The sequence below is a fragment of the Cervus elaphus genome, chromosome 25 (genome assembly GCF_910594005.1).
Source record: "Cervus elaphus chromosome 25, mCerEla1.1, whole genome shotgun sequence".
NCBI lineage: Eukaryota > Metazoa > Chordata > Mammalia > Artiodactyla > Cervidae > Cervus > Cervus elaphus.
The window spans coordinates 65,383,747-65,452,736 of record NC_057839.1 but is presented as its reverse complement, the minus strand read 5'-3'; the positions used below and the strand labels follow the sequence as shown (position 1 = coordinate 65,452,736).

The window sequence follows — 68,990 nt, the reverse complement described above, 5'->3', positions numbered from 1 at the left end:
AAGACTAATGTGTCTTTTTCTCCTCCTTGACAATTTCAGACCCCTCTCTCCTCCTGGAGGACCCTGGACTTCTTATCAACCTACCTAGGAATTGACTCTTTCAGGTACACAAGCCCCTTCTCCATGACAAGGCAGTGATCCATGAAGGGGAAGGACCTGGATGCTCTTGCTTTATTTGAGAAGTAATTCCAGGGATCAGGGGCAAGGCGCCCGAGGAGTGCGGGCAGCAGGAAAGTCCATATAAGGCTGATTCTCAAGGTCACCCCTCAGGGCAACTGGGGCTCGACCTTGCCCAGGACTCTGTGAGGAGCGTGGAGCAGCATCTCAGAATCACCAGCAGTTCACCATGGAGGCACCTTTTATTTCTCATTCCCCGTCCTCCTGGGGTGAGACTTCCTTCCTTATCGTTCACTCCCGACCTTGTGTGACCCTAGCCCAGTGCTGCCTTGGCGCCCCTGTGGGTCTACCTGGTGTCAGAGAAGCCTGGGGGCCTGACTGTGAAAGTCTCCAGCATCACTTGAGGTGTAATGTGTGGTTAGGAGGTGGTGCAGCCCTGTGGAATGGCCACCACCCCGGGGGTGAATTCACATCCTGCAGGGCTGGAACCGGAGGTGGAGGAAACAGTAGACAAGATGAACTTTGCTGGTTTCAATTATTAACAGATTTTAGTTCCTTTTTAAAAAATACTTTCCTATACGATCCTATTACATATCCCAGGTACGTGAGTGGAATACAAGGTCAAAAAGTCTAATGTATTTAAGTCCCTTGTGTCTGTGACTTGTACTTGCCAAGTCCTATGTGAGGGAAGGGAAGGATAAAGGAACAAAAACCCTACTTTTAAAATAAGTGGGATAGTACCCACAAGCAAGCTGAGCATGAATAACTGCAGGTCAGATAGCTGTGTTGCAGTTGACAGCCTCGGTAATCTGGGAGGCTATTGTTCACTCATTCAGTCGTGTCTGGCTCTTTGCGACCCCATGGACTGCAGCACGCCAGGCTTCCCTGTCCTTCACTGTCTCCCAGAGTTTGTTCAAACTTATGTCCATTGAGTCAGTGATGCCATCCAACCATCTCATCCTCTGCTGCCCCCTTCTCCTCCTGCCCTCAAACTATCCCCGCCTCAGAGTCTTTTCCAATGAGTTTTGGAGCTTCAGCTTCAGCTTCAGCATCAGTCCTTCTGATGAATATTCAGGGTCGACTGCCTTTAGGATTGACTGGGACGTCTGCTTTCCAAATCCCATTCCACCATCACAGAATCTACACCGGTGCCCAGAGCTGACGTTGGAGGATGACTTTGCTCTGGTCTGGTTAAAACTTACTGTTTAGGCAGCCTGCTCTGTGGGGCCACCAGGACCTCAGCTGCCTGCAACTCCCCACTGGGTCTGTGAATCCAGCAAATTTAGTTTGTTATGAACTCAAGGGATATGGCAGAACGCTCCTGCTACACATGTTCCAAATGTTTGACAGAATAAAATCGTAACCTTGGCTCCATCAACGGGAGCCACAGCCCATCCTCCAGATCATCTTCAGCAGATGTGGGGTATGGGCAGTGATAACGTGGTGGGGTAACAAGCCTTGATCTTATTCGATACTTCCTCCCTGGTAAAGAGGCCAGGTCAATTCACTTCCCTGTAGTATACTGCCAGTAGACTTAGAAAACATGTTTGTCATCAGGTTTTTCCTGGAGGCTGACTCGTTCAATTGATGGAGTCCCTATGAGTCCCTTTAAGCATCAAACTTACATTTCAAGGCATTTAAGTGTAAATTTAATTGTGATTTGTTCCCCTTGTTGATTTTGAAATCAAAATGAATGTGATTTCATGGATGTCCCAAATGAAAAATCCCCAATACCCGTGACTCTAGCAGTGAGCAGGACCGCCTGTCAGAAAGGGGTCTGACCCCAGGGCTGAGACAGGACAGGTGACTGAGCCTGGGACATCCTCTTCTGCCAAGAAATTTTCAAAAGCGGATATGTCCAGGTCAAAAGGATAGACAGATCAACATGAAGGGTATTCCACTGTGGCAGGGAGGAAGCCAGTGCTGACTCTATGTTGGAAACTGTTTCTTTGACTTGCTTTTATTATTGTGAGTGAAAGTCGCTCAATCGTGTCTGACTCTTTGGGACCCCATGGACTATATGGTCCATGGAATTCTCCAGGCCAGAATACTGGAGTGGGCAGCCTGTCCCTTCTCCAGAGGATCTTCCCAACCCAGAGATTGAACCCAGGTCTCTTGCATTACAGGCAGATTCTTTACCTGCTGAGCCACAGGGAAGCCCTTTTTAAATTAGTATTATTTATTATTATAATCATATTCAATGGCTTGCCTAGAGGACCCTGCCCCTCTGCTTGACTGTAGACTTAAGTGCCTTTGTTCAGCTTAAGGAGAGATAACTTGTCCCTGCCCACCTGTGAATAGAAGAGATTAACACACCCTTCTGAAGGCTGGATGTTCCCTTGGAGATGTTTTACAAGACTGAAGACCCATACACTTTATTTCCCCACTGCATCTTCCTCTCTATCTGACTTTTGACTTCAGTTCCTCCTTGCTTCTTTCTTTCTGATCTATAAAACAACCTGGCATCCAGGCTCCAATAAGATGGTTATCTTGAGGCGCTAGCCTGCCATCTTGAGAGTCTGCGGGCTCCCGGATTAAAGTCTCTTCCTTGCCTCACCACCTCGTCTCTCGGCTTCACTGGCCTATCGTGTGGCGAGCAGAGCGAGCTTGGACTCTGTAATACCACCAGTCTAAAATACAAGGTAAACATCCAAAAGATGACTGTAATAGACTGAAGCACATCAAGTATATAAAACATCATGAATTCACAGATAGCCTAAAACAAACAACAAACAAAAAACTGACCAGAAAAGCAGCTCTTTATTCTAAAACCTGATAAAAGGAAAGACACATTTATCTTGTTTTTTCTGTTTAATTCATCATTTTAAAATTTTTATTGGAGTATAGTTGACGTAAGATGTGTTAGTTTCTGCTGTCCAGTGAAGTGAATCATTTATACACGTATCCATATGTATACATATATCTACTCTTTTTTAGATTCTTTTCCCATACGGGTCATTACAGAGGCTCGAGAAGAGTTACCTGTGTGAAATGAAATGTTTTCTGCTTTATGCTCTGCCAGTAAACAAGCCTTTTCCAAATGCAAATTTCTGAGCCCAGGTGAAAAACACAGCCAGCTATTTGGAAGCCATTAGCTACTTTCCTCCCTGGTAAGCGCTGAGGAACTGGGGGATATTTACAGGCAGCCATTCACCACATTCGCCATCTCTTACAGTCCACAAGGAATTAGTGTGTGAACAATAAAGAAAGCAGGATTGGCCCCAGATAGCTAGAGGCTTATGAAAGAAATGATTTCAGCAAGTCCAGATGCTTGCATTTTCCCACACATAGAAGATCGCTAAATCTCTTCATGTAGGAGATTTTGTTTTCTTTTGATTAACAGTAATCTTCACATATTCAGATTACCTGGCCCTGGCTGCAAAATTGTATATAGCTTGACTCTTCCCCCGCCTCCTTGGAGTCAGCTCTCTTGGGGTCACCTGAGATCCTGTCTCCCGGACTCAAGTCCTAATATTCCCACTGAATAAAACCTCTCAATTCTGAGGTTGTGTGTATTATTTTTAGTCGACACCTGCATTATACAGTAGGTTATCAATTTTTATATATAGTAGTGGTATGTATATGTCAATCCCAATCGCCCAATTTATCCCTCCTTCCCTTTCCCCCGGTAACATAAGTTTGTGTATAAACCTTATTTTGTGCTTAGTCATTCAGTCTTGTCCAACTTTTTGTGACCATGTGGCCTGTAGCCTGCCACGCTCCTCTGTCCATGGGGATTCTCCAGGCAAGAATACTGGAGTGGGTAGCCTTTCCCTTCTCGAGGGGATCTTCCCAATCCAGGGATCGAACCCAGGTTTCCACATTGCAGGTGGATTCTTCAACGTCTGAGCCACCAGGGGAGGCCAAACCTTATTTTCAGTTCAGTTCAGTTGCTCAGTCATGTCCGACTCTTTGCAACCCCATGAACCGCAGCACGCCAGGCCTCCCTGTCCATCACCAACTCCCAGAGTCCACCCAAACCCATGTCCATTGAGTTGGTGATGCCATCCAACCATCTCATCCTCTGTCATCCCCTTCTCCTCCTGCCCTCAGTCTTTCCCAGCATCAGGGTCTTTTTAAATGAGTCAGCTCTCTGCATCAGGTGGCCAATGTATTGGAGTTTCAGCTTCAACATCAGTCCTTCCAGTGAACACCCAGGACTGATCTCCTTTAGGATGGACTGGTTGGATCTCCTTGCAGTCCAAGGGACTCTCAAGAGTCTTCTCCAACACCACAGTTCAAAAGCATCGATTCTTCGGCGCTCAGCTTTCTTTACAGTCCAACTCTTATATCCATATATGACTACTGGAAAAACCATAGCCTTGACTAGATGGACTTTGGTGGCAAACTAATGTCTCTGCTTTTTAATATGCTGTCTAGGTTGGTCATAACTTTCCTTCCAAGGAGTAAGCATCTTTTAATTTCATGGCTGCAATCACCATCCACACTGATTATGGAGCCCAGAAAAATAAAGTCAGCCACTGTTTCCCCATCTATTTGCCATGAAGTGATGGAACTGGATGCCATGATCTTAGTTTTCTGAATGTTGAGCTTTAAGCCAGCTTTTTCACTCTCCTCTTTCACTTTCATCAAGAGGCTCTTTAGTTCTTCTTCACTTTCTGCCATAAGGGTGGTGTCATCCGCATATCTGAGGTTATTGATATTTCTCCCAGCAATCTTGATTCCAGCTTATGCTCCATCCAGCCCAGCATTTCTCATGATGCACTCTGCATACAAGTTAAACAAGCAGGGTTATTTTAGAGTTCAACAATAGTTGATTGGAGAAATTTCTTCTTTATAGATGAATACAAGCAGATAAAAGTAGAAGGAATGATAGAGTGAGGAAATCTTTTTTAAAACACCTATTGGAAGAATGAGTCTAGACAACTGTCATTAATAGATGCTAAAGCCCTTAGGTGTAGACGGGGTCTACAGAGGAGGGATCAGGCTGGTGGTAAGCCAGGAACTCACTATCAATCTTAATGAATACCACTAAGAGGGTAACAGGACATTATGGTATGATGCAAAACAAATACACAGTACCTCCTCTGAAGCAGCCTTGCTGGAAAAATTAAGCTGAATCTAAGCAAGCCTCTGGATCTTTTCATTTAATAGGAAATTCAGCAGAGAAACCAGTTAGAAAATGTCAGATCAATGCTGTGGGACTTTTTCCACGGCAAATTGACCTGACTTCTCCAGTGAATTCATGACACCTAACCTAGGTGAGGAGGGGGGTAGTTACAGACATGAGATTTAAGACTTAGAGGTGTAACACCTAACATTAGTATGTGGACTTTGTTCAGATCCTGATTCAAAGGACTCAACATTTAAAAGATATTCTTGAAAGACAAATGCCATATGATACCGCTTACTTGTGGAATCTAAAATATGGCGCAGATGGACCTGTCTACAAAGGAGAAACAGACTCAAAAACTTAGACAACAGACTTGAGGTTGCCAAGAGGGAGAGAAGTATGGGACAGATGGACTGGGAGTTTGGGATTAGCAGATACAAACTATTCTACCTACAGTGGTCCTACTGTATAGCATAGGGAACTAAAGTCAGTATCCTGGGGTAAAGCATCATGGAAAAGAACATAAAAAAGAATGTATATAGGTATAACTGAGTCAGTTAGCTGTACAGTAGAAATTAACACAACATTGTAAATCAACTATACTTCAATAACAAAAATTCATTAAAAAAAATATTTCTGAGGCAGCATAGAAAACCTGGAATATAGACCGGGTATTAAATGACCATAGGCAAGAATTATCAGCTTTGTTTGTTGTAAGAAAAAAAAGTTTATTGGTTATGGATTCATACTGAAGTGTTTAGGATAAAAGTAGATGATCGTTTGGATTTTTCTAGAAACATTCCAATATAGGAAAAGAAAGAAAAAGAATAAGGGAATAAAGAGATGAAACAGGATTGGAAAATAAGGGTATTTTTTCATGATGATTAAAGAAACATGAATCCATTATGCTAGTCTTTCTAATCGTGCATGTATGCTCATTCGCTCACTCATGTCTGACTCTGATCCCATGGACTGTATCGCCTACCAGGCTCCTCTGTCCATGGAATTTTCCAGGCGAGAATACTGGGGTGGGTTGCCATTTCTACTCCAGGAGATCTTCCTGACCCAGGGATCAAACTCACGTCTCCTGCAATGACAGGCGGATTCTCCACCACTGAGCCGCCTGGGAAGCCCTCTTCCTAAGCTTGTGTGTGCTCAATGCTTTCCATAATAAAAGTCACAGTCGAGTCACTGAGATATTGCTTCTTGCAAATGTTAGATCCTAGAATACAAGTTCAAGACACAAAGAGTGTGCCCTATATGCTAGAGACTGCAAGGAGTCACGGAGAGAGATGTTCGGGCTTTTCTGAGATGGGATTTCAAGCATGTTAAGGCAAACTATCTTATGATGGAGCAGGCAACCGAGGTGCGTTCCGTTCTTATTACAGAAGAGGTTTTATAGAACAAGGTTTCTCAGCACGGTGTCTGGCAAGCAGCAAAAGGAGTGGCTGTGGGCTCTTTCTTGGGGGCGGCTTAACCAGTGAGGCAGCGCTACTGTCGGCAGAAACCAGCAATCGAGAGATCAAGCACCGCACTCGGAGAGCTGGAGATCTCAGGTTAATTACGCCGGTGGGCCCAGAGGTGTGAACACTCCAAGCTCTGAGGCCCAAACAAAGGGGTTACAGAGTGTTTATGTACAGATGATAGTGGGCAACACTAGCTGCTAATAGGCTGGTTTAAACTAAGGGGTTTTGCAGGCATGCGGGAACAGTGGTCAAGACGGGGAGGGGGATGCCTGACCTTTACACACGCAGGCATGATTAAACAGGCTTGCAGGGGCCGGGCGATTGCAAAGATCAGGACAAGGGTGAGTGAGACAAGCTCCAGTTCCTAGTATTGTAAGTCTCCGCTTTCTGAGACTACCTGACCTACGTGATCCAGACTTTGCAAGGAGCAAGCTGAGTTACAGAGGCAGGAGGAGCAGGAGGTGATGTAAAATTTCCACTTCTCCTCTTCGCTACTGCTCCTTGTTGGGGGTCTCTGACGGGCTCCATTTCTGCAACTGTAGCAAGGAGGCCTGACTGTACCGTAACTCACTTACTAATGACAAGAGCCCGTGTGGCTCGCTGGGGAGTTACTGTTTTCCAGTTCCTGCCGTACAGCTGACAAGGAACGTCTTATTTCATGATCCTGAAACTGGGTGGGACCCTAAGGGGCCTTCCCGGGACGGATCCTCCCCCCACACCCTCTGCTGTGGCTCTTCTCTGAAGTGCCTAGATAATAGCATCTGATGCACACTTCCTGAGTTGATTTACAGATGCTAAAACCACCACCAAATGGAAGAAATTAGCCACTTGATGACCCTGAGCACTTAGCCCCCAGACCTGCTGGCGCCTGGAGATTGATTCCGTCAACCCCTGCAACAAGGCCCCTTTATGTCCGTGTCAGCCAATTACAGAATTGTGCAGGAGCTGATCACAGCCCCTGCGAGGCCCTCCCCCTCACTTGGCTTTTAAAAACGCTTTGCTGAAGTCCAAAGAGTTGATGCTTTTGAACTGTGGTGTTGGAGAAGACTCTTGAGAGTCCCTTGGACTGCAAGGAGATTCAATCAGTCCATCCTAAAGGAGATCAGTTCTGGGTGTTCATTGGAAGGACTGATGTTGAAGCTGAAACTCCAGTACTTGTGGCCACCTGATGAGCTGACTCATTTGAGAAGACCCTGATGCTGGGAAAGACTGAGGGCAGGAGGAGAAGGGGACGACAGAGGATGAGATGGTTGGATGGCATCACCCACTCAATGGACATGAGTTTGGTGGACTCCGGGAGTTGGTGATGGACAGGGAGGCCTGGCACATCAGAGTTCAGGTCTTTTAAGGCTAGATGCTTGGACTCCTTGCCTGGTGCCCTGTAATAAACCATGTGCTTTCCTTCAACACAACCCAGTGTCAGCCGACTGGCTTTTCTGCGCAGGTGAGCAGACCCAAGTGTGGTTTGGTGACAATCCTACACTAAGTGTTCAGACTCCAAGTGGATCTGGATATGTTTCCAGTTGGGGAAATTTCAGGTTTCAGAGGTTAACTCATCATCATGGATACAAGAGCCCCCTTCCCTGAATTTGTACACAGTCTTCCAGTGGGGCCAGCGTTTTTTGTTTTTTTTTTAAGAGGGAACTGATCTCCCCCTGCTCCTGGAATTCTATTAAATATGCTCAATTCTGCTTCTTTCTATTCTTTCTTCCACCTAACAAATACTTACCACGTCTCCGTATGCACCCAGGTGTGCAGAAATTCTGTAGGTAGGATCCTGGTCTTCAAGATCCAGCCAGAATCTCTTCATCCCAAGATACCACCTACCCTCTTCTGATAGGCCTGGTTCAGCCAAAGTGCATTCTTTCTTTTTGTTCAGGCAAAACTGTCACCCACAGCTCCGAGCCTGTAACACACACGTTTATTAGGGACCATTCGGTTACCACTGCTGAATGTCCGAACCTTTGCTGCCCTCTAGTGGCTAGTCCGAAGATAACCACTTGCTTTCAGGGGTTGTATTTGTTAACTTCTTTCACCTATTTTTTTCTTTGCTTTAGTTTCCCCGCTTTGCTTTGCTTAAAAAAAAAAAAATCAAGATTATGTCTTATTTAAAAATGTTATTAATACATTGCAACAAGGTCTATATCATACTGTATATGTAATTTAAAGAGAAAATTAACATCATTTTTGTTTACATAGGGTTAGGATTAGGTAGACATTAAAATTTTACTGGCCTGAGGATTCAGCTTATAAGCACACATGGCTTTATAATCTTATGGAGCTTGCCAAATTTACTCCAATTGGTGAAATCAGCAATCTCATATCTATTTGTTAGCCTAAACTCTTTTCCTAACATATCCCCACACATTTTCAGGATTAAAATTTGCTTTAAAACAAAGTGTCATTTAGTTTCAACCCTGAGAGCTCAGTTGGTAAAGAATCCACCTGCAATGCAGGAGACTCCAGTTGATTCCTGGGTTGGGAAGATCCGCTGGAGAAGGGAAAGGCTACCCATTCCAATATTCTGGACCAGAGAATTCCATGGACTGTATAGCCCATGGGGTCGCAGAGTCGGACAGGACTGAGCGACTTTCACTTTCACTCCCATTTCCTGTGGCAGCCTGTCTGCTTTGTGCTGGGTGCTCTGGGCACAGCAGTCAGAAACCTGCCTCCGTCCTCTGAATTCAGCTCACGAATTACTCCAGGAAGCCCCTTCTCTCCCCCCGGCAGGCCCGAACTCTGCCTTCCAGAGTCCTGCTCCTGCTTCAGGACTGCCAGCGGAGTCATCACTGTAATCACCCCCTCGTTTGTCTCACCCCACGCAGAGCCTCTCCTCTTTCCTGCGTCCCTCCGGAGCTCTGACGTTCAGTGGGAGCCCAGCATTATCGGGGCTCTTTAATGAATGTTTGGTGAGTGAATGAATGGAGAGCCCAGTGAGACAAAGGTTCAGCAGAGTACATTACTAAAACTGTAGAACCAGTGTCTCATTCCGATTAGAACAGTAAGGAACAAAAGTCCCAATGGATGAGAATTCAGGTAAATGGAAAAGGTGGATGAAGGTTTTAGGCTATGCTGCTTTTTTCATAGCATATTTAATGAATTACTGTAACCTCTTTGTACTGAAGCTTCCACAAAACCCCGCAAGGATCAGATTCAGAGTTTTCAGGTCGGTGAAGAGGTGGAGCTTAGGGGAGAGTGGTGTCTGGAGAGGGTAGGGTAACCCCACAACCTTCCCCATTCCTTGCCCAAGCATCTCTTCCCTCTGGCTGTTCCTGAGTTGCATCCTCTTATAATCAACCTATATTCTGGTAAAACATTTCCTTGAGTTATGTCAGCTGCTGTAGCAAATTGATGGAACCCAAGGAGGGGGTCATCATTACTTTGCCAACAAAGGTCTGTCTAGTCAAAGCTATGGTTTTTCCAATAGTCATATATGGATGTGAGAGTTGGACCATAAAGAAGGCTGAGTGCCAAAGAACTGATGCTTTTGAACTGTGGTGTTGAAGACTCTTGAGAGTTCCTTGGACTGCAAGGAGATCCAACTAGTCCATCCTAAAGGAAATCAGTCCTGAATATTCATTGGAAGGACTGATGTTGAAGCTGAAACTTTGGCCCCCTGATGCGAAGAGCTGACTCATTTGAAAAGAGCCTGATGCTGGGAAAGATTGAAGGTGGGAGAAGGGGACGACAGAGGATGAGATGGTTGGATGGCATCACCGACTCAATGGACATGAGGTTGAGCAAACTCCGGGAGACAGTAGAGGACAGGAGAACCTAGCATGCTGCAGTCCATGGGGTTGCAAAAAGTCAGACATGACTGAGCGACTGAACTGAACTGAACTGAAGGAGGGGGGTTATTGGAACCTCTGACCTATAGACAGTTGGTCGGGTCATGTGACAACCTGGACTTGTTTGTGACCAGCATGTGAAAGGGTGGGGGTGAGGGGACAGTCTTGTGGGCCTGAGCCTTCCACCTGTGGGATCTGGAGCTCTCTCCAGGCAGACACTGTCAGAACAGAGTTCAACTGTAGGACCTTCGGCAGGTGCTGAAGCAGTTTGGTGGTGCGTGGAGATCCCTACCCCCCAACCCCCTGGCCAAAGCACACACTGAACCTTTCTTATCCCCCAAAACTTATAACTCACCATAATGGGACAATGAAGCATACACAGTGAACTAGGTAATTTGAAGCCATGCTAAACTTAGAAGTTTCTCCCTCCAAATACCCCCCAACCCTGCTTAAGTTGTCTTTTTCACATCTTTATACCTTTATGAAAAAAAGGCTCACATACCAATACAAAATTTTATTAACTAAAGGATTACTTCTGCGTAAATCTATAATTCTATATGTTCATATGCACACCTATTTTCCTTGCTCCTTTTCTTACCATATATTACTTCCTCTAATAAAATACAAAAGAAAAAAATAGGAGATAAAATTTCTTACATTTGTTAGAAGAGCAAGTAAAAGTTTCTCAAAATATTTTCAGTTAGCAGATAACCATCACAAGACACAAGACTTAAAAAAATATAATGACATTTACTCACTCCTTTATTGTACTTGATCAGTTCTGTCTGATGTATAAAAGTATCTATGATACTAGTATTAAATAAAGATTAATTTTAAATTTGCTACTGGTAAGTGCTTAAAACTCAACATTGAAAAGACTAAGATCACGGCATCAGGTTCCATCACTTCATGGCAAACAGATGGGGAAACAATGGAAACAGTGGCAGGTTTTATTTTGGGGGGCTCCAAAATCACTGCTGATGGTGAGTGCAGCCACAAAATTAAAAGATGCTTGCTCCTTCGAAGGAAAACTATGACAAACCTAGACAGCGTATTAAAAAGCAAAGACATCACCTTGCCAACAAAGGTCCATGCTGTCAAAGCTATGGTTTTTCCAGTAGTCATGTATGGATGTGACAGTTGGACCATAAAGAAGACTGAGTTCTGAAGAATTGATGCTTTTGAACTGTGGTGTTGGAGAAGACTCTTGAGTGTCCTTTGGCCAGCAAGGAGATCAATCCAGTCAATCCTCAAGGAAGTTCACCCTGCATATTCATGGGAAGGACTGATGCTGAAACTGCAATACTTTGGCCACCTGATGTGAAGAACTGGCTCATTGGAAAAGATCTTGATGCTGGGAAAGATTGAGGGCAGGAGAAGGGGGCAGCAGAAGATGAGATGGTTTGACGGCATCACTGACTCAATGAGTTTGAGCAAAACTCCGGGAGATGGTGAAGGACGGGGAAGCCTGGAGTGCCACAGCCCATGGGGTTGCAAAGAATCGGACCCGATCTCGTGACTGAACAACAACAAAAGTGTATACGTAGTACAAGGAAACAAGAGACCCTTTCCAGATCATTCCATAAATAAATGGCTAATTCGCAAGTTCTTTCACTGTGTGAGCTCATAAGTCCATATTCATTCTTATTACCAATGACCACCTGAGTTTTGAGAAAATAGTTTTCCTTGTAAATAGGCCACTAATTCCAGTCTTGATTTTACCATCTCGATCTCATAATAGGGTATCTGTGAAGAGAAGAAAAGAAAGCCATCATGATCCTGCATAATCTGAAATCACCTTGGCTTCAGGGTACCCTGTCTGTCCGTCACGCCCGCCCCCAGGGTGGAATGTCGGCTCCTGGGGGGAGGGCATCACAACCGGCTCACGTGTCCCGTGTGCCCAGAGCCTGTGAGGGTGCTGCCAGCGCTGAGAGGGGTGACCGGACAAGCACTAAACATGATCCTTGTCCCCAAGGAGCCTACAAATCAGGTACCAACTTAAAATATGCAATAAATACAAAAAATAAGCAGAAAATACAGTGAACATCATGCTTTAGTACTGAGAGGGAGTTTCTGACACTTTACATTAGGGTGAGAGGTCGACCTCACTGAGAGTTATGAAGGACTAGAACTGGGACCCTCCGAGAGGTGGGACCACCTGAGTAGCCTGGGCGAGGGAGAAAGGCCAGAAGGGAGACCGCTGAGCTTCGAGCAGACAGCCTGGCTGCAGGCAAGACCATGGAGCGTCTGGAACGTTGAGATGCAGAGGAGTTTGACTTTATCCCATAAGCGGTAAGGAAACAAGGAAGGTTTCTGAGCACACTGGCAATGATTTGTTTTAGAAAAATTAATCTGGGTATGTACAAGACACAGTGGAAAAAAGTAACCACACAGGAAAGCAGAGAGCAGGGTGGTAGACAGCTTGGGGACAGGAACCTCCATTACATGCATGGTGACTGCTCACTTAAGACCCTGTTGAGTGATCCTCAATGTAAAGACAAGTAAGAGTCTTAAACAAAGAAGGTCCTGGTTTTAATGGGCCATCTTGTCCATTTTATTCATTATATCAAGGGAAATTAAAATAGTCTAATAATCTAGCAATTCTAAAAGCAAAGTAAAACATAGCTTATATAGAATTTAGGGATGTCTCACTTTTGGAAAACAAGTTTAAAAACCGTGTTTCAAAGTACCAATCAGGAGATGAGCGTAATGAACAAAGTTGGCATTTAACTAGACATTAGTCTTGGTCCATTGAGCTGACACACCATTTAGTACCCTGGAAAAAGCAAATCTGAACTAGAAATGGCTTTTGGGGGAAAAAAAAAAAGGCAAAACCGTACCTGGACAACTTGATAACCAAGCAAGCGCAGGTGTCTTTGTTTAGTAGCCTCCTTCCCCAGTAAGTGTTTGCTATTCAGACAAAACCTTTTTGGACCATCAATGCACAGTGCTACTCTAAAAAACGGAACAGGAGAGAGGAACTTCATTTTTATAACAATCCAAAATATTCATATAGTTTTAGTTGCCAGAGTTTATTTGGGATTTGGCCATGCCTTTGTGCCCATACTGTTTTCAAATGACTCATGACTGTCATCCAATTATCTGATGAAAAAAGCACTCAACTTTATCAACATCAAGGTTCACAAACTGTTACAAGGAATTTCTAAAACTGGTATGCCATAGTGTTTATCTCCAGAACTATGTCTTCTTTTTCCACTTTCTTAAGAAACAATCCTTGTGTATTAACCTGGACAAGTCTCGTAACGTACAGACCACAACGGTTTTCTTTACCTTTTATGTACATCTTCATCAATTGTAAATGGTAATACAAATCCGTCTTGATCTAATTTAATTTCAACATCTGGTGAGAGAAGAAAGGAAAAAGTCTTCGTGTGATACCCTCACAAACACTAGCTTCCTTCCCTTCTGGCTGTTTTGATTTCTTCCGCTCTGCGTTTATCAACTGGGCAGAAGGCTGCAAAGTAACAACCACACCAGACAACGGTGAGAACTTTAATTTAATCAGAGCTTTGCCCAACCACATCAAGGTAAACTAAGAGGGCTCCCCTGAACTCGAATAAGGAGGGGACCCTCCGGGTCCCTGGGGCATGACGTGAAGCACACACACTTTCAGTCTCTCGGTAACAGATGGTGGGAACAGTGAAGACGATCCTACACAACTGGCACCCAGCGTCCCCGCGCCCCCGTGCCCCAGGGGTGGGTGAGGCAGCCAGAACCCTGACGCGTGGGCCCTGGGCATGCAGCCTCCCCGTCCTTCCCTGTAAAAGCAGCTCATGAAGGAGGGGAGTGAGAGGTGACCGTGTGAAGCCCACTGTCCTCTTTGAGCTGATTGTCCTCGATGCAACAGTGTGAAAGGAGAAGGCCCTTGACTCTCTAGGCAGTGCCGTCCAGCAAAACTTTCAGCGATGACGGAAACACTTATACCAGGTACGGAGCACTTCAAGGGTGGCTAGTGCACCTGGGGACCTGAACGATGAATTTTTAAGACTGTAACTGGTTTAAATTTATACAGCGACCAGCATGTGCGGCTACTGTATTGGACAGCAGCCTAGAGGACAAGTGCTCGCGTGCTCAGTTGTGTCTGACTCCTCGTGACCCCAGGGACTGCAGCCCACCAGGCTTCTCTGTCCTTGCATGGAATTTTCCAGGCAAGAATACTGGAGTGGGCTGCCATTTCCTTCCCCAGGGGATCTTCCCGAGCCAGGGATCAGACCCGCATTTCCTGCACTGGCGGGAGGGTTCTTCACCTCCGAGCCGCCTGGGCAGCCCTGAGAGGACAAGAACAGCTGACAATTACTGAGTACTTACTGTGTCCCGGGTATTAGTCTGAGCTACTTCGTTTGTTTACTTTGGGTCACTATTCCTCTAGAATGAATGCCCCGAAAGGATGTCCAAAGACATTCTGCTGCATGAGGCTAACCTGCAGGACTCCACCCAGAGTCCTGACCCTTCATCCCTACTGCCCACCCCTGTTCCCATTTGCCTTCAGTGAAGGACCAGCTCCACTTTGTTTCCAGACCAGTGGCGGTTACTAAGCCCCACGTGTTCCATCAGAGGACTGTATGCCAAGGTTTAGTTACCAACAAAACTCCCTACTACTTACCTATTGTGTAGCAATAGGGTGTTAACACTTTTGAAGCAAAATACAGTCTTGCTCCTAACAGGTCGATCAGTCCAATCATCACAGATTTATAAAGGTGAAAATCCATGGGGGTCTCCAGGGAAGAGCACGGAGTAAGAAAGGATTTCACTTGAAACTTAGGAAGAAGTTTTGGACCCTAAAAATGTATGTGCATACGTGAAAAAGAAAAATAAGATACAAAACCAGAGAATAAAATGAATGCTACCTGAGTATAAAAATCTGACCCAAAATTACTTTATAGGCAGGATGTGTCTCTAAGATTTAGCACAAATACCTTTTTCAAAATGGCAATACCAAATATTCTTTTTATAAAAAACGTTTCATTTTGAACTGGGGTTTGGCTGATTTAACAAACAGTGCTGCAATGGTTTCAGGTGAACTGGTAAGGGACTCAGCCATGTACATACAAGTATCCATTCTCCCCCAAGCTCCCCTCCCCTCCAGGCCGCCACATAACATTGAGCAGAGTTCCCTGTGCTATCCCTGGCTGGTTATCCATTTTAAACACAGCAGTGTGTACATCTCCAACCCAAACTCCCTAACTATCCCTTCCCCTTAACCTTCCCTTGGCAACCATAAGTTCGTACTCTGAGTCTCTGTTTTGTAAGTCAGTCCATATGTATCGTTCCTTTTAGATTCCACATATAAGGGCTATCATACGACATCTCTCCTTCTCTGACTTCACTCAGTATGACACTCTCTAGGCCCATCCATGTTGCTGCCAATGAGACAATGCCAAACATTCCTGTTATAGTTCAAGACCAATAATTCAAAATATCTTTTAAATGTGTTTTAAATGTAGTCAATGGTCACAAGAAGAAAAAAAGGATGGAAGGAAGGAAGACAAAGAAAGCAAGCCAGCTCAAGAAATATTCCTAGAGCTCTTAGAACCACTTTAAGGGGCTTGAGGCCACCCAACTGAGTTTTCAATAGTGGAAAATGTGATAGAGCTGACATTTCAATTTAGTAAGAAAAGGAAAGCTATGTAATGGTGCTAGAAATTGGTTATCCATCTGGAAAAGAAATAAGCTACAGTTCTGCCACACATTACAGACTTTAATCAACTTCAGGTAGATTAAAGATCTAAATGTAATAGGAAAATAGTATCTTTTAAGTTCAGTAAAATATTTATACTACCTTAGGAGTCACAAAATATTCAAAAACAACACAGGAAACCCAGCAGCCATAAAAAAATGAACTGATTTGACAATAGAAAACAAAAATTTCTGTGTAGCAAAAAGGCATAAACAATATTAAATTGAAACTAAAAAAATTTAAAACAACAAACCAGGAGAACATATGTGCAACACACATAATAGTTAATGTCTTTTACAATGTGTTCTAGGGCTTCCCTGATAGCTCAGCTGATAAAGAATCTGCCTGCAATGTGGGAGACCTGGGTTTGATCCCTGGATTGGGAAGATCCCCTGAAGGGAAAGGCTACCAACTCCAGTTTCTGGCCTGGAGAATTCTATACAGTCCATGGGGCTGCAAAGAGTTGGACATGACTGAGTGACTTTCACTTTCACTAGGACAAAAAAACAAAACAAAAAAGACAAACAACCCTAAGAAATAAGAATTAAGGCATAACGAGGCAATTCACAGCAAATGTAAATGACCAATAAACACGTGAAAATATGTTCAACTTCATTACTGTTCATTAAAATGCAACTGAAGCATGTGACATGACATTTCATTGAGTCGAATGACAAAATTAAAGGCGCTAAGAACATACTGTGACAGAAATGGAGGGAGACAAGTCACTTTCATTCACTGCTGGTGAAATGAGGCATCTACAACTATTAGGGGGAAATAAATCCATCAGTGTTTGCCGAAAATCAATCCAGCCATCCAGAGGACGAGGTGGTTGGACGGCATCACTGACTCAATGGACAGGAGTCTGAGCAAGCTCCGGGAGATGGGGAAGGACAGGGAAGCCTGGCGGGCAGCCCATGGGGTCGCAAAGAGTCGGACACGACTGAGCAACTGAACAGCAACATCCCATGGTCAGGAACCTAGTCTTTAGATTAAAACAACAAGAAGGCTTCAGTATGAAAGGGTATGTATGCATGTTTATGACAGCACGGCTGATCAAGACAAGTATTGGAAAAGGCCTGTAAGTCCATCCACGACGGGTGGAATTACTAGAAAAAAGTCTACCTGGTAGCAACTGACTCCAAGTGAATGAAAACTCTGTTTTTTAAAGCGGTTACTCAGCTCAAAAGAGAAGGAACTTAAAAGATGACTGGGGGTGGGGGGTTAATGGGAGCAGTGGTGGAGGGGAAGAAGGAAGCAAAGAAACCCATCCCTGTAGGGAAATAAAGCAATGAGCTCATGCTTTTACCTTATAGAATGGGCATTCTAGAATCGAGGTTAAGAAGAGTTGGGTCAGTTGCGCTAGGCTCAGTCTGTCCAAATAGGACTCTTCACCTGAAACACAAAGCATCTCAGTCAGAGTTAAGTTTGAACTTTGGTGTGTGCAATCAGAGAAAGAACAGCCAGAATGCACAACGTTAATTGTGACCATAAAGAAGCACTGAGCACTAAAGAACTGATGCTTTTGAACTGTGGTGCTGGAGAAGAGTCTTGAGAGTCCCTTGGACCGCGAGGAGATCAAACCAGTCAATCCTAAAGGAATCAGTCCTGAATATTCATTGGAAGGATTGATGCTGAAGCTGAAGCTCCAATACTTTGGCCACCTGAGGCGAAGAGCCGACTCACTGGAAAAGACCCTGATGCTGGGAAAGATTGAAGGCGGGAGGAGAAGGCGATGACAGAGAATGAGATGGCTGGATGGCATCACGGACTCAAAGGACACGAGTTTGAGCAAATTTCGGGAGATGGTGAAGGACAGGGAAACCTGGCGTGCAGCAGTCCATGGGGTCTCAAAGAGTTGGACATGACTGAGCAACTGAACCACAACAATGTTAATTAATTCACTCTAATAAGATACCTTTAAATGACACTAGGGAAATAACTTGTTAGAATTAATGATGCCTTCCTGCCTGTCATCTCAATGAAATCTCATTCTGGCTTTCAAGAATGCAAGCTCCTAACTGGAGAATATAATTAAAAGTGACAAATACATGTTAGAATTAGAATTAGTGGGGATTCCTTTTACCTATGGAGATCTAGATTCTTACAGATTTGGGTGGTCTTGAATTAAGATGAACATCTCTCAAAAAAAGGACAGGATGTCCCTGGTGGTTAAGTGGGTAAGACCCCAGGCTTCCACTGCAGGGGGCATGTGTTTGATCCCTGGTCAAGGAAGTTCCACATGCGGCCAGTTAAAGGAAAAAGAGTGATACAACTGCTGTCATCAAAGCTCCTTACATGTTATTATGATACTGCCATTGTCATCACCAGATCTCTACAAGAAGATTCAGTTTCTCAGCTAGGGCAGCAGAGTCCGTTTACCCAAAAATGCTTTATCTCTCCAAGCAATGTTCTACCAGTCTTTAACCTTGTGTTTATGTTAGCACCTGCAACTTCAGATCTCTTCTTCAGATCATAGTGGAAGAAAAAATAAAGGCTCAATAAAAAAGGTACATGCTGTGTGTGTGTGCTTAGTCACTCAGTTGTGTCTAACTCTTTAGAGGGGTAGCCCATCAGGCTCCTTTGTCTGTGGGATTTTTCAGGCAAGAATACTGGAGTGGGTTGCCATCTCCGTCTCAAAAAAAAAAAAAAAAGCTATATACGTGACTTGAAAACATCAAGTTCAAATGCTAAGTTTCCTACTCTCAGAAGTTATAACCAACTCACCTTGAAGCCGCTGGAGAAAATATGGGCTGAATATCTTGGCCATAAAGTTGACCGGATGGCACTCAATAAGTGAACATGAATGGAGAAGCTTCAGCAGTGTTTTTGGGGGAAAATGATTGAAGTGGGTTAACAGCATGTTTTCTAGCTTTCTAAATAAAGCAGAAGCATTTGGTGGCAGATAGTTGAGTTTTCCAAATGGCTCAATTAACTCGGCAGTTTGACTAGGTGAAAATTTTTCTGTTTGACAAACAAAAGTTTCTGCCACTGCATTGAAGATGGGTTCTGAAAGGATCAGCTTTCTGCTGCAGTACTCCATGACTCTGCTGACAAGCTCAGGATCCAGAGTGAGACACAGTGAAGCGACATGCTGCTCCAGGGTTTCTGTAAAGAATCTGTCACTGTGCCCAAAGTATATGAACGCCTCTAAGACCTTTCTGAGCTCTTCACTAGTGAAACGAGCGATGTGCCGCACAACGTATTTACTCAGCTTGATAACCAGGGGAAGTGCCTGAGTCTGATCAAGGACCACTAGGGCAGTGAGCATCTGGCTCATCAATTTAGGACTCAGGTTGGAAACTAGTGATAGAGAAAAGTGATTGATCTTATTTAAGAACTTCTGCTGTTGGTCTGCTTTTTCAGGACTCGCCTGCAGTAGTCTGTAAAGGGTCACGATATCCTTGGGGGTAAATGTTTCCAAACTTTCCCCTTGCAGTTGATATATGATCAGGTCTAGCGTCGAACAACCTGGGCCGTGCAGTTTAATCAGACTTTCCCCCAGAATACAAAGACTGTGAACGTCCAGGCCGCCCCTTTCAAGACGATGCTGGCATTCTGCCTCCAGGTTCATCAGCAAGTGACTCTGGGCATCCCCATACAACAGAGTCAGGGCTTGAAAAGCAGTCACCAAACCCGCATTTGACAGATTCGAGGGATCCCGTCCAAACCGATCACACAAAGCTTGAAAGGCACTACTCTCCAGTATTTCTTTCGGCAACCTTTGATTTTTTTTTTCCACTTCACAAATCCGACGTAAGGCTTCTGCCATCATAGTATCAGGCAAAGTCTCCAGTGTGCTTATAAAATGTAAGACTTCTCCTGATGAAGTGAAGCTGTTTATTTTCCTGTAAAACGTCTGTTCGTCCACATTTTTAACATTGTGCTCAAATCTGTCCCAGTTGTGTACTTGAGAGAACCCTGGCTCCCCAACTGGATGGAGGTCATTTCCGTTTTCTGAATGAAACTTCTTACAATGGGCATGATGGAACCGGACTCTGATGGGCCCAGGTTGCAGCGACCAGAACCACGGACACAGATGCTCTTTCACTGTCCTGTGAACATGATTTACATGCTGAGTTTTCAGAGCAGCCAGAGCTCCGTGTATCCGAAAATCAGATAAGTGACAGAGATTCCTCCGTAAGGTAACTAAAGCCATGCCATCAGATTCTCAGCTCCTCTTGAGTTACAACTATGTTAAAAGGCCAAAAAAAAAGAAAAAAAAGTGGTCAAATATATTAGAGCACAGTTCATTCAACATCAATGCTTATGAAACTAAGGATGAGTACCCAAAAGGAGTCATTCCCACTAAACATCTCCCACTCAAACATTAGTACCACGTTACTCAGATGTAAAAAAAGAACAAAATTGTGCCACTTGCAGATACTTGGATGGAACTAGAGGCTGCTATACAGAGTGAAGTAAATCAGAGAGAAAAACAAATATCCTATATTAATACATATATGCAGAATTTAAAAAATGGTATAGATGAACTTATTTGCAAAGCAGGAACAGAGACACAGACATAGAGAACAAGGGGGGAGGAGGGGTGGGATAGATGGGGAGACTGGGACTGACATATAAACACTACTGATACTACATATAAAATAGATAACTAAAGACAGTGACTGTGGCCATAAAATTAAAAGACGTTTGCCCCTTGGAAGAAAAGCTATGACAAACCTAGACAGTGTATTAAAAAGCAGAGACATTAGTTTGCCGACAAAGATCTGTACAGTCAAAGCTATGGTTTTTCCAGCAGTCTTGTATGGATGTGAGATTTGGACCATAAGGAGGGTTGAGTGCCAAAGAATTGATGTCTTTGAACTGTGGTGTTGGAGAAGAGTCTTGAGAGTCCCTTGGACTGCAAGGAGATCCAACCAGTCCATCCTCAAGAAACTCAACCCTGAATGTTCATTGCAAAGACTGATGCTGAAACTGAAGCTCCAATCCTGTGGCCACCTGATGCAAAGAGCCAACTCATTGGAAAAGAACCTGATGCTGGGAAAGATTGAAGGCAAAAGGAGAAGGGGATGACAGAGGATGAGATGGTTGGATGGCATCACCAACTCAATGGACATGAGTTTGAGCAAACTCCAGGAGAAGGTGAAGGAAGGGAAAACCTGGTGTGCTGCAATCCATGGAGTCACAGTGTCTGACATGACTGAGTGACTGAACAACAATAACAAATGAGAACCTCCTGTAAGCACAGGGAACTCTACTCAGGGCTCTGTGGTGACCTAAACCGGAAGGAAATCCAAAGAAGAGAGGATGTGTGTATACATGTATCTGATTCACTTCCTTGTATAGCAGAAACTAACACAAATAGAGTTGTAAACTAACACAAAATAGTGGTAAGGCAACACCTATACTCCAATGAAAACAAACAACAGCAAAAAGGCCTAAGTACCAGAAGAAGAGTGACTCTGCAACCTAGAGCTTAGAATTGAAACTGTTTACCTCAGATTCCGACTCGAACTCACATGGCCAGACTCGAACCCAGCCAAAACCCTGCTTGGGACTTCAACCCACGTGGCTGGGATTGCAACCTAGCCAAAACCCTGCCTGGGACTTCAACCCACTTGGCTGGGATTCCAACCTAGCCAAAACCCTGCTTGGGACTTGAACCCACGTGGCTGGGACTCCAACCCAGCCAAAGCCCACAGTACCTGGTTTCAGGACCTAATGAAGCTCAAGTTCTTGATGAATTCAGTGAGACATAAAGTGATAGGTAAGAAGTGGATTTACTCAGATACAGAGAGAAGCACACTCCATGGAATGTGGGCCATTGCAGAGGGTGAATGTGGCTGCGAAATTAGGTGTGGTTAGTTTTTATAGGCTGGGTAATTTCATACGCTAATGAGTGGGAGGATTATTCCAACTATTTTTAGGACGGTGTGGAGATTTCGAAGATGTTACAGAAAAGCGGTTGGATATCATAATCATCACTATCATCTGCCAGGCAATGTTATGTTTAATTCTCCCAATACCACAATGAACTAAGTACTTTAACGTCATCTTAGAAATGAGGAAACCGAAGCACAGAGATCTCACGTTGTCCAGTTCACACAGCTAGTAAGCGGCTGAGCCAGACTTCACCTCGGGTAGTCTGGTTCCTACGCACGCCTCCTGTGTGTTGGCTTACGGAAAGAACTGCACTTGGTGCAACATCCTCAAAACACACAACTGAAGTGACCATGAATTCACACGGCAAGGGTGAAAAGAGCAGCTTCAAGATCTCCGAGGGGTCGGTTTCCCCTCAGAGTTAGGATCTGGCACAAGAAGGTCTAGCTTTGCAGATGGAGGGGAAAAAAAAAAATTAAAACGCTTATCAACGAAGGGGAAAGGTGGCCGGCCGGTCCACCCCTGACCAGCCCCGCTGTGGGAGACCCAGGAACACGAGGGTGCGGGACAGCGGGGGACGGGGCGCCCGAAGCGGGAGCCGCGTCCTCTCTGGAGGGAGAGGACCTGACTGGCCGGGCGCCCCCAAAACGAGCGCCGCGGAATCCTACGCTCTAGCACCGGGAAAGGCGGGAACCGCGTTTGAAGAGCGGGACGGCGAGACGGGGAACTAGTGTGAGGCCACGCACGCCGGGACAGCCAAGCCCACAGCCCGCCTGGATACCTACCGGACTCCGCGCACGCCGGGGTCCCAGCAACCCACGCGGCTCCGCAGCCTCGCCGGCCTCCGTAACTCTCGCCCTTCACCGGAGGACGCCTCCGGCGCGTGAGCCAAGAAGGGGCGGGCGCCCCACGCCCAGGCGCGCGGTGATTGGCCTCAGCTCCTTTGCCCGAGCCTCCTTATTGGTCCCCGGCGTGAGGCGGTGTGCGCAGGCGCGGGAGCCGGGGCCTGCGGACCCTGAGCTTTTTCCTCAGCAGCCCGGCCGGATTCCTACAGGTGACTGTACCTAGCGGCCGCTGCTGCCAGATCTGGGCGACCGGCGGTGCTGTCCGCGTCCCTCATGCCGGCCCAGGCTGGACGCGCGCGGGGAGGAGGTCAGGACTCCGGCCTGGCAGGGCGGAGGGCGGGCTGCGCCGGGGACTCGGCCGTGTGCCCTCACAGTCGCCTCCCGGAGGCGCCGCGGGGCGTGCAGAACGGCGGAGCCGGTCCCGCAGGTTCTTGTGGGCCGTTCCTCCTTCGGGGTCTGTGGTTCCGAACACTTTTCCTAGACGGGAGTCGAAGGGCACGTTGGGGCACCGGGTTATGGGGAGGGACGCGGGAGGCAGGGACGCGGGGGACGCGGACCAGCTGCAGGCGCTGGTTGTCCGCCCCGACCTTGTCCTGCGGGTGCCGGGGACCCCACCCCCTGAGAAACGTGGGCTGCAAGTGCCTGCTCCATAAGGTGGTTGAGGGGCCGAGGGTCTCACGCAGCGAGCATCTCGGACGGTGCCTGTGGCTCCTGCGAAGTGCCCCGGGCCCTTGGCCTGGATAGTGTTTGAAACCCTTTCCATCACTGCGCTGTCGTGCTTCTGGATCAGCTCCGTGTGTAGTGTTAACGTGTCGTCCCCTTACCCATTTATCAAGAGTTGGAAAGAAAGAAGAAAGATAGCGCTCAATCGTGTCCGGCTCTTGCGATCCCATGGACAGTAGCCCGCCAGGCTCCTCCGTCCATGGGATTTTCCAGATAAGAATACTGGAGTGAGTTGCCATTTCCTTCTCTAGGGGATCTTCGCGACCCAGCAATTGAACCCAGGTCTACCGCAATTGCGGGCAGATGCTTTACCGACTGAGCTATGCAGGAAGTTTTTTTTTTTTTTTTTTTCCAATCCAGAGTTAACCTCTTGCATACCCGCCGAATCCAGCGCTGTTTTGTTCCGCAGGTTGTTACCTGCTTTTAGCATCCTGCTTGTTAGTACTGTGCTTTTACCTTTTAATTCCTTCGTGTCTTTTGTCCTCAGATCTAATTGGCCAGAGGAGCAAAAAAGTATCTGCGGTTCGTTCCCCAAAAGACAAGTTTTGGTTTGAGTTTCAGTTTGCCCTGCGTGCTTAAATCGCTTCAGTCGTGTCCTACTCATTGTGACCCCATGGATTGTAGCCCGCCAGGCTTGGCAACCCAGTCCAGTATTCTTGCCTGGAGAATCTCATGGGCAGAGGAGCCTAGTAGCAGTAGTTTAGTCGCTAAGTCGTGTCCGACTTTTTCGACCCCGTAGACAGTAGCCTGCCAGGCTCCTCTGTCCATGGGATTCTCCAGGCAAGAATACTGGAGTGGGTTGCCATGCTCTCCTCCAGAGGATCTTCCCAACCCAGCGATCTAACCGGCTGTCTCTTATATCTCTTGTGTTGGCAGGCAGGTTCTTTACCAGTAGTTTACCTGGGAATCCTGAATCCTTACGTATTGACAGTCTGTCAGGTTTAGACACTTGAGGTGTGGTGAAAAATCTGTGAGCCCTTTATTTTACTCCTGGTTATCTGTTAAGGAAAAAACATAAAACTAGTAAAAGATTTGAGTGGATTAAAAGTGTTTCTCTCTGTTTAGGTATGTAAGTATGTAGGTATGTAAGGTATGTAGGTATGTTAAGTATGTCTACACATGCATGCAGATGTATATGATATTGAATTAAATAAGAAAGGTATTAACTAGAGTACTGTGATTTATTTAGCATTGGGATCAAGTAGGAATCAATTTTAATCGAGTTTTTACCATTTTAGTGAATTTTTAACTTTACCTTCTTTTAAGAGAGCAAAGGTATCTGAAATTTATTGGACACTGCTCTGTGTCTCACCATTGTCTTTGTCAGGTAGGTACCGTCATTGTCCCCACTCTAAAGGTGAGAGAACCAAGAGACTGGTCAGTTGAGAAGCTGGCCTGAAGTTCCCTTCCTGTGAATGGTCACTCCTGGCTGGATTCAAGGCCCAGTGGTCTGGCCCCAGACTGATTTCTGAGCTGTGGCATTAGAGCTTTCCTTGTATTGGCCTTGATTTCATGAATTCTCTTTCTTAGACCTTAAGAATTAATGCTAAAAAAGTTAGTAAGCCTGTTTCATATTACCCCTGGATATTGTTGCAGTCTGTTTTTAATTAAGAAAATTAATACCTGCAGGTTGTTACTGCTCCATTAAAAAGAGAAATCCCTTTTCCCTTTCCATTTTACAGTGTAACTATTACAGCTGTACCATATGCCTTGAGGTGATGAGGAGGTTTTTGTTACTCTATGCTACACAACGAGGACAGGCAAAGGCTATAGCAGAAGAAATAAGTGAAAAAGCAGTTACGTATGGTTTTTCTGCAGATCTCTACTGTGTTAGTGAGTCGGATAAGGTAAGTCATGGTTTTTACTGTGTTTCACGCTTTGAAGTGTTTTGCTTGGGAATTGATGTTAAAAAACAAAGTGGGACCCTAAATGCCACCATGATCCTTTTTTTGTTTTTTTAAACACTTAGAAATTCATTTTCAACTGTGTTGTAAGACTTCTGCCAATTTTTTTCTCTGTGTGTGTTAAATTAAACTACATGGTCTTAAAAACTAGGATGACTAACCGTTCTCAACTATAAATGGAACTAGTATGTTTGCCTTGTTTTTCTCACTGGGTGCCTGGAAACAAATGAGATGTGTGTGTTCACAGGAACATGTGAGCTTTCCACCTTGTGAATCCTGGTGCCCTATACAAACTTCCCTGAAATAATGACCTTGTCATTCATGCCAGAGTTCTTCCAAGTGCAGAACCACTGAATTCTTTTGTGAAGATAGAATTTAGAGTGAAGGTGTAGGATCTGCGGGAGACTTGGGGACTGCTTATGTTTCTGTCTCTGCAGAAGTTCCCACCTTAGGATTGTTGTTATTGTCATTCAGGTGCTATGTCGTGTCCCTCTGTTGGTGACCCCGTGGACTGCAGTGTGCTGGGGCTCCCTGTCTTCCACTACCTCCCGGAGTTTGCTCAGACTCATGTTCACTGAGTTGTTTACATGAGATCTTAACAGATCTGTGCTTAGAATACCTAGTCTGACTGAGGCCCTCAAGTTATAGTCTCATGCATTTCAGGCCTTAGGGCATGGCAGCCCACTTCAGTATTCTTGTCTGGAGGATCCCATGGACAGAGGAGCCTGGCAGGCTACAGTCCGTGGGGTTGCAGAGAGTCGGACACGACTAAGCAACTAACACTCACTCAGGCTTGAGCCACAAGCAGGGCTCTTATAACACCCACGGTGAGGTGCCAGCCACTAAGTCCTCGGATTCAGCTCAGTACTTGAAAAACCACCTGGCCATGCACTCTGGCTCCAGTTCACAACCTCCTCTGTTCCTTCCCACATGTCTGATCGGAAAGACTAGCCTGTCAGCCACAGAGGTGAATTATAAGCTTAGCTCCTAGAGGGGAAACCACCAAGTTCCTTGATGTAGCAGGGCCAGGCGGAGTCCCGATGGAGCCACTCACCCAGCCGGGAGGGTCCTGGGGCACCGCCAGTCATGGGCTCCGTGATCCTGCAGCACGTTCAGAGTGAGGCGTGGTGCCACAGGATGGGGCTCCGTCCAAATCTGTTGCTAACCCCAGAGACAGAGTAGGCAGCGTCACACAACTAGCCCTGACGGGCCAGCAGCTCTTTGAAAAGTTAAGTGAGCAGTGAGTTGTTTTTTGATCCCACAGTGGTCATGTTGTTTGCTTTCCTCAGCTGAATGGTTTCTTCAGTTGTTCCTCATCCAAGTTTAACTTGATTGCTCTCTGCCCTCCTCAATCACAGTCAAGTCTTTTTCAAGGTAAAGCCACTCACCATAAACTGCAGAGTTCTGTCCCATAAGTGTTGGTCACCTGGTAAAATGTTAGCTCAAATCTTCACCTGTTACATCAGCATGAAAAATAAAGCAAATACCTTGGAGCCCAGTGAGATGATATTCATTGATAGTAGAGCTCATGATTGTGAATAGAGAGAGTGAAGTGCTTTATTGGGAGTACTTAAATTTAGGTGAGAGTTAGAATAAGGAAACGTGAATTTTAAGACTTGGAAACACCAGTGATCCTAGTATTCCATATTTTTGTCTCTCTGGAACCCTGAGGAGGTCGGGCCTGTCCTGACAGCTAGGTTTCCTGATGTCTGAGGAGTAACACTTTCATTTTGCCGATTTAAAATGCTCTTGTGTGCCTGTCTGCCATTACACGACACGGACAACGGGTCAGAAGATAGAGCTGATTGTTTTGCTGATGTGTTAAGTCTGTTGCTTGCTGTTGCTAAGTCGCTTCAGTCGTGTCCGACTCTGCGCGACCCCATAGACGGCAGCCCACCAGGCTCCGCCATCCCTGGGGTTCTCCAGGCAAGAACACTGGAGTGGGTTGTCGTTTCCTTCTCCAATGCAAGAAAGTGAAAAGTGAAAGTGAAGTCGCTCAGTCGTGTCCGACTCTTTGTGACCCCACGGACTGCAGCCCACCAGGCTCCGTCCATGGGATTTTCCAGGCAAGAGTACTGGAGTGGGTTGCCATTGCCTTCTCCATGTTAAGTCTACATAGCAGTAGATCTCTGACGTGACACCCTTGTTTTATAGTATGATCTGAAAACTGAAACAGCACCTCTTGTGATGGTGGTTTCTACCACGGGCAACGGAGACCCGCCTGACACAGCCCGCAAGTTTGTTAAAGCCATACAGGACAAGACGCTGCCTCCTGACTTCCTGGCTCACCTGCGGTATGGATTACTAGGTGTGGACTGCGTTTTGTGTAGTTACTAGAGTGTTACTGCTGGCTTAGCGCTAGTATCTAAATGTGTTTTTCAAAACCATGGTGCATCATTGTATAGATTTTGTCTTCCTTGGGTTTTTATTTGTTTTATGTATGTATAACATTTGAGGGTAAACAAGGTGCTACTTCCTAGCCATCACCCCCAGCAGCTCCTCTGCAGAGCGCCAGAATAGCATCTTAACCTCGGGTGCACACCAGACTCAACTAGGAAATATTTTTGAAATGTAAGTGATTGGGCTCCACCCCAATTCTGCTAAAACCAAGGGAGCAACCCTGCATGCTGTGTTTTTTTTTTTTTTCCTCAAAGTTCTTTTGTGTCTGTGACAGCTTCCTTAGCAGATGACCATTCCCCTAGGATACTGGTTCTCCAGCCTGGGTACACACTAGCATCCGCTGGGAGTTTTCCTTCCAATGTCATTGCTTTGAGTGCCTCCCTCCCTGCCCCTCTCACCCCACCCCCACCCCACTGTGATTCCGACTTAATCATTCTGAAGTAGCATCCTGGGATCAGTATTTTTTTTTTTTTGTAGTTCTACCAGTTTATTGCTGCCAACCCATCTCCCTCCACCCTCATGCACACATGCTCAGTCATGTAACCCCATGGACTGCAGCCCGCCAGGCTCCTCTGTCCATGGACTTTCCCAGGCAAGAATACTGGAGTGGGTTGCCATTTCCGTCTCCAGGATCAGTGTTTTTTAAAGCTCTCAGGTGACTCTACTATGTACCCCAACTTAAAAAGCACTGGCCTAGGGTAGGGTCTGTGAAGAATAGCTTTAAAATATTAAAGGCTCAGAAAGACCAGCTCAGTGAGATAGTTGCACCAGAGAGGGAATTCAGGATCCATTTGCCTGGCTCGCGCTCTCTGTTCTCCTTTGAGAGCAGTTTTGGGGAGGGTATCGAGAAAGGATGGAATGTGCGATGATAAATAACTGGATAGGGATTGAAATGATGAGCCTGGCCGAGATCTGTCATGTGTAGTGTATTCAAGAGAGCATATTAGAATGTGTATATATAGCTTTTTAATTCAGTTTTTCCAATTTATTTATTTAGAAGAGTGAACATGTACATATTGGTTTAAAAATTCCTCAAAATTATTTAAAAGGAAAGACTGAAGCCTTTTCGGCCATTTAGTCAATCTTAGGCCTGTGTATGGGTTGTATGGGCCCACCGATGGATTGCTCACCTTGTTCTTGTAGGAAAAATTCAGGGAGACAAACAAGTATGAAATTTAAGCTCTTAATTTTATATTTTCAACGAAGTATGAAAGTGTTTGAAAGTATGAAAGTATGAAAGTCCATTTCTTACGAGGAAACACAGAAGCGATTCTTATATGCAACACAGAAACAGAGCAAATAATGGTTGGTTGTGTTTCGGAAGTACCTCTTGTTTTAGATAAGGAGTCAGTAAACTCCATAAAAGACCAGATAGCAAATACTTCAGGCTTCATAAGTCACTGGTCTATCTAACAACTATTCATCTCTGCTGTTGGAGCTTGAAAGCTGCCTTAACAAGGTGTGAACAGGTGGACCTGGCTGTGTTCCAATAAAACTTTATTTGCAGAGACAGTGGATGGTAATTGCCCACAGGCTGTAGTTTGCAGACCCTGCAGTGGGATCAGAAAAGCCTGCAAATACAGACATTGCATGTTCTAATGAAAGGAGCAAAGGTTGTTTGCTCTTCAGCAAAGGTTGTTGCTGAGCTGTGAAAGTTGCCAGGATTCTTGGCCTCCAGAGAATTCAATCCGGGGCCAGTGACGAGGCTTGATTGCTCAGAGCTTTTGTGTTATAAAGTTTTACTAAAGTATTAAAGAGATGGAGAAGGCTTCTGACATAGACATCAGAAGGGGGCAGAAAGAGTGCCCCCCCCCGCCCCCCAGCCTTTAGCAGTAAGTTACATACCTATCAACAGGCTGCTAGTTAGAGAAAGGAGATGTCCCAAAACTCAGAGTGGCTCCAGGCCTCTCACCCATAACATGCATTTTGAGATAACATTGGCACCAGGTGAGTCATCCCAGGCCATAAAACGATTGACATGAATCTTGAAGAAAGGCAGGTTTCCAAGAAAATATACAGTTTCATTAACAGTTAGAGATTAGGGGAACAGTGTATGAGTAGAACATATAGGTTTGTTGAGTCCTTGTCATTCTAAGTCCCAAGAGGAAAGACTTGAAGAAAGACCAGAGTCTAAGGTAAATACATAGTTCATTAACATAGCTTAAGACAAACATTTCCATAAGAAAATGCATTGGTTAGCTCAAGGTTTGAGAAAAGTTAAGTTCTGGTGGAGCCAGGTGTCGTCATGGCAACACAGAATTTTAAGAGAAAACTTTTTTTAAATTTGTATAGAGAAGGGGAAAAAATTAACACTAGTATGTTTCCTCCTGCTGCTTAAGAGAGAGAGAAAAAGTGTCTGACACTTGGAGCCTCTTTCCTCCCTTTGGAGACCCCTGGCCTTCCTGCCTGTCACCCTCTCATTTGGTACGCTAATCCTTATTTTCAGATTACCATATTTTTACATAAATTCATGGAAACAAAAATGTGAGATATATTTCTGTTAACAGTGGTCCAAAGTACTTGTTTTGTTTCTGTTTGCATAGTTAGTATTCCTCAAGGAAAAAATAATACAAAGCTGCACATTATTTCCTGTTACATCAAGAAGAGCTTTGAGTGGTGGTCTTCTGAATGTTTTGTTTCTCTCTTGTGTATGTGGTTAAATTTAAACCTTACTGCATGCTAATAACCCATTTGGACTCTAGGTCTGGGTGATTCAGAATACACGTACTTCTGTAACGGGGGGAAGGTAATTGATAAACGACTTCAGGAGCTTGGAGCCCAGCATTTCTACAACACTGGCCACGCGGATGACTGTGTAGGGTAAGAGCAATGTACCTCTATCGTTTCCAGTAAACCGTGTTTGTACATGATGTAAGTCAGTTTACAAAAGGGGTTCATTTTTGAACTAGCATTAACTTTCAATCTTGAAAGTCCTATTTTAGTTTTGGGACCAAGGAAAATCCTTCAGAGTTTGATTTATCTGTTTGCTGATTTTTTTTTCTTTTTTTTAAAGTGCCTCATCCATCTCAGTGTCTGCTAATGGAAGACATTAGGAAGGTAGCCCAGTACAGTTACCTCAGGCATAGAAATGTGCAGCTATTTGTAAAAGTCATTGTTTTCTTTAGGAACTTGGAGAGTGAGTGGCTGCAGGGGAGTGACTGGACTCTGGACCTCCCCGTGGAGGGCGCCCAGCTGCCCGCGCGCATTACAGGCGCATTACAGGTGGAGACGGGAAACAGAGGCCTTCCCAGCACCCCTGCTCCTTGGGGCTCTCCCTCCCCATCTTCATGGGCATTTACCACCCTGCCAACCAGGAATGTAATTTCTATTTCATTAATTTGTTCTTGTTTTTACAGTTCAATATTTCACCCTATGTGCCGCCTTACAAATCCTCTTAATGTGTTAATTCAGAGACCTTATAGAATTGTCCTTATTCTGTCATAACAGCACATGCACGCACTCGAATTTTTTTCTACTGGCTCTGTGTATTAAGTAAATCTCACCCACTAGATCTGGGCTTATGCCACATGACAAGTTCAGCAAAGGCTGTGCTTTTCTGCATATGCCGCCTTGCATGGGCATGTAGGAGACACTTCTGTTTGCCCGTAACTCACCTTTGTGAGTCCATACGTCCACCATTTTCTGCAGCTGTGGTGCTGTGAGTTTTTTCCCATTGCCCCAGGGCACATGTCCTTTATGGTGACAGCTCCACCACATTGCCTTGCTTGTTACCTTTCAGTTTTGTCTCGTTGTATTGGGCTCTTTTTCCCATGAGAAACGTTGTTGGCATTAAATGTTTATTGTCTTTTATGAGCTGTTTAAATGCTAAACGCTTATAAATCTGTTAGTCCTATTGCTCAACTCATATTTTACTTCAGAGGCTTTTCATTTCACTGTTGATTTATTGCATTGACCATTAAAATTCTTCAATGTATATTTTAGCAGCGTGCATCTCTAAAATTTTCAACCTAAGTACTCTTTTCTAAAATTAGAATATTTTCAAGGAGACATCTTGGCTTACTGTACCACCACATTGAAGGGGTTAAGAATGTAGACTGGAGTTCAAATACCTGAGTTCAGATCCTTGGTTTTCCCCACTTACTGGCTATGAAGCATTGCTCAAATTACTTAAACTTTTTGTGTGTTGGTGTTCCCCCTTGTGAAATGGATAATAACAATATATATTGTTTAAGGTTCTTTGAAGCATCAAATGAATGAATAAAACTTGTTTTAGAACAACATCCACCATATAGTGCATACTCCATGGGCATGAGCTTTCTTTTAAGCGTATTACCGTATTAGTATTTCTGAGTTGTGAGAATTGTGTTTTAAAGGTAGCTGTCATTATTGAACCATTAATTTTATATGCTTGCTCTTCCAAATGCCCCTGAGGAATGGATGTACTATATCACCAAATTTTGAACTATGTACCACATGAGCAGTAAATGAATACAATGAAATTATAGCCAAAGTCTCGATAAGACAGAGGTCTAAAATGTGTCTCCTCTTGTCACTTAGCTCCATGAATTGGAACTTAATTGATCACGCATTGGAGTTGTGATTGAAAATGACAGAGATGTCCTTCTCAAGGTCTTGATGCAGTGCTTAGCCATTCACTCTGTGAACAGAGCATAGGGAATGTTACTGTTGTCATACTTTGCCAGTAGTCAGTTTGTTATTTAGTTGCTAAGTTGTGTCCGACTCTTTTGCGACCCCAAGGACTGTAGTCTGCCAGGCTCCTCTGCCCATGGGATTTTCCTGGCAAGCATACTGGAGTGGGTTGCCATTTCTTTCTCCAGCCAGTAGATGAGCATATTTTACGATGTACTTACGGTTAATTCAGCTCTCCTAAAGTATGATTGAAGGGTTGAGCTATTAGTCAAAGAGCATTAATCTGGAGTGGGTTCTTGGTGGTATCTTAATCTGTAGGAAACAAAGATCAGTAAATTGGCTAGGCAAAAAAGGTGGTGCATTTGATATAATTATCATTTATGATATTAGAGTAGACTTGGATTTTGGGTATGTTCAGTTAGCGTCATCAGATTTAGCATGCCTGTTTAAAATGACGTCTTCTTACAATATCAACTCTATTTTAGGAAGTTAAGTGGAATCAAACTCCTGTTACCTTTTGCTAAATCATCCTCATTTTTGTTCTCTGACTTTTATGCATGTTCATACTTTTTTATAGCTCAGTGCTAATGAACACAGTGAAGTTTTGGCTTTTAGCTTAATCATAAGTATTTTTGTCTTCTGAATGGCCGTCCTGGTGAATGTTTCTGCCAGTTGCACAGCATTCTCTCAAACGGACAGACTCTCATGTTATCCTGTTGTTAAGTGTTTAAATGGAGAACTTAAGTGTTTGTTTCTTTTTTCCTGTTTTTTTCCAACTCAGTTTAGAACTTGTGGTTGAGCCATGGATTAATGGACTCTGGGCCGCCCTCGAGAAGCATTTTCTGTTGAACAGAGGAAGAGAGGATACAAGTGAAACTCTCACGATGGCATCTCATGCCTCCCAGAGGACAGATCCCTTAACACCGGAATTATTACATGTGGAATCACAAGTTGGACTTCTGAGATTAGATGATTCTGGAGGAAAGGCTGCTGAAGTTTTGGAACAAAATGCAGTGAACAGCAGTCAATCAAGTACTTTGATTGCAGACTTTGAGGCCTCGCTTACCTGTTCAGTACCCCCACTTTCACAAGCCTCTCTGAATATTCCTGCTTTACCACCGGAATATTTAGAGGTGCATCTGGAGGAGGCCCTTGGCCAGGTAAGCAATGATGTTGGTGGTGTTTTTTTAATTATATTATGGCAGAGGAACAAGCTACAGCATGCTGGGTGAGTATGGTCTACCATTTCTTGTGTAAATGAAGTTTTATTGGAACTGCAATGGTGGAGTTGAGTCGCTCCCAAAGAGGCGTCACCTCCGAGTGTTACAGATGTGCTTGTATTATTGCCTGGCTTCTCTTTGAAGAAGTAAATGGGTACAAGCTCAGTTTCTCCATTGCCTTGGAGAAGTAACGTCCTGGCTTCTTGCTTTAGATGTCAGTCAGGTAAGGGTGAGTTGTGGGCAGTCAGGAAACCATCTCAGCAACTAATCTGAGTCAGGTACAGTGAGGTCACTTTTCCAGTGTGGATCTTTGCTGTCCTGGGATTCTCCATCTTAGGGGTTTTTCTTTCTCTTGGTAATATTTTATAGACCTGTTTTTGTCTGTTTAAGTCTTTTTTTTCCCTATGCCTTGAGTATTTTTCCTATCAGTAAATAAATGACTTTAAAGTGGTCCGTACATTTCTGAGCATCAAGTTGAATAATAGCTGATATTACCCCACGATTGTCAGCATATGGTTCCCTGAAATTTCTTCCAACGTGCTTGGAATAAGCTTCCAGGGCAGCCAGTCTTGTGACGCCTGGCTGACCCCTCTCTGTTCAGAGGGAGTTCCATGTGGGCTTTCTCAGGTAAACCACACCCTTAACGCAACTGTCGTGGTTTCTGGTTTCTTCTTTTTCTTTTATTAAATGAGGAAAGACATTTGAGGAACAATTTAAGTCCAACTTTCTAGTTTATTTGAAAACTGTTTGCAAACACTTGATATGCATACCGGTGTTTTCACCGTCATATTTTTACAATGTTTTTCTAATGCATTCATATAAACAGATAGGTTTTTATATGACCTTCCCTGGGTTATTGTTTTCACACTCATGTTTCATTCTTTATTAAAAGGGATTATCACAATAAGTACCTCTTAGTCGGAATTGGGGACAGGTGCTGTGGCTGTGATAAACATGCCAGGCAGGTGGACTCAGGGTGGTGAGCCGGCCCGGGTTTGCCTTGCAAGGATGAGTGTGTGGCAGGGGTGTCGATCTCTTATTGATCTGACAAGGCGCTTCACTTAGGATCTGCCTGAGAGTTTCTTTTATGATAGGTGTTATTAAATAGACTTGAGTTGTTGGTAATGTCTTCACAAGATTTTTTAAAATCTCAGCTATTTAACGGAAACTTGTGTAAATCTGTTTAAAGGATATACCTAGAGGATAAGGGATTGAGGAAAAAAGTTTCCTATTTTAGGGCCCCATCTTTGGATACCCCCTTGGGGAGCGGGGCGGGTGGGGGAGGGGAGGATGGGCCCCGGGTCGGGCAGAGCGGGAAGCTGAGCTTCAGTGCATGCGGCTCAGTCACTTGATGGCTCGTACCTAGCCCGCAGGCCAAGATTTCACCCTGGGGCTATGCTAACCGCAGGTGAGCCTCTGGGCCCTGTGAGCCAGACTCAGGCCAGGACTCTGGTCCCCCCCCCGGCCGCAGGCGTCGGGGCTGTGTGGCCAGCAGCTGCACCTGGCCGCTCTCCCCACGTCCCAAGTCCAGCGCTCCTTTACCCGAGGACTACGGTCACCCCTGGCTGCAGCCCTCGGGGCTGTGTGACCCAGCAGCCGCACCTGGCCGCTCTCCCTGCTTCCCGAGTCCAGTGCTCCTTTTCCCCAGGACTCTGGTTCCCCCCCGAGCTCAGACCTCGGGGCTGTGGCCCAGCAGCCACACCTGGCCGCTCTCCCCGCGTCCCGAGTCCAGTGCTCCTTTTCCCCAGGACTCTGGTCCCCCCCGGGCTCAGCCCTCGGGCCTGTGTGGCCAGCAGCTGCACCTGGCCGCTCTCCCCGTGTCCCTGAGTCCAGTGCTCCTTTACCCCTGGGGCAGCATCAGTGTGGTTTCTGTGCCTCATGGAGTCGCTCCTTCTGGGGGCCTGCCTGCTCCTGCCATCGGGTGGGACTCAGGTCCAGCAGCTGGACAGAGGGCCTTGAGCGTTCATTGGGACAGCTTCCCGCTCATGACGTCTTGGTTTCTTTCCCTTGTGAGGACTGATCAGCGCCCTTGGCGGCCGCCCGTTCACTCTGATGCTCTGGAAGCCATGAGTTCGTCATTCTTGTTATTCCTGGGAGTTGGGCCCCTGGCCGCCCCCCAGCTTCTCTACTCACTGTGGTCCTTATGCACACCCCTCCCCCCAGCGTTCCTGGCCAGGTGCTCCCGCCTCCCTCCGTCCTTGGTGCCCGGGGGCGGGGGGCAGGGTGGCTCTGGTTTTCCTGTTGCTGGGTGCCCACTTTGTGAGCTCTGGTCAGCAGGGAGCTCAGTGGTGCTGCTGTCCCCCTGACCAGCGCGGGCCTGTTGGCCTTGGCAGTGCAGTGGTCTCTGGGCGCTCCAGGGAGCCCCTGTCAGCTGGTGGGTTTGGCCTTACGTGGTTTTGTCCACTCTGACAGGCCTTCTTCTCTGAGCTTTTCAATCCTGTCCTCAGATGTCTTGGCATTTCTGCCCCACTTAGCTTTTTCTTTGCTCTAGTTGCCCTGCTGTCCGTGTGTTTACGTCATCTCTGGGGCTCTGCCAGGGTGAGGAAAGCCTGTGTCCTGGGAGAGTGTCCCAGTTAGAAAGCCCTTCATCCAGACCTGTGTCCTGCCCCGCCTGGCCCGGGACCTCAGCCTTCTGTCTGGGGCACACGTGTTCTGTTCTGTTGATGCATGTTGCTGTCCTGCCCTTGCTTTGGAGCTGGCCCAGCGCACGGGCAGCCAGTTGCTTCTGTAGTTTTGGTCCAGCAGCCAGGAGGAGGGATAGGGTGCGGGGTGGAGTCCCCGCGTTGTCTTAATGCAAGAAGGGAGCTCTTGTCCTTAAGGAAGGAGCGGTCCCTTCCGCGGGTGCCAGGGCTTGTCTCACTTAGGTGGCTCTCCCCCATTCTTCCCTGCCAAGTCTCCCTGGCTTTCTCTGCCCTCAGGCTGCAGCTGGTGAGCGCTCATGTGTAAGCTACTGATTGTGTCCTCTGGCTTTCACTGGTAGATTTTAGTTGTTGCCTCATTATTCTTGGCTTTTTGCATTTTTTCCAAAAGTGTCGGTGAAGCTTAGCCGTAGGCCTCCAGTCCCAGCGGCCCGGTCGGTGCTGCCCCCTCCTTGTCCCGAGCACGTGTCACCAGGTATGTTCTCACTGCCGGCCGGGGCAGCCCTCCAGCGCCACATGCCCATTTTAGCGACTTTCTCGGGCCACTCTGGCCTGGCTGTCCCAGGCTGGGTTCCTGGGAATCACTGTGAAATGGTCTTCAGGGCCTCCTCCTCACCCCGGGATGTCAGGGGGCAGGAGCCGGCCGGGGCACAGGAGAAGCTGAGCTGCAGGGCCCTCCGAAGCCAGGCGGCCCTTCAGGGTTGCTGTGAGCTCTGCACAGGGGCTGGGCTGTACAGTCGTTGATGAGTCTTTGGATGGGGTGGCCTCTAGACGGAGGTGTGACCTTGAGTGCTCAGGGGTTACTCGGAGGTGACGGCGAGGGGCTGGGGACCCACTGTGAGCACTGCCGGCAGCCCTGCCGAAGGCCGTGCCCCTGTCCCCGTCACTACAACTCTCAGACCTCAGCCCTGGCCTTCTCCCCGGCCTTCCCACATAGCCACTCATCCACAGTTAACTGACCAGCACTTTCCGAGATGTAAGTTTCTATTTTTATTAGAATTTAGAATCATCAGGTTATGAATCTGGTGAGGTAGGACCAAGATTTGGGTTTCTTTCTAATTTCCCAAGGCCTGTATTGTTTAATTTTACCTGCATGTTGCTACTGTTAATTAATGAAAATTAAATTAAGAATTCAATGCTTGAGTCGCACCAGCCATGTTTCCATTGCCCAGTGGTCAGCTATCGGCCAGTGAGGTCATGGAGCACCCCCGCCGTCCAGAAAGCTCTGTGGGACGGCACCGCCCGCCGCTCTGAGGGCTCTTGTCACCATCTGCAGACAGCTCCCGACCGTAAACATCTGTCACTCCTTTAGAATCTCCTTCTGAAATGTGCACACACACTATTTCTTTTTGCATAGTTCATTAGGAAGACTGTTAGACCTTTCCATGGAAAGTGCTAGTATCTGATGTTTCCCATATACTCTCAGAAATTTTAGTCTAGTAGACAAGTAGTTTAAAATATAGATGAGCTTCTCTTCTGAAAGATTGAGAGGCCTGTCTGTAGGCATTTACCTTAGAAAAGAATTCTGAAATCTCACCAGGGAGTGTTGAAAGATCCTGTAGCTCTGATGTTGCCGCCAAGTGAAGCAGTGGTAAGTATAATTGAAAATCGCATTTCGTAGCACTTTATCACATTTCTTTCTCAAGGAGGAAAGCCACGCATCTGTGAGTTCGGTGGATCCAGTGTTTCACGTTCCAATTTCAAAGGCAGTTCAACTGACAACGAATGATGCCATAAAAACTACTCTTCTGATAGAACTGGACGTTTCGGTGAGTTCCAGAATGTGTTTCTGAGCACAGGGATGTTGTCAGTCAGCGTGGAGGCTTACCTGTGGTGTGTCCTCACCCGCACAGGCCGGAAGGAGGAGGTGCTGGCTGGACAGCGGCCAGCCACCTGGCCTGTCATGTTTATTCCTGACCCGTCATTTTGTCTCTCCATCTCATCCCTGTTTTCTTTCCACTTCAAGGAGTGGCTGAAATGAGGAGTGACTGGAGGTGATTCCACTTGGAAAGAGTAGTGTTGCTGCCTTGCTCATTAAGCCACGAAAGAGTAGTGGAATCAGGACAGCACTGGCATATAGGAGCCCCAGGCAAGGAAGCTGAGATCAGCGGCCAGGGAAGTTGAGCCCAGGCTAGCCCGTCGTGTGACGGTCACTTCTCAGAGTGGTGGTCCATGTTCCTTTGAGAATCTGGGAGAAGTCATGGACCCCCCTCTCCAGAAGAAGGATTACATATAAGCATTTTGCACACAGTTTTAGGGGGTTTCTGTGTGGCTCTCGGGAGCCCCATCCATAGGCCTTCCCCAGCCCCCGCCCCAGCCGCAGGCCTCAGGTGGGAAGCCGTGACTGGCCCTGCTACAGTCGTGCAGCTCAGCCCTGGATGCGGGTCCCGTGGAGCTCAGTGGGCTGGGCTTTCAGAAAAGACTGTGTCAAGGCTGTTGCTGGAGGTTTAGTTGAATTTCTAATAGAAAAAGAAATACAGCAGGCATCAAAACTGGATGGTTTTGCTTACATGCTGTTGTTCTGTTCAGTTGCTAAGCTGTGTCTGACTCTTTGTGACCCCATGGACTGCAGCACTCCAGGCTTCCCTGTCCTTCACTGTCTCCTGGAGCTTGATCAAACTCATGTCCGTTGAGTCGGTTGGTGATGCTTTCTAGCCGTCTCATCCTCTGCTGCCCCCTTCTCCTTCTGCCTTTAATCTTTCTCAGCTTCCAGGTCTTTTCCAATAAGTCAGCTCTTCGCATCAGGTGGCCAAAGTATTGGAACTTTAGCATCAGTCCTTGCAAGTGAATATTCAGGGTTGATTTCCTTTCAGATTGACTGTTTTGACCTCCTTGCAGTCCAAGGGACTCTCATACTACTGAGTAATTCCATTTTCTTTTGAACATTTTTATCCCCACTGTTAAATATCTTGTATACATGAAAGCATTTCACTTCTGTTACACATTTCTGTCATAAAGAGGTGAGATTTGGCCGACTGGTGGGTCTGGTCTGTGTCTGCGTCCCTCACAGGCTAGGGGTGTGGGCATGTGTGGTCAGAGGCCCCTTCCCAGAGCCCTCCACACCCTCACCCACTCTGTGCAGAGTGTGTAGACCTGCTGTGGGAGGTGGCCCCACCCGGAGCCTGGGTCTGTGCACAGCCAGGGCTGAGCCAGATGCTCCAGTGTTGCGTGTCCCTGAAGGAAGAAAAGCGGTCTCGCCCACCCCGCTCCTCCCCGAAGGAAAGGAGTAAGGAGAGACCACTGAAGAGCAGTTTCTTTGCTCCTAAAGTGTGTGTGTATGTTTTCAAAAGAGGGTTTTTACATGGATTATTAAAAACACTGCTTACTGGGACACCTTAATCTCTAGAAGAGGCAGGTCTTAATTTCTAGTCTGTGAATACTCGATATAGAGCAAAACATTAGATAATTACAGAATTTCTTTTTTGAAAATAACTCCTAGTACAAGTATGCTTGTTCAGTTAATTGGTCTTATTTGTTAGAAACAAAATAATTCTAATTGCCAAAAATGAATTTGTATGTTCAGATGTTCATATAAGAAAAACTGTGTTGGTTGCCCCACAGCTAAAACTCTTAACTCATGTGGCATTTTTTTATTTCGTGTCGGCTCTTCTCTAGAAAACAGATTTTTCCTACCAGCCTGGAGATGCCTTCAATGTGATCTGTCCCAACAGCGACTCTGAAGTACAGTTCCTGCTGCAGAGACTGCAGCTCGCAGACAGGAGAGAGCACCGTGTCGCTGTGACGATTAAGGCAGACACGAGGAAGAAAGGTGCAGGCCTGATGTCTTCCTGCTCTGGACGTCCTTGGGGGGACGGGGGTGGCAGCACGAGTCTGCAGAGGTGCCTGAGGGCCGTCCTTGGTCTTGGGTGGGAGTCCTTAGCATCCACAGCAGGTGCCCTGGGTGAGTCAGTTACCCTGAATGAGATGGCGATAGAGTTTATGCTTATTGGATGCTTACAGACATTAAAAATGAAGTTGAAGAATCAACCCTTCCAGAACTCTAGACATTAGCACGCTTACAGCAAACTGGGAAACACAAAGATGAATATAACTATGGTTTCAGAGAAGTAGGTTGGTTAGTTGAGCCAATTTGTTAGGTTGTTTTTTTTCAATCAGCATTGCTTTTTTTCTAAGTTTGCACACTAGAGTTGTCATGCAGTAAAACTATATTATATGAATCTGTTTTAAAAACTGCTTTTTGCTGTGAGTTCCCTGGTGGTTAGGACTCTGGGCCTTCAATTCTGGGGCCCAGGTTTAATTCCTGGTGGGAGAACATCCCACAAACTGCACTATATGGCAAAAGAAAAAAAAAGGTAGTTTTATGTTTGTGTCCCATGGCGTATTTGTTATTGCTTATTTAATACATGAAAGTAATTGCTTTTTCCATGATTAAAGAAAATTATTTTACAGCGATTTGCTTAGAATCTGAAACTAGAGCTCAGGCAGCTCTGAAATTCTTTCTGAGGACAACAGGCAGTGTTGTGGGACCACTGCCAGGGAGGGGCTTCCCTGATAGCTCAGTTGGTAAAGAATCCACCTGCAGTGCAGGAGACCCCAGTTTGATTCCTGGGCTTTTTGTTCCTTGGTTTTAGATGATTTCCCTTCCTTTTGTTTAGTAAACCTAGATTTGGTAGGTGTGGCTGGTACAGTAGTACTGTTGAATTAGTGAAATTGTTTTTGTAAAGTGGATTTTTCTTTCACATTCTTTGTGAGGAAATCTTTTGACTGAATAAGCGTCATGTTGTACTTTGATAGCACTATAATGTAAAGGATTACAGCTGTTAGTGTTTATCGGGGTTGGAAACATCTTTATTTTCTGAGTCGTGAGCTCTTCCCCATCTACCTGGACAGGCGCAGCCTTGCCCGAGCATGTACCTGAGAGGTGTTCTCTCCACTTCCTTCTCACCTGGTGCCTCGAAATACGAGCCGTTCCCAAGAAGGTATTGTTTTTTTAAGTTCTTTTGGTATCTACTTAAAAATATACTTATGTTTCTATAGAGTTTATTAAATCATTTGAAGGCTTAGAAAATGTGGTCTTCACAGCCTGTGTTCAGAATAGTTCCCAAGGCATGCTGTGTCTCTGTGATGTCATGGACAAATATTTTTAAATTGCTCTTAAATTGAAGTGTTACGTTTTCTTTTGAAACAAGAATTTCAAGTAGGGCTTTTCCTTAATCTTATTTTACTAGATGTTAACTCAGTGTTGCACGGTAACCAGTGATGAAAGTGGCCCTCAATGACATGGGTTTTCCAGCTGCGCACGGACACTTCTTCCCTAGCTGACAGGAGGCTAGGGGTTTCCCTCACCTGTCCCTCATTTAAGGTTGGGAAGACCCCTTTTGTGTGAAAGTCTGCAGTTAATTTGTTACGGCCGAATTCTCCAGGGCACAGCGGAGGGTTTTGCTGGGTCACACTGACGCGAGACGGGCTTGGAGGTGAAGGTCCACTAGGTGTCAGTCAGTATTGTGCCGCTGTTACGGCTGTTTTTCTAGCCCTGTTCCTACAACGGATGTTAGTGGGCAAACTTTCCAAGCTGTTTTACCAAACTTGTATTGCAAATGAGCAGAAACAATACTATTATTACATTACACTGTCCACACTGCAGTGTTCATCTTCTGTTTTATTAACGTGTTGACTGCATTTGTAGTTCTTCAGGAAGTGAACTCAGTGGAGAGGCTGAATCCTGGGTATAATTTGAGTAAATTTACGATGCACTGTGATGAAAATCTCCTGCATAATTTCATAATTTTAGTTCAACTCTACCATTTCTGAAAACTTCACAATGTATATATTTAAAAATGTATTTTTGCTTACTGCAAAAGCAGTATGCTTGTAAAAAGTCTGGACACAAAAGTAATTCAGGAAGCAAAAGTGCTTTTTAATTAGCCCCCTGCAGTTAATAGGGCTTCCCTTGGTGGCTCAGAGAGTAGAGAATCTGCCTGCAAAGCAGGAGATCTGGGTTCAGTCCCTGGGTTGGGGAGATCCCCTGGAGAAGGAAATGGCAACCCGCTGCAGTTCTTGCCTGGAGAGCCCCAAGGGCAGAGGAACCTGGTGGGCTCTGGTCCCTGGGTTGTAAAGAGTCAGACACGACTGAGCCACTGTCACACTGCAGTTAGCATTTGAATCTGTGCTGCTAGTATATATGCTGTTCTGTAACTTGCCTTTTTTAATTAAAAAGAAATCATGAGTTTGCATATCCCAACATGGAAACATACTGGAGATCTTATTAAAAGATGCTGTAATTGTTGATTTGATTAACGACAGTCCATTAGGTCAACCTTCTGTTTGCATCTGTATGCACCTGTCTAAATTTTCTTTTTAAAATAAATTCCTTGGAGTACAATTACTGTGTTAAAAATATTTAGAATTTAAGTTTTAGTAATGTTTGTCAACTTGTTTTCTACATAATACAGTATTTCCTATATTAGTCCTGTGAAGTTTCTGTTAACTAAAGTGAGAAATATGCTACTGTTTTAGCCTGTAACTTGGGAAGGTTTATTGACTTGAGAAAGTTTGGCTGGAAGTGTTCTTGGTAAGCTCCTGCGCTCCTGTAGCTGGTGGGTCTCTGGGTAGGTTCGGCAGGGATTCTTGGCTAGTCAGTGGAAACCTGTGGCCCCACGGGAATGTGATCTCGTCGTCCCTGTCAAGGGCATCTGGGCCTGCAGGATGCAGGGGCCGTGGATGTAGTGGTGTCCACTCCCGTTTCAGGTAGTGTTGTTGCTCCCACTCTCCTGTGAAGCCTTTTGGGCAAGTTAGGTGTCCTCTTGTACCCAGTGCTTGTCAGAAAAAGCTCTTAATGGTGGTCAAATACGTGTTGAAATCCAGGTTGTAGTCATCAGCTAAGGCAGGAATAGGTATTGTGTCCTGAGATAAAAACATGTGGTTAATGAGGGACTTCCTTGGTGGTCTGGTGGCTAAGACTCTGGGCTCCCAATGCAGGGGCCCTGGGTTTGATCCCTGGTCAGGGAGCTAGATCCCACATGCCGGGGTACTAGATGCTACATAAATAAATACTAAAAAAAAAAGTTTGCTTGGGAGACTTGACTTCCTGCTTACTCACATAGACCTATAGTGTAATTTGAGACTGTGCTTATGACTGATTAGGTCAGTTTAAGATACAGGGAAGGTGACCAAAAAACAAAAGTGGGTCTTCCCACTTCGATAGGCTGCCATCAGAGCAAATACGAAACGAAATGCCCTTTTCCCGGCCACACTCCTGGTGGCCACACCCCCTTTTTCTTTAAGATTGGGCACATCCCAGGTGGACACCAGCCCCGCGTTCTGATGCAGAGCACGTGGTGACTTGTTGGCTTCTTGGCCACAGGCGTTCCTGCGAGCCCTCGCGGACCACACCGGCGACGGCGCCGAGAGGCGGCGGCTGCTGGAGCTGTGCAGTCGGCAGGGGGCGGCCGACTACGCCCGCTTCGTCAGGGACGCCGGCGCCTGCCTGTCCGACCTGCTGCGGGCCTTCCCGTCCTGCCAGCCTCCACTCGGCCTCCTGCTCGGTGAGTGGCCACCGTCACAGCCCCGCTCCCCGGGCAGCCCCTCTGTGCCAAGGGCACCTCGAGTTCCTGCAGGCCTGTGGGGGCGCGTCTCCATGACTGGCCGGTAAGCAAGCGTCTCACAGCTGGGCTTCCCGGGGCCTTAGCGGCTGAACTTCCTTCTTGAGGTCAGAGAATCTCTCTCCCGTTTTTTTTCCCCCCCGCTTTTTCAGTTTTCTTTCCTGCCGTCGTCACTGTCATTTTTTTCTCAATGTTGTTGTCGTTCAGTCGCTAAGAGGTGTCTGACTTTTTGCAACCCCATGGCCTGTAGCACACCAGGCTTCCCCATCCTTCACTGTCTCCTGGAGTTTGTTCAGATTCATGTCCATTGAATCAATGATGCCATCCAACCATCTCACCCTCTATCGTCCCCTTCTCCTCCTGCTCTCAATCTTTCCCAGCAGCAGGGTCTTTTTCTGTATTAATAGAATCAGTTGTAATTCTCTTTTTTCACTCAGCCTTCAGCCTCGAATGTGTTTTTCAGAAAGCTCTTGGCCAAATTTTATCTAAAAATGAGGTTTCCAAGAAAAGGATCTTTTTCAAAGATAGTGATAATTGACGGAGTGTGATGAAGTGTGCGCTCTGTGAGCAGGGTTCAGAAATGTCCCACCTGGGCAGGTCCAGATTTTGGTTCTTTTAAGAGCCCAAGGGTCTCCTCGTGCTGGCCCAGCATAAGCAAGTGTCCTTACTCAGGGTGCCTCCGAGTGTGGACTTGGGGGGATAGGCATCCAGATGGAAGGTCACCTGGTCTTCTGGTTCTTGTACTCCAACAGGAGAGAGTTTCAGATCTTCCTTAAGGAAGATGTTTACCAGGGACGGTGACTGTAAGCATTTATGGGCTTTTAAAACCTTTGTTATTTAATACTTTCTATGCTTGTACTTTTGTCATCTCTTGTCTGTTTTCCTAGCGTGATAAATAGTGACAGGAAAACGTGTACTGTACTTTGCACTGTTAGGCCGGCAGGGCCCCTTCTGATGCCAAGTATGGTAAGGGCCCTCCTTTATAAGTCAGGCCCTGCTTGCTTTCCCGCTTTACTTTTTAATGTTCTCTGTCCTCCAAGTGGTGAGGCTGCTCTTCCCATTTTCCTGTTCAAATGAACACTCTTACCCTCTTTCTTTTGAGCTAATTGTTCAGTTCAGTCGCTCAGTTGTATCCAACTCTTTGCGACCCCATGGATTGCAGCACACCAGGCCTCCCTGTCCATCGCCAACTCGCGGAGTTTACCCAAACTCATGTCCATTGAGACGGTGATGCCATCCAACCATCTCATCCTCTGCCGTCCCCTTCTCCTCCTGCCTTCAATCTTTCCCAGCATCAGGGTCTTTTTTAATGAGTTGGCTCTTCGCATCAGGTAACCAAAGTATTGAAGCTTCAGCTTATAAACTTTAGAAGTTTATATAATTGAGACTTATAGAAACTTCAATTATTTCCTAATTTCTGTGAGAAAATAGACCCAAGGGTTAGTGTTGAGCCCTCTTTTAAACCTTATTCTGACATTGCAACTGTAAGACATTTCAGAAAGGGCTTTCCAAATTTTTGCTAAATAGCTATCAAAATGATAACATACTGAACACAAAAATTTCCAGAGTTTATTAGTGGACAATTCAACTATTGACTCTTAGTCTCCTTTTGAAAGAGTACCTATGTACCTTGAGACCACTGGATTTCTGGGTTACTTGATTTAACAGTGTCCACCATTACACTCTGGTTTTTTGTTATAACCCTATAAATATAAGAAAGGAAAAATATTTTCAGCCTAAGTATTTTCCACAGTCTAATCGTCTTTGGGTCACGATTGTATTTCAAGTCTGAAAACTCTGGAGACACCCCAGAAAACAATATAATTGGTTCCTTGACTCTGAGGCCCATTTGTGGACCTTACTCCTGTTTGCTGTTTTAAAAAAACCAAACAGCCTTTAGATAGAAATACTGGCTTCACATTAAGGAAACGGGTTCTGTTTGGTCTTTACGATTTGGATGTAGTATCTAGTAATGGTCTGCTTACTCACCGTGAATGTGTAGGTACTTAAAAGTATGATGAAAGCTGAAACAAAAGTTGTTTTGAATGTTCTAAGTAAGAGAAAACTTGGAAGTCAGATCTTTACATGTAGTTCACATGTATACATATACTTTATTTTCAGTAGGAGTGAATTAATAGTTACCTGTTTTTGCTCTTTTCTAGAACATCTTCCCAAGCTCCAACCCAGACCCTACTCGTGTGCAAGGTACTGATGCTTATTAACATAACACACAGCGTCTTTCTCCTAAAATACGATGAAACTCCAGCTTTCAAATCCTTGTTAGCTACAGGTCCATTTACTGAAAACTTACCAGACTTGTGGAAGACGGTAGCAGACGTGATAAGGAGTGAAGAAAACCAGGCTTGGACTCCTGTTCCCCCAGAGTTCATAGGGCGTGGCATCTTCCATCGCTCTTACGGTCCAGAACCGTTTCCCCGCTTAGCGAGTCTCCGAGTCCTCCCCCTGCGACCTTTATTGGTGTGCCTCGCCACCTGGTTGGGGGTGGAGGAGGAAGGGGAGAGGGAGGGGTTCTGTATAAATCTCATCTAGTCTTGGGGGCACACAGGTAACCAGAAACTGTCCTGAGTGATATCAGGACGCTGGGGGCAGGGCGGCTTTGCAGTAATTAGCAGAGCTGTTCTCTGAAGGTAGAGAAAGTGACTAGTGCCCACTCGGAAATACCCCTCAGTGCAGTTAAAAAAAAAACACCTGTATGTGTTAGTCCTGATGCAGAGTTTAAAAACTTGCCTGTCTGTCTTTGCAGCTCAAGTCTATTTCACCCAGGGAAGCTTCATTTCATTTTTAACATTGTGGAGTTTTTGTCTAACACCACGGAGGTGGTTCTTCGGAGAGGCGTGTGCACAGGCTGGCTGGCCACCTTGGTTGAATCAATTCTTCAGCCGTACACGTGTGCAAACAATGCAGATGGCAAGAAAGCCCTGGCTCCCAAGGTACGAGGAGTATGCAGTTTTGGTGACACTGAAAGCATTCATTGCTTAGTTGGAAAAATGTCCCCTGCCTTTTTTGTTACCAACAAACCATTCAAAGGAAACTCTATGCCATGCTTGAGCTTTAGTCTTTTGGAAAGTCAGGAGAACATAATTTTCACTCAGTATTATAAGTCCATGTGTTTGCTCAGTGTGTAAAGTATGAATTATATACAGTACAGTCTTCGCTCCTTCCTCGTCACGTTCGTAAACGGAAGACCTTTTGTGTTTTTATGTTTTGATTCACACTTGTCAAAATCTCATTTGAGACCGTATGCAAAGGGAACAATTACATTCTCCCTCCTCACCCATAAGAATGGTTGAAATCGAAAAAAAAGTTGAGGTTTTATCATGAAGTCTTTTCCATGGTTTTGAAAAATAAGACATTTGTAATGTCTTATTCCTGGTTCGGTTGCTCTAAGTTACTGAAGTTAAAAAGTTGACAGCCGTTGGGGTAATTAAGACTTCTGATATATACTTGAGAGAGCTTACAAGAAGACTGGGGCTTAAGATTGCCCTTGAATTTTGTATTTTCCCAGTCTGCTGCCTGGAACAGGTGTTTTACCATGTGTATTTCCTTACAGCCACAAAATTTTGAGAACTGAGAAACTTCTCTTTTGAAAAGAAATACTGTAGTAATAGTACTGACACATGAGTATCGTGTCACTTCATGGTCTCATAAAAATAGCAGATGATCTCCAGAAAGTTAAAAATAACATATTGAAACACCTGTGTTACAAACACCAAGCATGGTGCCTCTCACATAGTCTGTCTCTCTTTCCTCCTATCCTTTTCCCTCTTCTTCCTTCCCCATTTTAACAGATTTTTATTGACTACCCAGTTTTGAGGCCCTGGAGGTACAGATATATCGAAAGGATATAACTTATAACTACTTAAGTTTCATCTTGCCGTGTAATACTGTATTTTATCCATGATCCATCCACCACACGCTGTCCCCCAACTGGTAGGTGGTCCTGTGGTTCACAGATGCCCCGCCCCCAGGGAGTAGACTTCCCCTCCCGCTCCTGGGTGGCCGGGCCATGTGACCAGCCTCGCAGGGAAAGATGAGCGGACAGGCTTGTGCCAGGTCTCAGCAGGAGCTCCGCGCCCGATGGGGGTGCTGGACTTGCCGCTCTCATCTTCCCCTCTGACCTCAGATGGGATGACTCAGATCAGGGATGCTCCTTGGCTTTGGATGCAGGTGGAGGAGGTCGTGGTGCAGAGCTGCCGCCCTGAGCCCAGCCAGGGTGAGCGTCCCGTGAGCAGCAGGAGCCGACTAGTCCTCTCCCGTCTCCTCGCTGTCGCTGGAACATGGAAGTGTGGTCTCTTCAGCAGTCTTATTCTGCTTCATGGGACTTAACGTATTATCTGTCTTTCTGTAGGTGAATGTTTGTTTATTGTCTTTCACGCAGTAGGATATGCGTCCCACCGAGATGGATTTGGTTTTGCTCATTTCTCCATCCTAAGTGCTTGTCGTGTTGAGTACCTGCAGTAAAATTGTTAAGTGGATGAATCAAGTGAATAAGGCTAATGTAATATCCATCACAGCTTCCCTCCAAAACAAAAATAGTCATTTGACGCAACTCTGCCAGTTCTCCATTTAAAAAGTACTGTGTCCATCCTGTTGATGAACTTCAGACAACTTCCCTTGAACTAAAGGCTCAAATGTATACGATTATATCTGTATGCGATATAGGGACGATTCCCGTTGTTCTTGAGTGTTAGTATCACTCAGGGTAACTGAAGCATATGGCAAAGTAAACTGAGAGTCACCTATATTAACAAACTGATGCCTTGTCAGTGTCCCTGACACATGGTTTAGAAGAAAACCCTTTTGAAATTGTAGCAGAAAGATTTTGTTTATCTGTATCTCATTTATTAGCCTAGCTTTGCAGCACACGCTGGACCCACATTGGACCCGCGGGAGCAGAGGTGGTGCAGTGCTCTGCCATCCTTAGGGCAGGCCCTTCATTTCTCTTTGGCTTGTGCCTGATTTCCGCTTAAACCCTTCACCCCATCTTGGCGTTCCTCTGCATTGCCCCTTCATGTCCTGATGTGAAGGACCATGTCCTCATTTTGTGTGTGCATTTCTTCATGATACATTCGATGGGTTGCCCACTAGGACACAGGTCTTTTTCTTTGGGCCTAGAAAAATAACTCATTATTTATTTATTTATTCAGTGTTCTACCTTGGAAATAGCCCTGTCATTTTAAAAATACTTTTGATTTAGAAAGACAAAAATTTGCAAGACAGACTTGTTTATTTCTCTGCATTGACAAATGTGTTTGTGGTTTCAGTGAGATTTAATGCTGCTGCTTAATTTTGTGATGCTTCTAAGGGAAAGGGGAAGTGATGAAATTAAGGGGAAGTTCCACTTTCTGATTTCCTTGGCAGACATCTCCTTGGTTATATGCTTTTGTTCAAGTTTTTTTTTTTTCCCCAAACTTATGAGCACTGGCTTAATGTTTCAGATATCCATCTCTCCTCGAACAACAAACTCTTTCCACTTACCAAATGACCCTTCAGTCCCCATCATAATGGTGGGTCCAGGAGCAGGCGTGGCCCCCTTCATTGGTTTCCTGCAACACAGGTATGTGTCCCTGGTGGACCTGGCTGGGAGTATAATAGAGCGGTTTTTTTTGTTTGTTTGTTTCTTCTGAGGTTTTTAGGATATTGGGATTCAGTTGTAAAATTTTTATTTTAAATTACTGTGAAATGTGTGATAGCATAGCATAACTTGTCACTATGGGAAAAGTGAATATATTGTCTAGAGATTTTTGTGCTGGAACTTTGATTTTTACTGTGGTATTTATTCCCCCCACCGCCCAGCCCTGAACTGTAAATGATAGTGCATGTGTTGGGGACAGGTTTCAAGCACATCTTGATGCTGTGTTGATGTGCAGCTGCCCCATCTGTGCCTTTGTTGTTCAGTTGCTCAGTCGTGTCCGATTCTTTGCAACCCCATAGACTGCAGCACTCAAGGCTTCCCTGTCCTTCACTATCTCCTGGAGCTTGCTCAAACTCATGTCTGTTGTGTCAATGATGCCATCCAGCCATCTCATCCTCTGTCATCCCCTTCTCCTGCCCTTAACCTTTCCTAGCATCCGTCTGTTCTTTAACTGGGTCGTCATAAAGACCCAATTACAAAGACCCAATTACAAAGACCCAGCATTTCAAAATCAAACCCCTAACACCAGTAATTTTCAACAGAATATTAATTCATGTATCTTCATATCAGGGCATAATTATTTGATACAAATAAAATTGTGCTTCTCTCCCTGTGTGTGAAATAACAATTCTTACATAATGCTCCCCGGGTAGTGTAGTAATATCTTTCAGACAAAATCTTTGTGTAGTTTTTTGCTATTGTTGTTAAGAAAACAAAAAAGTGGGACATGTCAATCATGTCTGAAAATTGCGCAGCAGTGTTGTACCTTTTAGAGCCCTGTGCCACTTCTCTATTATGCTAATTGAGAGCTTTTAGTCATAAGATTGTTGCTAGTATTTAGTGTAGAAAGTAGTCTAGGTTTCACAGTGTGGTCATTCGAAATACCCGTGCTCTGGAGATGTCATATAAAGGTCATAGATGTCTCAGCCCAGAGGTGAGCTTACTTTCCCTAGTGTCCGTTGGAGTGGCCAACTTACCCTGTGGACGATGAAGTATAAATTCAGCAAACGGACCTTGAGTGACTGCAAAGTTGGGTCTTATAGACCTACCTGGAGAGGCAAAAAAGAAAGAGATTTTGTTACCTATTCTTTCTACCAGACCTCGGCTTTCTTTTCCCCTCAGAGAGAAGCTCCAGGAGCGACACCCAGGGGGCCCCTTTGGGGCCACGTGGCTGTTCTTCGGCTGCAGACACAAGGAGAGGGATTATTTGTTCAGGTACTTGACAGCCCTTGTGTTGTAAGGCTCCGCCATACTCTACAGTTGGCATCTCAGACTTCTCCAACTTTAAATTACAAATCTTCCACTGACCTCTTCACGTATCGTGTTTCAGAGATGAGCTCAGACACTTCCTTAAGTGTGGAGTGCTCACTCACTTGGAAGTCTCCTTCTCAAGAGATGCTGCTGTGGGGGAGGAGGAAGGCCCAGCCAAGTATGTGCAAGACAGCCTCCAGCGTCACAGCAAGGAAGTGGCGGGGGTCCTCCTCCAGGAGAGCGGTTACATTTACGTGTGTGGGTGAGTGCAGGGGGCTGGGGACAGTCGGTGGTGTTCATTAAAGAAACCAGGGGCCCATTGGTTAACAGTCCGGACCTGTACGGGTGGGACATCTGATTCTTAAGTACAGGAATAGAAATAAAAGTTCTAAAGCTATTTTTACATACCCTCGCTAGCCAGGAAGTTGTTATCGGGAAAACAAAGTGAAAATTAACTCATGCAGCCCTCCCTGGGTCCAGTGGTTAAGACCGTACTTCCACTGCAGGGGGCATAGGTTCAGTCCCTGGTTGGGAAACTGAGATCCCAAAGGAAAATTAACTCATATGTTGCAAACTGCTCTGTGCTATTTTAAATTAGGTTTCTGTGTTTGTTTTTGCTATGCGTAATTCATTGTTCAATTGATTTTGATCAGTGAATACTAAACGTGTGATTTGTGCAATTGACCTAGGAAAACAGCTTTGGTTTTGACTGAAAATGGCTTCCTTCATAGCTCAGTTGGTAAAGAATCCGCCTGCAATGCAGGAGACCCTGGTTTGATTCCTGGGGCAGGAAGATCTGCTGGAGATGGGATAGGCCACCCACTCCAGTATACTTGGGCTTCCCTTGTGGCTCAGTTGGTAATTAATCTGCCTGCAAGGCGGGAGACCTGGGTTCGATTCCTGGGTTGGGAAGATCCCCTGGAGAAGGGAAAAGCTACCCACTCCAGTATTCTGGCCTGGAGAATTCCATGGACTGTGTAGTTCATGGGGTTGCCAAAGAGTTGGACATGACTAAGCGACTTTCACTTTCACTTTTCACTGAGAATGTGAATTTAGGATTTTTTTCTTTTTTTTTTTTTTTTTTTTTGATTTTTTTCTTAAGACATAATTTGTAATGTCAAAGTTGACATGAGCCAGGAGTCATTCTTATGTTTCATCTACTTTCTGAGACAAGATCCATTGTAGAAACCCAAGATTGCCATAGGGAAAAAAAAATTTAGGAACTAGCTACTTGTTTTAATGGAACTCAAAATGTTTGCTAATTAAAAAGGAGTTTTGAAATGAGAAGCTACACTTTTTTTTTTTTTTATCCTAACACGTCCCGGCCTGGTGTTTAAAACATTCTGTTAAGTTATCAGGTTGAGTTTTTTGTTTTTTATTTCTAAAACTGACACAGAAAAAGAAATACTGGCATAATGACCTGGAGTACATATAAATATAATTGAAAAGGTTTATAAAACAGATCTTACTTTTTGGACTTACTCTCTGTGACACATTCTGATAACGTCTATTTGTTCATTGTATCATTTTTAAAGAAAGCTAACTGGCTCCTAAGTTGATTTCATGACCTATTAAGGACTCCTCAGCTAGAAGAAGTTGCTTTAGGTCAGAAAGGACCGAGCTCCTGAATGTCGTGTTGGTTTATGTTTTCATGTAGCTTCTAGTGAAGTTATTTTGTCTTCCTTTTGTTTGCAGACGACAGTGCTGTCAGATTTAGGCTGAAGTTTTAAATGCAGCTCTAAAATAATGGGGGCAAAGTCCGCGTACAAACATACATGTACAAGTATATGAATAACTGGTACTTGAGAACTTAAAATGTTAGCCCAGAAGTAACCCTTCACCATCACTGCTGCTTCATTCTTTCACATCCGGGAAGTGAGGTTGATAGCACTCATAGCCGGTCTGAGGTGAGGGCTCAGAGTGAACCCCCCTTGGCCTCTAGTGTGGACCAAACAAAGGGACCTTGAGGAGGACAGCCACCGAGGAAGGCGCGAGCTTGTCCCTCAGCCCAGGGGACACTGTCTCAAGGGGGAGCCTTTGCTGCTGAGAGTCGAGTAAGAAGACGACGCAGGGCACCGGAGATGTGGCGGCTGGAGCCCGGCCGTGAGGAAGGGCTGGGGGGGGCCTTGAGGTGCTGCTGGCGTGCTTGGGGGGAGCAGAAGGAGGACGTTGGGGCGGCCGTTAGGGCTTTCTCAAGGAATCTCGCTGGAAGGGGGAGGGCGAGTTCAGCTCCCAGCACAGTGGAGTCTGCCCGACAGTTACTCATGCCGCAGACGTTGCAGTGCCTGCCGAGCGCTTTGGCCCGTGCAGATGTCTGGAGATGGGAGGTGAGCGAGGTGCTCTCCACCCCAGCCGCCCGCTTCCCGTGGAGAGCTGGGGCAGCACTGCTCACGGCGCAGCGGGTGCTGTGTGGGTCCTCACCCGGCCTGCAGTGAAAGAGCTGGGCTGTGGAAATGCACCAAGAAGGGGCAGCCCTCAGCAAGCTCTCAGTGATGTGCCTGTTAATAACTGTGTGCCCATGTGCCTGCCGGGTATGAAGGCTTAGACGTGTCTGGGGAGCTCCTTGCCCCCAGGAAGGCCTTGAGAGTGGAGGGAGGGCAGAGACGAAGAGGGCCCGGTGTGCGAGGTCCCCAGGCTCTTCAAGATTCCGGCTGCTCCTGGAGCACAGAGCCCGCTGAAGGGTTTAAAGCTGTGGATGGGGTGGTCAGCACTGCATGTGCCGGTGGTCCCTGGGCAAAGGCCTGGCCTTGGGCGGGGGCGGGGTGTGGTGGTGACCAGTGCCTGGAGACCTGAGGGTCACTTTCCAGAGAGATGGAGGGGGGGCTGCAGTGTGGTGACGCAGGCCCGGCCTGAGATGCGTGAATACAGGAGGACTTAGTGCACAGTTCCTGTTCTTAAACAGAATGCGGTTACTCTTTTTTTTCTAGAGATGCTAAGAATATGGCCAAGGATGTCCATGATGCCCTTGTGGAAATAATAAGCAGAGAGACTGGAGTTGAGAAACTAGAGGCAATGAAAACATTGGCCACTTTAAAAGAAGAAAAGCGGTATCTTCAGGATATTTGGTGATAAACCTGGAAAGTAAAAGAAGAGAATTAAGCTTTTTTTTGGCGGAAAGTACCAACATAAAACTTGACTTGAAGCTTGGGACTTTCAGCGTTTAAATTTAAAAAAAAAAAATTTTTTTTTTCAGTGTTTCTTGGAGGAGATGGAGTGGGGCGTGGACCGTTTTAACCATACAGGAAACTTTCAATTCAGCTTTACATACCTCCCCCTCTCACCCCTCCCCAAACCACCCTGAGCGGAAAGGCGGCCCTGACTCCTCCACCAGCACCTCCCAGGCCACCTCTGTACCCTGGAGAATTTTTGCAGGGACGTCGACCGGCTCACAGGGCGTCTCTGTCAGTGTGTGTGAAGGCTTCTCAGCACAGGATGTGAGCTCGGGAGCCGACGTGGTAGGTGGTCAGGTCTTGTGAACTGGTTGCGTTTTTTTAATAATCTAAAATTAATTTATATTTTATATGAAATACACCATAAAGAGTATTCATAGGAGTGTATTAAAATTACATATGTATAGTAAATCTGATTACATGTTTATATATAATTTTATCAGATGGTTTATTACCGAAACTATATTTCTGATAAAAATATTTTAAGGTAATGCTTACAGTGATTCTTTTCATGATGCTAGAAATATAAACTATATTTTGAAATTCCACCCTGGCATATGATTTACTTAGCATGGTTATTTCTTCTTAATATCACAGTTCCAGAATTTAAAGAAATTTGCATTCAGATTATAGATCCATTTCCCATCTTTTGATTTCTGCCCCTTTTGGTGTACTTTTAAATTTTCCCACATAATTTATTGTTATTTCTGTGATTGTAACCTGGGCTTAAAATACCTACTTAATACCCTTGTATTTCATAAATTCCTACTATTGTCTGAATATTTATGTCCCCCAGCTTCCACCCTGCCCCCCAGTTCATATGTTTGACTCCTCACCTCTGATATGATGGTACTAGGAGCTGTGCCTTTGTGGGGTGACAAGGTCATGACGGTGGAGCTCTTAGGAATGGGATTGGTGCCCTTGTTTCAAGACGCCCCACAGGGCTCCCTGCTCTTCCTGCCCTGTGAAGACACAGTGTGAAGTTGGCATCTGCAACCCTGAGGGCTTCACCAGAACCCAACAACACTGGCACCCGGTCTGAACTTCTGGCTTGCAGAACTGTGAAAGATTTCTATTGTTTATAAGCTACCCAGTGAGATCTTGTTGCAGCAGCTTGATTGGACTACTGGACTAAGACAATTCCCACTGACCCATTCTCTTTTAGTATTTGTCAGAACAGAAACCAAAGTATAAAAGGGGCATGGAAATTTTTTCTCCTAGTCTCTGGTATATATTGTTTTTTTTAATTAAAGAGATTGGCATTAAAAAACATCTCTACCTGTCAAAGGGTTCTGGTCATTTTGAAAAATAAATATCTAAAATAATACTGTGTATAATCTTAAGATTTGTTAAGACTTCAAAGCAGTTTGTTATAACCTCTAATCTTATATATTTCATGTCTTTTACAATAGAAATACTTCTGGAAAAACTTACAAGGCATAAGAAAACATATCAAGCAAAATTATGTGCATATGTTATACATTAGCCGAATAGACTTAAGGTGAAAACACGAAAAGGGACAAAGAACAGTATTCCTTGTTGATCATCCTAACAAGAAAACACAGCTAAGAATGTGTGTCCCTCTGCCAGCTGCCCGTCCATATTGCTGTGTTAGTTGCTCAGTCGTGTCCAGCTCATTGTGACCCCATGGACTGTAGGATGCCAGGGTCCTCTGTCCATGAAATTATCCAGGCAGCAGTACTGGAATGGGTTGCCATTCCCTTCTCCAAGGGATCTTCCCAACCCAGGAATCAAAGCTGGGTCTCCTGCAGTGAAGGCAGGTTCTTTACTGTCTGAGCCACTAGGGAAGCCAAAACTGACAGATCCTGAAAGAGAAACTGAGCCGGTGTTCATAGTGGCCTCAGATCCTGACCTGAGCCCTGTGGTTTGTGCCCAACATCCGGGTTATTTCTGTTAGGTTGTGAGTTACCAGGTTCAGACGAGAGTTAATCAGCTGCTCCCTCACAGCCTTGCCCAGCAGATGAGGGTAAAACTAGATCCCAGGCCAGATTCTGCAGCAAACGCAGCTGTTGAACAGTTTTATTTATTTATTAACAGTTAGGCACAACGCTTCCTATAGCCAGGCCTGTAAGCTCAACGAAGTTCCAGCATTGTCTAGGTGGTCCAGCCACATCCTGCATAAAAAGTTTCACATCAAGGTGGTTATGAGATTCACAAGGGCAGACTTTGGTTCCTCTCAGCATCGTGAGCTGCATCGCCCCGGCCCCAGCCAAGTGGCCGGACACAGTGCTGTTTTGGGGTTACGCCTCAGGCACTACCCCAAGAGTCTTGCTAGAAAAATCTTTTTTGACCTTGTTTGTGTAGAAGTGGGGAGTACCTCTGAATTAATATAGTCAAACTCCATCATATCTTAGTACACTAGGTGTTCAGTAAGAGCCCCTTTCTAACCTCAGTTATTGTAAGAAGCTACCGTTGGACCCATTATTTTCGGTAACATAAGGCTGATCAGCAATGAAATTAGAAGAGCTTGAGGTAGCTATCAGCTATATGGTTTTCCTCATTAGACTGCTGACTGCACCCGGAGGGTTCCTTACTCTCTGTAACACACCTAGGTATCTGTGCTGGAGTTGTCTCAACTGAATTCTAGACACCATAATACTGGAACATAATCTACTTAGTGATAAACTCAGATTAAAAAATGTGGGAATGTGAACTTCACAGCCGGCAAACTAGATGACGTGTGAGTTGCACCAGGCACCCACACTGGTTTCAGATGCTTGAGACAGTTTTAAAATTGACTGTGAACTAGGCCATAAAGGGAAACAACAGATGGTGTGAAATAAGGCATTGTTCGCTGGTCCTGACAGAGTTAAGAAGCAACTATAATCAGCCCACTGAGGCTGCACTGAAGAATTTTTAAACCCATGCAAATAACTGTGGCATAGGAAATGAAAATGGATTACAGAATATTTAGGACTGATTTCTTCCAAAGTGCTAAACATGCACATGAGTTGCAGCCAAAGCAATACCCAGAGGGAAATTCCATCCATTTCACGGGTATTTTCAGTGCCTACTTCACCAGGTACTGAAGTACTGTGGCAACAGGAGTGAACAAAGTTGATAAAAAGCCTCTGTTCTCAGAACTTGCGTTCTGACTGAGGAGAGCCATAAATGAATGAATAAATATCAATTATGGTGTCTGAGAAGATAATAAAGCTTGTGGGAAGAGGAACTCAAGAGTTTCCTGATGAGAATGAAAGAGAAGAGTGAAAAAACTGACTTACAGAGCCTCTGAGTTACCTGAGACACAGCAAATTCCCATTGGCTGTCTATTTTACGTATGGTAATGTAAGTTGTCATGGTACTCTCTCCATACATCTCACCCTCTGCTCACCTCTCCCCATGTCCATAAGTCTGTTCTCTATGTCTTGTTTCTCCATTGCTGCCTTGCAAATAAATCAACCTAGAGGGGTGGGGTGGAGAGTGAAATGGGAGGGAGGTTCAAGAAGGAGGGGACATATGTACACCTATGGCTGATTCATGTTGATGTTTGACAGAAAACAACAAAATTCTGTAAAGCAATTATCCTTCAATTAAAAAATAAAAAGCTGGCTTAAAATTCTATATTCAAAAAACTAAGATCATGGCATCTGGTCCCATCACTTCATGACAAATAGATGGGGGAAAGTGGAAGCAGTGATGGGATTTTATTTTCTTGGGCTCCAAAATCACTGCAGACACTTGCTCCTTGAAAGGCAAACTATGACAGATTTAGCATATTAAAAAGCAGAGACATCACTGCCGACAAAGGTCTGTATAGTCAAAGCTATGATTTTTCCAGTAGTCATGTGCGGATGTGAGAGTTGGACCATAAAGAAGGCTAAGCACCAAAGAATTGATGCTTTTGAACACTGATGCTGGAGAAGACTCTCTAGAGTTCCTTGGACAGCGAGGAGATCAAACCAGTCAATCCTGAAGGAAACCAATTCTGAATACTCATTGGAAGGACTGATGCTGAAGCTGAAGCTCCAATACTTTGGCCACCTGATGGGAAGAGCCATCTCATTCACAAAGACCCTGATGCTGGAAAAGCTTAAGGGCAGGAGGAGAAGGGAGCAACAGGGGAGGAGATGGTTAGATGGCATCATTGAGTCAGTGGACATGAGCTTGAGCAAAATCCGGGAGATAGTGAAGGACAGGGGAGCCTGGTGTGCTGCGGTCCATGGAGTCACAGAGTTGGACATGACTGAGGAACTGGATAACAACAAAATACCATAGAAATGAAAGGGAGTATAGTTTAATTAGTGTAAAAGGAGGCTTCAAGAGGCCTTCTGTGGTGACCCCGTGGTAAAGCATCTGCCTGCCAGTGCCGGAGACTCCAGTTCAATCTGATCTGGGAAGACCCCACACACCCTGGTGAAACAGCCCATGTGCCAGAACTGCCGAGCCTGTGCTCTAGAGTCCGGGAGCTGTAAGAAGAGAAGTCACAGCAATGAGAAGCCCGTGCCCTGCTAGGGAGTAGCCGCCACTCACCACAGCAAGGCTTCCTGATAGCTCGGTTGGTAAAGAATCCGCCCGCAATGCGGGAGACCTGGGTTCGATCCCTGGGTCGGGAAGATCCCCTGGAGAAGGGAAAGGCTACCCACTCCAGTGTTCTAGTCTGGAGAATCCCATGGACTGTATAGTCTAGGGACGACTGAGTGACTTTCACTTTCACCACAACCAGACAAAAGCCTGCACAGCAATGAAGATCCAACACAGCCAAAAGTAAATAAATAAAAATTATTAAAGATAAGGCAGCTTCAAGAAATATTGCAGGAGATGGATATTTTTATAGTGATTAGTCAATTGATGAGAAAGACATGAAAATGCTAAATATGCATGCACTTAGTAAGACAGCATAAATGTTGTGTTGGCCAGAAAGTTCTTTTGTGGTTTTGCTATTAGATGCTGTGTGGGAAAACCTGAGCGAACTTTTTAGCCAACTCAATATATTGCTAGAAAGCAAAAACTGTCAAAACTAAAAGGAAAAGGCAAATCCAAAATCATAGTTCAGAAAGTTGACATACTACACGAAAAAAAAGCACACAATATTGTTAAGTGTTTAAACAAGTTTTAACACAATAGGAGCTGATTGACATATATAAAACACTAACACCAACAGCTTCAGAATAGAGCATGTTTTCCAGTTTACATTGAATATTTACCAGAATACACCAACTTTCAAAAAGATGGAAGCTGTGCACTAGGTTTTCTGAGAATTAAAATAGCTAAATGAAACCAGAATAACCTCCAAATATTTGGAAAATAAGCAACACAAGGTAACCTACGACTCAAGAAAAAAATCACAAGGAAATTAGAAAATATTTTGATGAAGACAAAAAAAGACATTTCAAAATTTGAAGTTTGCAACTAAACCAATGCTCTGGGGGAAACTGTTGTGTCTAAATTCTGATCAAATTAAAGAAGCTTAAAAGTCAGTGATCTAAGCTTAAATACTGGGAAGCTGGAAAAGGACCAGTACATTATGATCTTTTAAATGTATATTAATTATAATATACATTTTAATGTATATTAATTATAATATACATTTTAATGTATATTAATTATAATATACTTTAATTATAGTTAATGTCCTTTAATTATATTAAATGCCAGCCATATGAAAGAATGCAGTAAAGATAAAGGAAGATTCCAATGAAATAGAAAAAAAATGCAATAGAGAAAACCAGTAAAACAAATGTTAATTGTCTAAGTTTTTTCCCAACTTTTTTGAGGTAAAATTAACAAATAGCGTGCATGCGTGTGTGCTTAGTCTTATCCACTCTCAACCCCATGGACTGCAGCCTACCAGGCTACCCTGTTCATGGAATTTTCCAGGCAAGAAAACTGGCATGTGTGGGTGCTAAGTTGCTTCAGTCATGTCTGACTCTTTATGACCCCATGGACTGTAGCCCGCCAAGTTCCTCTGTCCATGGAATTTTCCAGGCAAGAATACTGGACTGGCTTGCCATTTCCTCCTTCAAGGAATCTTCCCGGCCCAGGGATCGAACCCATGTCCTGATTCTCTTGCATTGACAAGCAGACTCTTTACCACTGAGCCACCTGGGAAGCCTAAATAAATAAACAAATGAAATTGTATATAATTAAAATGTATAACATAATGATTTGGTCTGTGTAGACTTTGTGACGTGATTACTACAATCAGGTTAATTATCACATTCATCGCCTCACGTAGTTAACATATTTGAGTTTGTGTGATGAGAAGGTTTAAGATTTACTCCGTTTCAAGTATCCAATCTGCACTGTTAACTATAGTCACCATGCTGTGTGTTAGATCCCCAGAACTTATTATTCTTAAAACTGAAGGCTTGTACCCTTTGATTGGATCTCCCCTGTTTTCCCCAGCCCCCAGGCCCTGGTAACGACCATCCTACCATTTATTTCTATGACTTTGACTTTGTCCTCTTTAGATTCCACATATAAGTCAGACCATACAATTTCTGTCTTTCTGTGTCTGGCTTATTTCACTGAGCATAACATCTTCTGTGCTCATTCATGTTGTTGCAAATGGCAGAATTTCTTTCTCATGACTGAGGAATATTCCGTTGTGTTTATTTTTAGAGGTATATTAAAATTTTAAGATTTTATTTGAGCAAAATTCAATTCAGGGAATTCCCTGGTGGTCCAGTGGTTAGGACTTAATGCTTTCACTGCCAGAGCCCACCAGGTTTAATATCCCTCAAGACTTGAGGCATGGCCCCCCAAAAAATCCAACTCCTAACAGAGCATTCCACCTACAGAAGTTAGGGAGAAGACTTACAGGGAAGATGGGGAAGTGAAGCAAGGGAATTCCTTGACGGCCTGTGGCTTAAGAGTTATTTGGGGAAGTCTGTTTGGCTGTTTGTTATTGGATGTCCTTAGATTTGATTTCTTAAGCTTGAGGCACTATATAAAGCTTTGGTGGCTTACATTGGTTCAGTTCAGTTCAGTTCAGCCACTCAGTCATGTCCACTCTTTGTGACCCCTTGGACTGCAGCACCCCAGGCCTCCCTGTCCATGACCAACTTCCGGAGTTTACCCAAACTCCTGTCCATCGAGTCAGTGATGCCATCCAACCATCTCATCCTCTGTCGTCCCCTTCTCCTCCTGCCTTCAATCTTACATAGGTTACCAAGGCTTTAAAGCCATTTCAGCTCATTATTGCTTTGGCTGTTTGGGATATTTTGTGATTTCATACAAATTTTAGGATTGTTTTTTTCAGTTTCTGTGACAAGTGCCAATGGAATGGGATTTCACTGAATCTGTAGATCACTACAGCTAGTAAGGACATTTAATAGTGTTATCTTTTTCTAGTCCATTAGCATGGACTATCTTTCCATTTATTTGTGTCTTCCACAGTTTCATTCATTTATATTTTATGGTTTTGCAAAATTCACCATCTTTTTATGATATAAACCCTCAACAAATTGGGTGTAGAGGGAATGTATCTCAACATCAGAACCAACCTGCACGCATGGTATCAGACATGTGAGCGAAAACAGTTTGGTTACCAAGCCTGGATTAGGAGCTGTATGAGCAAACTGTGATCACTTAGGATAAAATAAAGGACACTGTATTCCTGTGCATCAGCTTGTTACTGTAAATTAAAACTTGCTATGTGAAAAATAAGCAATTACCTTAAGGAAGTCTAAGTAAGTCTTAAACCTGGGTTTTCTTTTTTTTTTAATCAATTAATTTATTTCAGTTGGAGGCTAATTACTTTACAATATTGTAGTGGATTTTGCCATACATTGACATGAATCAGCCACGGGTGTACAAGTGTTCCCCATCCTAAACCCCCCTCCCACCTCCCTCCCCATCCCATCCCTCAGGGTCTTCCCAGTGCACCAGCCCCGAGCACTTGTCTCATGCATCAAACCTGGACTGGCGATCTGTTTCACACATGATAATATACATGTTTCAATGCTATTCTCTCAGATCATCCCACCCTCGCCTTCTCCCACAGAGTCCAAAAGTCTGTTCTTTACATCTGTGTCTCTTTTGCTGTCTCGCATATAGGTCATCATTACCATCTTTCTAAATTCCATATATATGCATTAATATACTGTGTTGTGTAAACCTGGGTTTTCTGATCAGACTTGAGGGTGTTCTTCTGACTTCTCAAGCTCCCAAGTACCCAAACTATTCCTTGACTTTAAAGTCCCCAGGGCCACAGTATGATTTCCAATAACCTGGGGCTTCTGAGCTGTTCTGCTTTCTTGCCTGTTCAGAACCCTGTGTCTCCACTCTGGGTATTTTTTTTTTCCACTGGACATGACTTGGTTTTAACTGAATTTTCCTGAAATGTTCTCACTAAGTGGACTCTACTTCAATTTCCTCTTTCATCAGTCAGATTAATAAAATACCGGAAAGGCTATCCACATTAATAAATTTAAGCTTTAACTTCTTTAATCACCACACTAATTTTAAAGTTATTTCATCTGGATTTGTACTTTAAGTTTTTATCTGTTTATCTGCTTTTAATTGAAGTACTTAGTTTATTTTGCTTTAGAGACCGCAGTGATTTTCATGTTTGGTTATGGAAAGTTTTGTTAAGCTTCAGCACATGCTTGAGGGGCACTGTGATGTGAAATTCGGTCAGTCGTGTCCAACTCTTTGTGACCCCATGGACTGTAGCCCACCAGACTCCTCTGTCCCTGGCATCTCCAAGGCAAGAATACTGGAGTGGGTTGCCATTTCCTCCTCCAGGGGATCTTCCCAACCCAGGGACTGAACCTGTCTCTTATGTCTCCTGCGTCGGCAGGTGGGTTCTTTACAACTGAGCCACCAACGAAGCCCGGCTGCCCTGGAGAATGTCCCGTGTGCTGTGATCCGGCTGGCTCTGGTTTCTCGCTCACTCTGTGAGCCACAAAGATTAGCTCTTTTAGTCACCCAGGTGATGCCGTTTATCTAATGCACGTGTACATTACACGTCTAAGTGACTGATTGTCATCAAAGTTGAAAACTGAGATAATTTAAATAGATTTGCAGTATTTGAATAAATATGATTAATTTTCCCCACTCAGCAAGAAACATTAAGTTGAACACCATTAAAAGCAGTGTTACTCATTCTGTTGCTAAATCAATTCTTCCAGGCTTTCATCTATGCTTCGTTTAAAGCTAACTTTTTTCTTTTTAAGTGGAGTTGGTTTACATTTCATGGAAATCCAAACACTGCTTTTGACATCTATTAAATTTTCATGACCAGAGGTTCAGCTGTGTTTTTTAAGGTTAGGACAACCTTTATTTTTAGAAGTATTCTTTTAAGGTAAGAATGTTAAACTAGAGTTGGCTGAAGATTGCTGAATGCATTTCATTGTTGGGTCAGTCTCTCTTCAGCATTTATGATGTTGAGCGTATGTATGTATATAACATTTGTAAGCAGTGAGTTGTGTGACCTGAGAAGAAGCTCAGCTCAGGGCGGGATTCCTTAGTCTTCCCGCGTCTACCACGCTTCTCATCCCGGGGCTAACAGCGTTAATCTCCTCCTTGTGTCAACCCTCGTGGGCTTCATATAGTCCTCACTGAGTTTCTGTGAGCCATGTGTCATCATTCCTAGTCTGCAAACGAGGAGGTTTGGCTAAGATTTAATAGCCCCATAAACACGCAATCTTATTTTTCTTCTAAATGAGCGTCTCGGTTATTCTCAGGTCTTTGTTATTCTTTGTAGATTTTAGAATCAGCTTTTGGAGTTCATCAACAACATCCTGATGAGATTTTAAAATTGGAATTGCCTTGAATAGACTTCAGAAGGACTGAAATCTCTACCATATTGTTGCCTGCTATCATGAAAATGATTCTCTCATTTTGATTAAATCTTTTGTAATGTTCGTCAGTAAAATTTTGTAATTTTTTTTTTTTAACACAGCGTTTACACATCTTTTGTTCATTTTATTCTTAGGAACACTAGATATTCTGTGATTCTTAAATTACTTTTTAAAAAACTTTAAGTGTATTTCTAGAATTTGAAAAAAATCCAGTTTGGAAATAGGATTTAGATAATACTAACCATAGGAATTTAGTAGATTTATCAAATAATGTTAAATAGCTTTACTAAACCATACAATAATAATATTATTGTAGAATTAATTCTGATCAGATTAAAAATTAAACTCCAGGCGTTATTCTGATTTTGCTGCTTTTTCCACTAACATCTTTCTGCCCAGAACCTCACCCAGGACACGGTGTTGCTTTCAACCTTCTTATCTCCTTGGTCTCCTCCAGCCTGTGACTGGTTTTCAGTCTTTGTTGTTTCTCACGACCCCTAAGTTTTTAAAAGCACTTCTCGGGTATGTTGCAGGATGCCCCTGATTTGGGTTTTTCTGGTGCCTACTCCTGGTTACAGGCTTCGCTGGCGGCGCAGCAGTAAAGAATGGCCTGCAAAGCAGGAGACGAGAGTTCGATCCCTGGGTTGGGAAGATCGCCTGTGAGAGGGAATGGCGACCTACTGCAGTATTCTTGCCGGAAAAAAATCCCAGGGACGAAGGAGCCTGGCGGGATACAGTCCGTGGGGTTGCAAAGAGCCAGAAGCGGCTGAGCCATTGAGCACGCTACTTGTGGTTGCCCTCGGGCCATGGTTTTCTGAGAGATGAGAGGTCACTTTTTTAGCACATGGCATAACATGTGAGGTTATAGCGTGTGGTGAGTTAAGTCTGTCACTTGGTTCTGGTGGAACCTGCTAGGTTTCTCCACTGAGAAGTTCCTGTTTTTCCTTTTTAGTCTATTTTGAAATGAGTCACTAAGTCCAACCCATATTGAAAGGGAGGGAAATTAAGCTTGACCTCCTGCAGGAGTATCTGTATATATTATTTTTATGCTTTTGTAGGGAAAAAGCATAAAAAACTTTGTCCCGTCTCCCAAGTTATGTATTTTATTTTTATTATCCCTTCCTATTAGAAGGACTCTTGAGTATTAAATACTATGAGTTATAATATTGGTTTTTTGCTCAAATTGTTCACCTTTGGCCATTGCAAGGTCTCTCAAGTCTCTTTGATATGCCCCTTGGTTTGATTCTCTAAGTACTTCTTACTTTCTGGTGCTTTGAGATGCTTCAGAATCGTCTTGAATTCTCACGGTCCCTATGTTACAGTTAAACATTTTCCCAAAGAACCCTGGTTCCTTCTATTAGAGAGCCCCTGAAGACCACCAGTCTCTGTCCACCTCTCTAATTTTGGCTTTTCCAGACTGTGGCCTGATTAGATTATACAAAGGGCTGCTTTTTGGGTGAGTCTTAGGGCCACCCTGGTAGCTCAGACGGTAAAGAATCTGCCTGCAATGCAGGAGACCTGGGTTCAGTCCCTGGGTCCAGTCCCTGGGTCGGGAAGATCCCATGGAGAAGGAAATGGCAACCCACTCCAGCATTCTTGCCTAGAGAATCCCATGGGCAGAGGAGCCTGGTGGGCTACAGTCCATGGGGTCACAAAGAGTTGGCCCCCGCAAAGTGACTTTCACCTTTCACTTTCTTTCATTTAGCAAAATGTCTTTGAGGTTCATTCATGTGATTGTGTGACTTGATATCCAGTTCTTTTCTATTGCTACACAGTATTTTGTTGTATGGATTTACAGCGGTTTTTTCCTTTACCTATTGAAGAAAATCTGCATGAGTATAAGTTTTCACTTCACTTGGATAAATATGTGGGAGTGGGGTTTCTGGGTTGGATGCTAAGCTTTTCTTTTTCTTTTCCTTTTGTAAACAAAAATTTCTAAGAAGCTGCCAAATTACCTCCCAAAGTGGCTATCCTGTTTTGTGTTCCCACCAGCGATGACTGGGAGCTCTTGTTTTTATTCTGAGAGTAAATCGGTAGGAACTCAGCCTCATTAGAGCTTTAGGACGGTCTCATCTCCAGTCTCTGCTGCATTAGGTATTACCACATTTGAACAAAAGAATCAAAATTTCAAATGATGGCATGGGGATGACAGACACAAACAGATAGAACATGAGTTATTTCAATTTTGTTATTCTGTATGACCACTTGAAGTTTTCCTTCATGGTGACTTTCTTTCTAACGTTGTTTTAGTTGTTAAGTTGTGTCCTAATCTTTTGTGACCCCATGGACTATAGCCTGCCAGGCTTCTCTGTACATGAGATTCTCCAGGCAAGAATACTGGAGTGGGTTCCCATTTCCTCCAAGGGATCTTCCCGACCCAGGGTTCGAACCTGCATCTCCTTCACTGCCAGGTGGATTTTTACTAATGAGCCACCAGCGAAGCCCTTTCTAACATTGGAAAGCAATTATTTACTTCCTTCAGTCTCACTGTTTAGGTAAAAACTGCTTTGAAATCTAGGTATAGCCTGGAATGACTCTCCCTGGTGATATAATGTGCTCATATATGAAGTTCTACACAGGCTTTAGACAGACCTAGACGTCCACATCAACCTCTGCAGTGCGCTGCCATCTGAAAATTAACATGGACACAGCAGGTCATTCTTGGATTTTGTTCTCTACTATATGTGATCATCTTTTTTTTTCTGAGCCATCTTTTTTTCCTGGTGTAAACTTTAAATCAACTAAATCAGATAGAGAAATATTTATAAACAGTCAGAAACAACCTTAAAAATGATATAGTGAAGCTCAAGCTTTAAAACTGTTCCCTGAAGATCAGAAATTGTGGATAAAATGACAAATTTAAACAAAAGTTTTATTGATAACTAGGCAACAATAAAGTGTAAGTAGATGGACATTTATGCAGAAAAAGAATCCAATTTAAGGAAGAATGTCAGAGGAAGGAAAAAAGAGGCTGGCCTTGGGTTGCCAGAAGGGGCCACAAGGCTTGCTTGAGTGTTTTATTAATTTTACCAATAACTGGACAGTTCTTCTAAATCAATGGATTAAACATTCTCAATGTTTCTTAACATCCAGCTCTTTACTCAGACTCTGTTGGACATCTTCACGGAATAGAAATTTATGGTGAAGATATCTTAGGGAAAATTCTTCTGTTGCAGAGACATTTGAAAGCCATTAGACTCAGTCCTGAAGGGACAAAGACAGGAACAGTATTTCAGTTTCTGGAAATCATTGTGAAATATGATTTTTTTTTATGAATCTCTGACAAACTTATCCTTATATTTAAGACTTTTCCTAACAATTCATATATCTGTTTCTTTATGTGAAAAATAACTTTCTGAACTTAACATTTAAAAAGTGTTTTTCGGTTAACTATGGGTGAAGTGATATGACAAATCTTGTTATATGTCTATTGAACATGAATATACAAAGAATATTAATTTTGACAAATATGCAGAAGTTACAGATTGAAATAAATGCTGTTTTGTAATTTGCTAAGCCATTAGACGCATATGTGGTTATACATTTTCCCCCTTTTTTCAAAAAATGACAGTGCAATTAAAGAGAAGCAATCCATTGCTATTTATCTTTTTATTATAATATTTAATTTTGATTTTTATAATTAAAAAATTATATGTATGTTAGTTGCTCAGCCATGTCCGACTCTTTGAGACCCCATGGACTGCAGCCTGCCAGGCTCCTCTGCCCATGGGATTCTCCAGGAAAGAATACTGGAGTGGGTAGCCATTCCCTTCTTCAGGGGATCTTCCCAACCCAGGGATCAAAACCAGGTCTCCCGCATTGCGGACAGATTCTTTACCATCTGAGCCACCAGGGAAGCCCCGATTATATGTATACCAAGATGAATAAGGGGAAATTTTTGTCATTATGATTATGTTTCTCTTGTCATTATTATTATGTTTCACTCCACAATTACTACTGAAAATTACTGTCATGTAAAGGTTAGTTAGTGTTAGTTGCTCAGATGTGTCCAACTGCTTTTGACCCCATGGACTGTAGCCCACCAGGCTCCTCTGTCCATGGGATTCTCCAGTCAGGAACACTGGAGTGGGTTGCCATGCCCTCTTCGAGGGGTCTTCTCGACCCAGGGATCGAACCCAGGTCTCCCTCATTGCAGGCAGATTCTTCACCATCCGAGCCACTAAGATGATGGTAAACCATGATCTACCAGATGCCTGATGTGTTAATTAGGCCACTACTGACCTGAATTTGGCTTCAGAAAGAGGGAGCATCATGGGGTCATAACAGTACAGACCATAGATTCCTGGGGGAGGCGATTCCCGGGGGAGGCACTTCCTGTTGTGGAGGAAGAAGTCTTGCATCAAAAAAACCTAATGAAAGAAGAAGGAAAAGATTTTACCATTTTCTTAACATGCTCTATATTTTCTACTATGTTAAGATGCAGAAATTGGAACACAGAGCATCCAGCACATGAGCGTCATTCCTTTGCTTTCATTGTTTCTGTCATAAAAAAAAAAGGGACTTTCTGCATCATTTAGCATCTTGCACGGCTTCCAAATGAGCGCTGTTGGGTGTGAGGTCGCTGAAGTGGAATTGCACGTCCCCTGTGATGTATTAGTCAGAAGATGAAGGGGCCTTGGCTCAGGGCTGTTTTGTTCCCTCCGGCTTGTAACTTGGTCTCTGACTCTGAGGGAGCCATGTGGTGGCTGTGAAGGTCAACTTTCCGGGCAGTGGACGGTCTTGGTCACACACATGTGCTCCGGAGAGCCGGTGGCTGGCAGCTTGGATGGGCTTTGGTGACTGCAAGGCACTGACTCCCATCATCTCCAGTGAGCTCCGTTTATCCAGATATTGCAAAGCAGTCTGCCCAAGGATCTTTTTGGCTTTAGATTTTTTTTTAAATTTCATCAAATTAAGAAAATATAAGATGGTGTTCTGTCTATACATCTTAATTGCATTCTAGCTCCTGAACATTCACCCATTTTTAACTCCAGTTTTCAGATACATATAAGAAAATCTGGTTTTTGTTATCAGTATTAGACGATAAGCCAAGGACAAGGGCAATATTCATTATAAAAGACATCTTCTATTTCTTCCAACCGTGTAAGACAAATGTGGCTTAAAACAGCCCAGAGACTTCGTGGGTCTTTATGGCTTAAGTTCTCCTCACAACTCTGTCCACACTTCGATACATGTTTTCTTAAAAGGCGACAGGACACTCTTTTGCTCTGTGCAAGGTGAGACTGAATTGC

General features: G+C 44.6%; 2 protein-coding genes across 11 annotated transcripts; one reads left to right on the top strand and one right to left on the bottom strand.

Annotated features, from left to right (window-relative positions):
• Nucleotides 1–11,856: 11,856 nt before the first annotated feature.
• FASTKD3 (FAST kinase domains 3) lies at nucleotides 11,857–22,865 on the bottom strand. Of its 4 annotated transcripts, none has more exons than XM_043887785.1 (7): nucleotides 22,773–22,865; nucleotides 18,871–20,335; nucleotides 17,453–17,538; nucleotides 15,070–15,244; nucleotides 13,737–13,806; nucleotides 13,286–13,400; nucleotides 11,857–12,191 (listed from the first exon to the last, which is right to left on the bottom strand). In XM_043887785.1, the coding sequence occupies exons 2-7, from the start codon at nucleotides 20,300–20,302 to the stop codon at nucleotides 12,093–12,095; spliced, it is 1,977 nt and encodes a 658-aa protein (XP_043743720.1). In that variant the 5' UTR covers nucleotides 20,303–20,335; nucleotides 22,773–22,865; the 3' UTR covers nucleotides 11,857–12,092. The 4 variants fall into 4 exon arrangements, 3 of the variants coding, with proteins under 3 accessions (XP_043743720.1, XP_043743719.1, XP_043743721.1); XM_043887784.1 differs by having other exon boundaries at nucleotides 18,871–20,348; nucleotides 22,773–22,856; XR_006337859.1 differs by lacking the exon at nucleotides 11,857–12,191 and having other exon boundaries at nucleotides 13,324–13,400; nucleotides 13,737–13,920; nucleotides 18,871–20,348; nucleotides 22,773–22,856.
• Nucleotides 22,866–22,969: 104 nt separating this feature from the next.
• Nucleotides 22,970–55,293, top strand: MTRR (5-methyltetrahydrofolate-homocysteine methyltransferase reductase). Of its 7 annotated transcripts, XR_006337795.1 has the most exons (16): nucleotides 22,981–23,139; nucleotides 25,238–25,402; nucleotides 27,614–27,767; nucleotides 30,562–30,679; nucleotides 33,252–33,630; nucleotides 37,976–38,098; nucleotides 39,945–40,098; nucleotides 41,181–41,269; nucleotides 43,654–43,834; nucleotides 46,054–46,096; nucleotides 46,656–46,842; nucleotides 49,351–49,469; nucleotides 50,670–50,762; nucleotides 50,878–51,060; nucleotides 53,726–54,253; nucleotides 54,825–55,293. XR_006337795.1 is itself a non-coding variant. In XM_043887525.1 (15 exons), the coding sequence occupies exons 2-15, from the start codon at nucleotides 25,274–25,276 to the stop codon at nucleotides 53,865–53,867; spliced, it is 2,094 nt and encodes a 697-aa protein (XP_043743460.1). In that variant the 5' UTR covers nucleotides 22,970–23,041; nucleotides 25,238–25,273; the 3' UTR covers nucleotides 53,868–55,293. The 7 variants fall into 7 exon arrangements, 6 of the variants coding, with proteins under 6 accessions (XP_043743460.1, XP_043743459.1, XP_043743463.1 ...); XM_043887525.1 differs by having other exon boundaries at nucleotides 22,970–23,041; nucleotides 53,726–55,293; XM_043887524.1 differs by having other exon boundaries at nucleotides 53,726–55,293.
• Nucleotides 55,294–68,990: the final 13,697 nt, after the last annotated feature.

Coding starts and splice junctions, on each gene's coding strand:
- FASTKD3 (XM_043887785.1), bottom strand. CDS start 20,302: ATGGCTTTAGTTACCTTACGGAGGAATCTCTGTCACTTATCTGATTTT. Junction 13,807..15,069: donor ACCCTATTGCTACACAATAG/GTAAGTAGTAGG, acceptor TTCTCTCACCAG/ATGTTGAAATTAAATTAGAT. Junction 12,192..13,285: donor TTGGTTATCAAGTTGTCCAG/GTACGGTTTTGC, acceptor TTCTCTTCACAG/ATACCCTATTATGAGATCGA.
- MTRR (XM_043887525.1), top strand. CDS start 25,274: ATGAGGAGGTTTTTGTTACTCTATGCTACACAACGAGGACAGGCAAAG. Junction 30,680..33,251: donor CACGCGGATGACTGTGTAGG/GTAAGAGCAATG, acceptor TTTCCAACTCAG/TTTAGAACTTGTGGTTGAGC. Junction 46,097..46,655: donor AGACCCTACTCGTGTGCAAG/GTACTGATGCTT, acceptor CTGTCTTTGCAG/CTCAAGTCTATTTCACCCAG.